The 60,834-nt window shown below is 36.2% G+C and overlaps 1 protein-coding gene across 1 annotated transcript; it reads right to left on the minus strand.

Moving 5' to 3' along the window:
- Positions 1–7,920: 7,920 nt before the first annotated feature.
- On the minus strand, positions 7,921–28,577 carry LOC135157944 (uncharacterized). The gene is made up of 7 exons (XM_064115151.1): positions 28,384–28,577; positions 27,258–27,268; positions 14,816–14,998; positions 13,057–13,251; positions 12,153–12,338; positions 11,612–11,762; positions 7,921–10,335 (listed from the first exon to the last, which is right to left on the minus strand). The coding sequence occupies exons 1-7, from the start codon at positions 28,575–28,577 to the stop codon at positions 10,146–10,148; spliced, it is 1,110 nt and encodes a 369-aa protein (XP_063971221.1). The 3' UTR covers positions 7,921–10,145.
- Between the last annotated feature and the right edge of the window lie 32,257 nt (positions 28,578–60,834).

Here is a 60,834-nt window from a genome sequence, read left to right on the forward strand (position 1 = left end):
TCAAAAGATGTCGATGAGCCTAATAGTTAATATGAGGGATGCATCCAGAATTTCATAAAAGAGCATAAAAATCTTTGATATTCTGTTTATTTTTTTCCACAAAGTTTGTCACTCAAAAATATTTGGTAAATTCCTTTCAAATTTGCTGACAAGAAGTAGTCTACTGATGTGAGAGCACGCATAAAAAGGGAGGGGGAGGGGGGCACAATGCCAGAATCTCCCTAAAGATTGCCTTTCCCAATCAATACATTAGTGATCGCATCATTAACAAAATTTGATGTTGTCTGCTGTCACTGTGGTTAGAATTCAATTTTTTTTCAAAACATAATCAATTTATTTATTTCTGCAGAGGTAACTCATTTCGTCATCAAGACATGTGAGCGTCTTTTTTCTCTTTCCAGCTGGCTAAGCAGTAAGAATTCCATCCTCCTCCTGTACCCCCTCCTCTTCCTCCTCTACCTCCTCCTCCTCTACCACCACCATAACCCCTTGATCTTCCTCTTCGACCGCCGGCCTAAGAGGGGTAGCTTGGGCAGCTTTCCCTTTTCTGGTCCTTTTTCTGGGAGGTATGTTTGAAAACGCCGTGGTATCGCCTCGTAATATGTTGCAAATATGATAATCCGCCACCATCGGCACGGCGTTTTATAGCAGCGCGGACGGTCGTTGCGCAATCGCTGCCCAGTCATCAGCGGCGCAGCAAAAGCGCAACGCGAACGCCTGTAGCGGGCTGAGAACGTGTGCCACATGCCACCCAAAGAAGGAAGCGTCGTGGTGGAAGCTGTGTGAAGCGTGTCGAGCGCAAGGCATTCGCCTTGTAAACGGAAGCAGCGTAGCAGAATTGTCTTGGGAACGGGCCTGAAAACCACGGGCGATCGGTGCCGCTTTTAATGCGCTTATACTACGCTTTATGCGTTGGGGCTCCGTTACAGCTACGAATATGTCGTTTGTAATACGCTCATGACTCGATTGTGATGCGCTTTAGCACCTCCGCGATCTCGCTACGTAAGTTTTGAACATGTTCAAAATTTTGTGGCGACCATAAAGATGGTGGCGATCCTTGCCGCTTCAGAAAAGATCAAGGTACGACGGAGAAGATTGAAAAGATCAAGGCACGATCAAGCCACGTTATACCACGCTTTGTCGATTTTTGACGATCGCAGTGGAATCGCCATCTAGTGAGATGGGGGTATAAGACTGTGACATATCTGAGTAGAGTAACCACAAAAATCTATCGCGCTACTGACCCAATATGCCCAGTAGACCTTCTGATATTCCGTACATCCACAGTTTCGGCTACTTTCTTGAATAGATGATGTAGCAAGGGTATTTTGCCTATTAAATAAGGGAATTTATAAGGTTTACCATCTTGATGTTTGGAGATATGTTAGGGGCAGTTTTTATGTTTCCTTTCTCGAAGATATATCCCAGGAAATTGGTTATGGGGCTTTAGTTGCAGGGCAACATTGCACAAGTTCTACCGTCACAAATTAAGCGCTTCTGATTTATTTGCCTTGTGTTTGGAACGACAAATTGACAAAAGTAAAATGCAAAACACTTCTCAGTCGTTTTATTAAAACTGTCTCACATCCCTCCACCTTTTCATCCGAACCCTCATATGCAAGTGTGTAATGACCTGCTAGTATACATCAACTAACTTAGGATGCATTTTTTTTTACATATCGAACAAGAAATTGATCCAGTGAGATAGGGGACAAACCCTTCCATTCCGTTGTTATCTCTCTAATGGCCCCCATCATTTTTTTATATAACCAGTTATCGCCATTGCTTTAATAACACAATCTATTCTTTGTCTCATCTGGTTTGTGGCATCCTACAAATGCTTGATATTTAAATATATGTACTGTCATAAGCGAATAGCTTTAAGGTTTTCAATCCCGTAAGCGCAACTTGTCACTTTGGTCATAGTGATTGCGGTGCTGAATTTGAGGACATCCCACCAAAGAATCTTCCCCGTTTCAAGCGATATTTTCCATGTACAGTTATATGAGAGCATGCTAGTTGTTTTATGTGACAAAAGGCGTCTCACCTGGTTTGTGGCATCTTAATAAATTTTTGGTATTTGAATATATGTACCGTCATAAGCGAGCAGCTTTAAGGTTTTCAATTCCGTAAGCGCATCTTGTCACTTTGGTCATAGTGATCGCGGTGCTGAATTTAAGGACAGCCCACCAAAGAATCTTACCCGTTTCAAGCGATATTGTCCATGTACAGTTATTGAAAGTGTTTCATATGAGAGCATGCTAGTTGTTTTATGTGATAAAAGACGTCTCACCTGATTTGTGGCATCTTATAGATGCTTGGTATTTAAATATATGTACCGTCATAAGCGAGCAGCTTTAAGGTTTTCAATTCCGTAAGCGCATCGTGTCACTTTGGTCATAGTGATCGCGGTGCTGAATTTAAGGACAGCCCACCAAAGAATCTTACCCGTTCCAAGCGATATTGTCCATGTACAGTTATTGAAAGTGTTTCATGTGAGAGCATGCTAGCTGTTTTATGTGATAACAGACCTCTCACCTGGTTTGTGGCATCTTATAGATGCTTGGTATTTGAATATATGTACCGTCATAAGCGAGCAGCTTTAAAGTTTTCAATCCCGTAAGCGCAACTTGTCACTTTGGTCATAGTGATCGCGGTGCTGAATTTAAGGATATCCCACCAAAGAATCTTGCCTGTTTCAAGAGGCACTGTCCGTGTAGAGTAGGTCCTACTGGCAAGTGTTTCATATAAGAGCATGGTAGTTCCCAAGTTCCCAACCATTTAAAATCAAGGAAAGATGTAAAATCTGACAACTTTTTGCCACCAAATTTCGATGACGTGTTTCCCTCCTCACACCATTATACCACACTTTTCATAACATTTCCCAACAAGAAGTTTGCCGATTGTTCATTTGACTACAAGGTGAAAGAAGAGTATTTTGTCAATCAAAGGCTCACGTAGTGTTTATTTGCTAGTTGATCCTGTCCATTTTACTTGATAAGTAGTAAGTAGGGGAATAACAGTTAACTTGTTTTCAATCTTGAAAGTGCACAGAAGCATCATTGCAAAGAACACTGAATTTAACCATGTTCCACAAGGTCTACGTGAAGTAGACATTGCACATACCTTATGTTCGATTGGAAAGTAAACGGATAAACTAGTGTCACCAGTCAAGAGACTCCCTCGCTCTGAAAGTTTGACTGCTAAGAATCGGTATTTCGTCAGGAAAGCACTTTAAACGGAATATTAGCCATGTTAAACCGAACGAGCTCTGTTAGCGCTCTTTAGTAACCCTTACAAAAGTCTCACCTGGTTTGTGGCATCCGATGATACATAGATGTAGAAACTAGCAGACCTGAAATAGCATTTTCTGGCACTGTAAGGATAAGCGCAACTCAATACTAATGTCATACTGTACGAGCGGCTATAATCAATATATTGCTACCACTTGAGCTCCCCGAAACCAAACGTCATGGACGTTATCATGGTTATTGCAGCAGTGGGAAGTGGGAAGACCAGAATGAGAATAGGAAAAGCAGCCAATGTCTACTTCCTAAGCGCATAATATTGAACATTTATTATGGAATGCATAATTTGATCAGGTCCTTCGACGAGCCGCAAACTAGCATCATATTAAAAGTAACCCAACCTTCAAGCATGAATGTCAAATTCAGTTTTTTTTTTCACCATATTCTTCCATCTAGAATATTTAATTGAAACATTTATGTTTAACAATTTAATTTGGGATATAAACTGCTCTACTTAACACGGAACTGGTCACAATAGATCAGGTTGGATACAGTTACAAAAAATATTAATCGAATGAATATCAAACAACTTACAATATATAGATATTATAATTTTGATTAACATGTATTCATGTATTCATTATCTTTAATCCATTTATTATACTTTTTATTAATTCTTTAATTATTATTATCATGGGGGTATCAATTCGCATGAGGAATTGCAAGACTAGCAAGACTTATACAAATGACGCAGAGAAAGAGTGGACAAATGTGTATTTTCTATCCCCATTGTTTAATTTTCGCATAAACGCCTCACCTGGTTTGTGGCATCTGACATAGAAATTTCGTTTGGCGCTAATGTAGGAGAGCCCATATTCGGTGGTCAATAATTCGTAAGCGCAACCATCCACTTTTGTCATACTGCGCGTGCTGTCAAATTTAAAGATATCCCATCATTTGTTTTTAGTTACCATCTTCTGTATACTGAGCAAACATCTAAAAAAATCCAAGTCAAAGTAATTTTGAGTGTTGGTTACAATGCATGTAAGTCACTATTTTATCAAAACATTAAAACTGATCAGAACGTAGATCGTGCAATATAAACGTAGAAATGCATTCATGGACTACGCCGGTGGAGAATCCGGGATTAAATACGAGTAAAGGTCGATAATAAGGTAGACCATTTCTTTATCCCATGTAAACGTCATAGCTCACATACATTTGTTATATCTTGATGTGATTTACCATCGCATATTTCAAAAATATAATAATTTGATACTAATTAGGTATTGGAGTAAAATGCCTAACACTGCAAACGCGAATGCGTACAAAGCAATGGCCCACAATGGCACAGGACGGCATAATGCTCGGATCTCAGAGGGTGCTACTTCAAAACGACGCAAGAATAAATGTGTATGCTTAACTTCCTTACACATTCTCATATTCAGAATCTAGGTGATCTTGCAACGTATTACATGAGGTAAATAATTGAGTTTAAGAACGGTGAAAAATATATATAACGTATTACGACCATCTATTATTTAGATGATAATATCAACAATATTTTAGTATTTATTATACAAGATGAAATGACTTCCTTTTAATGCATTTACCCTAAAACAACTCCCATACTTTATCTTTTTTTCCCGTTGGCTTTAATTTTGTTAGAACGAGGAGGATCGTATTCTTGTTGTTTAACGTTACCTGGTTTTGATGGTTGTGCAATAGACGAGTTCGTAGTTACCCCATGGACAAGTTTCTTAAAATGATATTTTTTCTAATTTCAAAGCAATATTTTTGTGTAAGCATGCCTGAAAAAATATAGCAGGGTGCAGAAAATGCAAAGACCATGTGATTGGAACAGCGCATCAATGTACACTTAATGAAGGTATTTCTACTCTGCATGAAGTGACATGTTAGTAGTATGTACTTGGCCATCTGACATGTCTGATAGGCCTAAATATCATTTACTAATGACGCATTATTTCTGTCCTGTGGATCTATGAAAAAGTGAGGAAAAAAACAATTGAAGAAATATATGATTAGTGATGTCATTAAAGTTAGAGTATATCTTATTGAATACTTAACAACAATGTCATTCATTTTGATACTACGCAGACTGGAATTACGAACTTGTCAATTTGCCATTTTGACCTCTACCCAGCCTGTGTACTGATCAGGTCCCCAGACGAGCCCAAAAACTGAATCACTTGAATAACTGTCACCATACTGAAGAGTCCCCTGCCCAATATATTTTTAAAACCCACTATTTAATTCAAATTTGCCCAAACCCCAAACAAATAAATAAATAAAACGCAGGTGTATAGTATTGCACAGACGGTAAATATTAAAACAGCATGCGCATAGATATACGGCCATGTTGGGATACTGGAAAAGAATCATGTCATTGAAACGACAACAAATTATGTTCATTCAATATATGATGTTTGTTGACTTAATAAATTCATCATTTCTTGATGAAGGCTTATAGACAAAATTTCAAAAAAAAAAATTGTATTGTCTCTCTACCGTTTTTTCATTTACCCTGTATTTTGTTTTGTCATGTTATAGCTTAACGTACATGTATCCTAAATACTTAACAGACCCGTTGACGAGTTTAACGCCCGCTTTACTTGGTTACTATATTATCATGATTATATTTGGATGACATCAGCTAACTTGACGAAATTCGACATAAAGAACCGTTATAATAATCGAAATATGCCAAAGCATAAATCTCCATGGTCAAAGCAACTTCTGCGGAAAATCTATGAAATATGGAAAGTGGTATTAAAAAGGAAAACACACAGAATCGCTCATCCCCCGAAAAAATAGAAAATTTAATTAAAGGATACACTGCAGCTTAAAAAATAAATCTTCTACATCAATGCACATATGGACAACTTTTAAAGTAACTTGAAGATATGTAATATCAATCTTTTTAATGGCATATTTTCCTTTACTTACAATCGGAAATATTTCAAGAAATCCAAAAGTCTGGTGAGAGATTTAAATTACAAGTTTTGAAGACGAGCAAAATTATATTCTACTTCCATTTGCTAGCTTGACCTGGACCAAGCCTGAATACTAATCAAGTCCGTAGGTGAGCCCAATTCCTGCCTCTCTTTTGGTTTGGTGTTAACTCAAATATGCCCGCATTGACTTGACATTGAAATAGCATGAATAGTGAAGTTTGATAGTAAACGATATATGTTGTGTTAGCACTACGGTTAGATGAATTAACAATATTAAGAAAAAGGATATCGTAATGGTGGAGAATTGATGCTGAACAATAACGGAAGTTAAATGATGCGTTTTAATGGAATTGAGGTTATTTTTGACTTGCAATTCCCAAATCCAAGTTTTGCCGGTTACAGGAACATCTCAAGAAAAAAAAACCTTTTCAAACAGTTGCAAGAAAACAATAGAGTTAAGTAAATGAGATTTAATACAAAAGGTACGTAGACCTCAATGCACCAATTAGCAAGGGTTGGTTAAATCCTTTGCATTTTCAAGGCTACTCCGATTTATACTACGATTTTTTTTTACCGATGGTTAATGGTTATGCCAGTGTCACTATAAGGACATCAGAAAGAATTGCATTTATGATTGACTAATGCAACTGAATGGTGAATTTGAATAAAATCTGATTTTTAGTTACGATAACTCCATTAGTGATGACTAGAACTAATTGAATTAGAACTAATTGAATTCATCCCACCCTCATGGAGTTTGGCAATGAGATACCTTAGTGAACATCAGTTGGATAAAATACAAACAAAAGCAGGATCGTTTTAATATGCATTCAATTAATTTATTGTAGATAACATGTCTGTAGCTTGAAAAAAAATACAATTACATAATAAGAAATACACATTTGTGTCAATATACCCTTATGTTCTATATTGATATATATTCTGAGTATACATACGTGTACAATGCACAATGGTTTGAAATGAATTAAATTTGAAAACATTTTACAATAAAATCATGACAAATTTATACGCGCCTACTTCAGTCATTTGATTTTACACCCATTATAATGGGAACAAGTAAGACAAATATGAAAACACGAGTGGGAGAGTGCTAATAACTTTCGTGAAAATCGATGATATTTTAATTTTTTTTTGTATAATCATTATGAACAATATTACGAATATAATTATACAAAAGACAGTTTTGCTGAAATTTCATGTATTCGTATCATTAATAACTATCATTGATTGTCTTATGATCTACCTCTACTAATACCACATTTATTATTATTATTATTAACATTATTAGTATTATCATTATCTTTATTTATCACTGTGTTATTATTATTATCATTATTATTATAAACGTTATTATTGTTGGTATAATAAAAATTATTTTAATTGCCATTATTTATCTTTAACCCCATTTAGGTAAATTGGGCTATCCATAAAAATCTCAAAACATCAATCTTTCAACGATTTTCTTTCCGAGACTAACCATCAGACTTCGGCAGAGCAAGTAGTGTCTATCTTGTTATGAATTAAAAGAGTTATAGATAATTAATCAACCAGCTCACCCTTTCTTTAAAATTACCAAAATACCATTTAACTTGAATAAACTGAGTAGAGAGAAGACAGAAACGTATCGGACACCGTGAATATGGTGAACAAAATGCACTATCAGACGTGTATTTGTTAATAGTACTCTCTTTTAATCAGTGTCTTAAACTTCGCTTATTTGTGGATACCATCATCACTAGTTTAAACATTTATTTCATTTGATGAGAAACACGGTTTGGAAAAACTGGGGGAATCACTCTTTTACTGTTTGTTCGAATGACAAGGTTAAACGGGGCATTACTCCCCATAATGTCCACCAACATTCATAATTATAAAGTACTTAATTGTAGGTTCAGTAAATACATTTTCTTCGCATTAGTATAACTATTAGTTGCATTTTAGTTCCGATTTCCGAAGCAATAATAAAACAAGAACATTAAGGAGAGTGAAAACAAAATAGTTACATAGTCCCAACCGAAAAAAAATGAAAATCCTTCATTGCATCTACTAGAGCGTGTTTTCCTAACAAAAGCATGCACCCCTCCTCTATCGCTATATATTGATTGAAATCATTCTGTTGCGTCAGGAATAGCGTTTGCAATTGGATGCGTAGACAGTGTGGATACACCTATAACTAAACCAAGCAATTTTCGCTTGAGGACGAAACGCGAATTTACCAAGTAGGGCGAATTCAGGAGTCCAAAAAAGAAGGCAGCAATTAACCTTATTTGTGTCATGTACAATTATTATTTCAAATCTAATGTAACCGCATACATCATAAATCACAACGGATGGAAAAAAAAGATTTGCTAATTGTAATTTTAAAGAAATTGATAAAGGTATCGGATTATTCGTACTTCTTCTCACATTAAACCCCCTCAAGCTGAACATTTAAGAAAAAGCTGAACGTTGGCCAAGGCTATACCGATTTTTTAAAATACATTATTCATTATTTTGTTTAATCTTCTCTCATTAATAAGACATAATTTTGCAGTATCCACACACACCCTTATTTGTGCCTGAATGTATTGTTTTATTGGATAAAAGCACAATACGCCATGATATTGTTGAATTTGCTTAAGCCTCTAAATCCTCGAAATGTAAACAAATTACGAATTGTCACAAACATAAAATCAACTAATGCCCACTCCAAAGTACCTATGAATCGGTCTTTTTCCTCTTTCGTCCCCATATTACTGTGGCCATTAACCAGGCGAATACGTGTTTATTTTATTCCAAAGGATGAATAGCTAGTGTGTGTTTTTTTTCTGTAGAGATTAACATTCATATTTACATTACAATCGGTTAAATTGATCACATATTTATAACATATGTTTTTGCGTTTATTCTTGAATATACACATAACTTGTTTGAATCTTATTTCATATACAATACAGAGACATACAGTTAAATACGAAAAGAACCCTTGGTGGTAATCGTACGGTGACATTGCCTTCTGCTAAATTATGTATATCAAAGCATAGAGGAGGTCTACAACTAGGCTAACCGTACACTGCAAAAACACCGGTGTTGATTTAACACCAGCCCGGAATCTATGTATGTCCACACCAGAGAAGTGTTAAACTACACCGGTTTGGTTTTGGTCTAACACCAGATAGGTGTTTATACAACACCGATTAGTATTAAAACAGCATGAGTTTGATTCCAAATTGGTGTTGTTTCAACACTTGTCTGGTGTGGACATACATAGAGTCCGGACTGGTGTTAAATCAACACCTGAGTTTTTGCAGTGTAATGTAAAAAAATCATTTGTGGCGTATCTTCCTACAACATGCACAATAGAGATTTATAACCGTGTTACAGATTAAATACATTGTAAGTTTTGTTTTGAATAATTAATTTGGGAAACTAAGTTTAAACGTTTGTCACTCTACAATCATAAAAGTTCCGTACATCCACACACACTTACTCATATACACTATGGTGCATCAACTTTATATGTTTTATGATATATATTAGTTATACATGTAGGAGAAATTTCCTGGACGTAATAATTAGGAAACGAACAATAAAGCAATTTATTAATGGGGGGATTATGGTTTAATAAATAACTTTCACTATGAAATTGCCATAAGTCTTACCTTTTCCACAAAGGAACGCATACTTCACTTTTCGGAAAAATATATAGACCTAGGTTGCACAATGACATGGATACACAAAAACATCCCTTCTAACAAATCCAAAGCTTCCGGATATTAAACAGTAATTAAAAGCTAAGCAAAATATAAATATTATCAACACAATGTAGTGAGAAGATCTGGAGATGCTTCAATTGTATACACAAATCGAAATCACTTCAGTTTCTCTCTACAAAGAGGTGGTTTCAGTTCACGCAATTAATTCAGACTGGTTTTTCGTAGACCTCGTAGCTGGGGCTTGGATCTCCGTTTTGCTTGAGGTAAGGTTCAACGTAGAGGGATTGTTCACCAGCAACATAGTTTGCATATCCTTCAGGAACTTCAGGTAGCGGTCCTCTTTCTCCTTTCCCATTGATCTCTTCTTTTGATGATGATACCAAGCCATAACCACGACTGAATAATACAAATGAAGAAACATGAAACGAGTAACAAAATGAAGAAAACAAATACAAAAAAAGGAAAAAAAATTATGTCCATCTGACGGTAAATTGCCATCTTGTCCAATTATCTTACGGTCGACCTTATACCATGTAGTATAATGCCATTCTGTCCATCAACATTTTTCTATCAACCTTTTGGTCCATGAACCATTTGGTCCAATAATCACTTTGTCTAATCACCAGTTTGTCTATTGCAATTTCACAATATTTTGCAATATTGCAGTTAGTCTAATATTCATTTTTCCCATTCATTTTGACTTAGTCAAATTAGACCTAATGGTACATGGACTAAATGGTCATTGGACCGAGTTGTTATTAGACGAAATGGTGAGTGGACGAAACGGCAGTTAGACCCTTTGGAGGGTGGACGAACTGATGGTAGACCAAATGATATTAGACGAGTTGGTTATTGTACGAATTGGCATTAGATCAATTAGAAATAAGCAAACCCATCTTACCTGTCCGTAACATAATTACTTAGACGGATGGTATATTAAAATCGAATATAATAATTTCGGTTTTACCAATGAAAGCCGATGCTATCTCTATAAAGGTAATCAAACATGGCAGTGTCAAAGAGGACATTTCTTAGTAGGTCCACGGTCTGTATAGTTTCATCTTCCACCCCCCGTTCCCTCCCTCTCTATGGCAATGTTTATCTATATTATGTTCTCGTTATTAGCGTTGCTCTATACAAAATGTTCCACGTATTGGCATGTGATGATGATAAACAAATACAAAAATTAATGAATTAATTAATCAATGAAAAATAAGGGATAACTTGAACGCATTGCATTCTTATATTTTTTAATTATTTGGAATTGTCGGTAAATGCAATTCAATTTAAAATTATTTATAATTGACATTCAATACATTCCAGTTTTCCTTTAGACGTCATCGTTATAATCAATGTATCTGCGATTATGGTAAGATTTCATAAAACCCTCCAAATATATTACTGAAGGTAGAATTTATTATCAAAATTTACAAGTCACAATATCAGTGCCCACCAAGCTGTATTTCGTGTCACTTTCATTGGGACAAATATTTGTATTGTCAATTCTAAATTGTCGCCAGGAGCATTGGGATGTGTTCTATATAATTTCTAAATAGCTAAACTGTACCTATAGGTGTGCTTTCAAATATAATTAACCAGACTAAATGTGCTTATACTGATGGGGGTAAAATGTTGGTGTCGACAACATACATGTAATTTTTGAAAGACTCACTTTCTCACAAAAATGAAGAACATCGCCAAGCTCATTAGAACAACGATAAACAAAATGACGGCTGTTACAAGGAGGCCAGTGATAAAGAATTCTCGTTTGCTAGTTCCGTTGACTTGGTTTATTATGGGTGCTGGAGCTCCAGGGTTTTCATCTGTATGATAATAATGGTCATATTGGTATCAGACAAAAAGAAAATAGATTCTGAATTGAAAAAATATGTAATAGTGACGATGGAAATTATTAATATTTTATACCGGATTACTTAATGTATAATATGTATGATATATATTTTATCCGTATTCACATTGGAAGTATATATGAAACTAATGATACGAACGTCGGCGAAAAATTATTATACATATTGTATACTCACACACTTGTCAAATCTTGGTTCCGAATAGTTACAGCACGGATTTGTAAAAATATATATATATTTTTAGAAATGCGTGTAGATCTATCATGTTATAAAGTATACAAATTGTTGAAAAAAATAATGCAAAATAAATAATGTGTATTATGGTCAAAAGAGAAATCATTTTACCATTAGGTGCTGGGCGGATTGGTGAGCACATTATGGGCTCCCCACGCCACATGCCATCATTACTGCATTCCCACACAAACCAATCAGGGTCATCGTTACATGTGATATTGACTTGATCGCCAACCTTGTACCGAGATTTGACAGCTCGAATGGATGAGGCACTCGGTAGTATAGGTGGATTGCATTCTGTAAATTAAGAAGTGGGAGATACAACTTATCAATGGTCATGGTTCCATTGGAGGAAAGTTTGACCGATGTGTTACTGAAAATTATTACCCCATAGTAAATTACGCAGACAACTTCAAACTGTTGAATGCGGGGACAGGCTATGGTGACATACAGCTAATGAAACCCTTCTGTTATGCAGTATAAGATCTCAATGAAAAACTATCAATTTACGATTTAAAACCTATATAAAGATTTGGCAGAGGTTCAATCATATCAAACTTACACAAGTGTACTGATCGATATATCACTTAATTCAGACCTACTCTTAACAAAATATTGTTAATTGGTTTTCCACGTTTGCATGTAAAGAACTTTGTGAAAATTTGTTGTCAAGCGATGCACCCCCCCCCCCCCTCACACACACCTCGCTAAAATGTCATATTTCAAGGTTCAAATCAGAGATTTGTTTTATACACTTATCTATGTCCAAGCTCGAAACTCTTGATTATTTTTGTGTTTGAACGGGTTATTGAGTGGGTGTCGATGTGGGTAGGCATATTATATATCTTTTTAGTCAAGACGTTATGCATTTACTTAATCGCGCCGCCGTCTTAGAGGCTGAAGCCATTGCTTTACAGGAGTTGGTGCAGCTGGCGTAACTCTAACAGCGGCTGTTTTCGCGTATTTCTATATCCTCTGAAGGAGGTCTTTTTAATATAAATTATATTTATCTTACCGACGACAGGGGCACTGCAAACAATGTTTTGCCCCATCCAGGTCCCATTCCTACATGTCAAATTGAACCAATCGGTATCCTCATTACACGTAACGTTGATGTTGTCACCATTTTTGTACGACAGAGCAAGGTTGTGGACAGATGAGAAAGGGGGCAGCGCCGGAGCATTGCAACCAGTAGGAGCGGACACAGGAGCTGCAGAGGAAAAGTTTGAGGATACAAATACCAGTGAGTAAAATATTCTTAAGCATTTTATCATACTTTTATTGGTTTTTTTAACGTTGCATACTAACAAATATGTCGGCAATAATTAAGAAAGAGACGAATCTGGTGTAATGTTAGAACAATCACATTAAGACACCGCGCAGACACATGAAACAAGGGTTAATTTATTTATTTTCTGATTGTGCCAATAGCTAGCAAAAGAAACAAATCAACTGTAATGGTAGAATAACATACTAACATAAATGAAAAAGAAAAGGAGAAAAAAAAAGATGATGAAGAGGGAGAAGAACAACAAAATAGGATCCACATATACATTTTTGCCATAGCGCACACTTACAAATCCCTAATAAAAATAAAAAGGAATAGTTTCAAATACTTTATATATTCTTTAAACTCAGTATAAAAATGCAATCTTCTTTGCACCCGTTAGCTAACTCTATTTTGACCCGTTGGCTACATATTTATCATAAAACACCACTGAAAATCGTAAAAATGCATTTATTTCAATAGAAAAAAATATTACTTAAATGATGATAATGATAAGAATGGTATTAATGGTACGAGCATTATTGACCATTATTGACAAAACAATTTGAAATGTTTGATAATAATAAAATAAAAACGATAATAATAATGATAATTATATAAATAATACTTATGATGATAGTGATGATGATGATTTAGATGATAATAAAAATAATGATGATGATTATAATAATAATGCAAATGATACTGGTAGTAGTGATCGTAAATCTGTTAACAATAATGATATCAATGATCACAAATAAGAGAATTGTCATTAATATCTGATAATCATAAATTGAACCAAACTCGGGTGGTCACGTGTATGACATTAAGTGCAATTTTAGAAATACAAAGATATGATTAAATTGAAGAAGTTGAACACAAAACATTATATAAACCGTCACACCTTCACTAGAGATATGGACATGATGGAGGTATGACGTGTAGGGGGCGGTTGTCATTAGTTGATGACAAAGAAAAAAAAAATGTTCAACATTGATCAATTATTCATTAAACCACATTACTTTGGAAATAATATCAACTCATTATCAAGCAATACCTTTTATCACGTCATGCTCATGTTCGAAACTTTATTTTTTTATTTGGCTAATAGTCATATAATGATTATCCCACGTTTTTTCAGTATATCTATGCAATGGTAGATCCATCGTCTATTTGGATATCAAGCTGGCCAAAACTACCCAGTATGAGAAGCATGAGGGACACTGTCCATTACTGATATGACAGGTTAAAGTTAATGTGGTTTTAAATGTGTTCATTGTACATGATATAGGCATATAGATATATAATATATATATATATATATATATATATATATATATATATATATATATATATATATATATAATTATGTATATATTTATAAGTATTTTTTTGCGACTGGTAACATTGGTTATTTTATGTATATGGTTCTCGTTCTTTTACATGAGGGATCACCGTATGAATAATGGAATTGGCATTCTAATTAAACATTATAAAGAACACTCACCGGCTGGTTCGGGACAAACCACGACAGGTCCGCTCCACAATCCCTTGTTGTGACATTGCAAATTGAATGCCTCATTAGTGGTATTGCATGTGACGGTCACTCTTGAGCCAAAATCATAATTACGTTCAGCAACGTTGACCCAGGAGTGGTGAGGCAAATAAGGGGCGCTACATTGTATGGATCCTGAAAGAACAATTTAAAGAAGCATTTAAATATTAACATGTTTTGGGAAATATGCCGTGTTTATAATCAACATGAATACATGCAAGATATTTGGTCAGAACTTGGCACATTCCACATCCTTCCTTTTTGCAGCCACCACGTATTTTCGACTGTTTTACCTATTAGGGCATTTGGAAATGTGACCCTTTTTTCTCAAATATCAAAACTACAATTTAGTCATTTTTAACGTATTCCCAGTCTTTAATTATTGCTTTTGGACATTGATAAGGTAAATATTGAATTTTTGTATGAATCAATTTATTGTAAGATATGTTCTCTATTACAGATCGTGAAACTATTAGCGTTTAACAGTTGATTAATATTTCAACTAAACATTATTAAACAAACTTTAAAAGGGACACTGATTATTGCATTGTCATTTCATTTAAACGAATGAAATAATTTTAGAAAAATAAAGGTGAAGAGCAAAGTCGTATTTATATACATACAAAAATATATATTGAACAAGTACATTGATTACCATAAACATATATCGACATTGCATTTACACAATCAATTGACCTGTTGCATGAAAGAAAAGCTCCGATTTGCTTTTTTCTTGTTTTATTAACATATTTTTTTTTTTCATGGGGGGAAAACCACAGGCAAAGTTTTACGCACAGGCGCCTTATTTGACAAAGTGACATCGACAAATGCATGCATTAAAAATATGCTAGGTAGTTGTTTTTGAATGTTTTTTTTCGCAGGCAAAATCATATTACTAAGAACCAATGACCAGCTGGAAACAAATATGGAAATGAGTTTCCTTTCCCGGACAATAAACGCCACATACATATACATATATATATATATTGGGGGGCTATTCGTTGCTCCTACTGAAAATGTCATTAAAGAGTGACACCAAATATACACGTTTTCAAAATACTGAGACTGATTTTATTAATCGAAATACCACAACAATATCCATAACAATGAGACAACATAGTAACGTAAATTTCGATGATAAAAACAATACTTGCAATGAGCAATGAATGTAAAACTCCATCATATTAATGATGAATGCATGGAGCTATTAATAGCTCTATGATGAATGTAAAACATAATTGTTTTTCATGTTATGTACAGTATTAAAGGAAAGCAGCAGTGGAGCGTTCTCTCTATGAGAGAACGTCTCAATGAGATTGGATTAATCTGATTAAGATTTATAAATGACTGTAAAGGAAGCGGACGTCGAAAGTATGAATTAATATTCTTGTACATTGAAAGTTGAATCACAGTAGGAATATTGAATTTCGTCAAACATATTGAATTGCTATCTAACATGTAACCTGTCTCGCGTTAATAATGCAGATGATTACAAGTGTACTCATACAATAATTCTAGAGCCATGTTTATGAGTTATCGTTGAAATTTATGACAATTAAAGATATACACAGTCCCTTCCATCTTCACCATTGACATGTCTGGTATTATTGCACTTTATGTTCTTTTCATTTCCCGCTCACCAAGTGCATCCCCGAAATCTGTAGTGAGAATATAGTCTGTCGTAATGGGCGATGTTTAACTAGATGGAACTAGCTTTCGTAAGCTATTTTTAACGAAATGTAATTTGCGGATTAAAGCACTGATACAGATGAAATCAATGGAAACTGAGAAAATTACTGAGTCTTCGTTGCTTCCTAAGCAGTAGCCACGTGAGTAGAGCCAAGTACTAATTGCAGTATCAAGGTACAGAAAAACACAGCAAAGAATACTTTTGCTGGCCTCTTCAAATGCATTATTTTCATAATATCATCGTAAAATCTCCCCCATCTTGGTAACAAATGGTTGGTGTTTTCTTCGAAGTCCAGTCACAACGAAGATGTTTAGATGGTGTTCAGTGCATGCCATGCTCTCTTACTTCTTGCAACTGTAGGCGTGGTGTAGGTGGAGTTGTGAGGGGAGTGTCTAATTTTCCAGGCTAAGAGTGCGAGGGAATTGTCTATGAAAAGAAGCGAAAAAAAAAGAAAACTAGTCTTGAGCAGTGATCTATGTTGAAAAGGAATATGAATTAGCTGTGGATATTAGAAGCAAAAAACTATTACACTTACCGTGACAACAAATGCCGACCTTTTGTCAAACTGGAGTTACATCCTAAATAAGCAATAGTAGATGTGCGTATATGATTCTATGATATCAAATGAATGACAAACAATACAGTGTTTCAATTTTATAGTATTTTAATTTATTTGTTGATATTTTTGCTTTGAGGCGTATTTAAGATTTGAAATTGTTCTTGCAATGCAATTACCTTGAAGTAATAAATACTAGAATAAACTGATAATTTAAATCCATCTCACTATCAAATTGCGTCATTACAGAGTAAGCAATATTTATTTTCGTCTCAGCAAAAGGCAGGTGGTAAGGCTTATCTATATTTCAATATTTATAAATACTGCTATAGGGATAAGCCAGGGTGAACTGTGTGTGGTCTCTCGTATACTGTGTGTTATAAATACATAGTCTTAAAATATACTTTTTATCAGATACCTACTAATACTACAGAGAATACATTGACCTATAATTGTATATGTATAGAGAAACTAAAATCTTTTGAGAGGAAAAGTAAATGTTTTACTACGTGTTAACATAATTATTGCGGTATAAATATATTGTGTAGTTAATTGAAATTGTTATCATTTAAGTGGGTCTATATTACCAGATTACACTGGCATTATGGGTCAGGAAACTGGCCAGGTATGAGTAGTTGAAGACCCTATATGGCGCTATTGGTTCGCTTCTGCATTAATATTTCAGTTGTCCAGTTAATATGTGCTGCTTAATTTGCCTCCTGAGTGTATATGACTCAATTCAGTTAATTCAAAACTAAAATACATCATCGCATTGTAAAATATATGATTTCTCTACATTCATAAATTGTTCCAAGGTACTATCCTTAAATTTCAATCAGACAGCCTTTCAGAAGAAACTTAAATTCAAATCAAACCGTCACTAAAATTTAATATCAAGTGCACATTTTCTACAGCATATCATATTTACAGATCTACGTCATATGGAATGCAACAAAGGAAACTCAAGTTATAATGCCACATAAACATTGAAAAAATAATCACCATCATCACCCAGTTCGAGATGTATATACATTGGATTGAAGAAGTAGAACATTAAAATATCATAAAAATGAAATCATTGGGTTCCTACCTTGGATGAACTTCCCATGTCTGTGTGTCACTTGACGTCTTTGAAGTTGCAAAGACAGTGACGAAGCTCGATCTGGGCAACAAGGTATAACGATGTTGTACTTTCGCAAGACGTGTTCAGCGACTTTTTCACGGTGAGTCGAATGTTCGACAAGCAGAGCTGAATATTCTTTCGAAACTATGTTCTCTTTTCCATGTTTACATGAATAGGTCGACCCCACCAAATCCGCCCCCTCTCTCTTTCCTTTTCATTATCACTCTTACGTGCATACTCACTCTTACATACTCACTCTTACGTACACACATTATTGAGGCTCCTGCCTTACAATATGGACCTCACCTGGTTTGTGGTATCCCACGATTGCTTGGTGTTTCAATGACACTGTATCGAACGTGCAGATTTGGTTAACTCGAAAATTATCAACGAACTTCGATCAGTATACGACAAGAAATTATTCAAATGTGTAGTACATACGATGGAAAGAACTTAGCTTTGAACATTCATAACTATTTCAGAATTTGTAAATGCGGCGGTATCAGTCAAATCCACATTTTACTCTACCTAAATTTGTCGGAATTTACATTTCTTGAAAAAAAAAACCATTATGTCATGTATGTTGCAACAGTATTCGCAGAGTAGAAAAAAGCTGAATGAGTGAGTTTAAAGACTTCGCAAACCGACGATCACGTCAATATGACAAAAAGGGAAAGGATTCAAAATTTAAAATGTTAAATACATTTCATGGCGTATTCACATCTCATTATTACGTCTTGCCCATAACGGCACTAGCTTCTGCCGAACCTCTTTATTTTTCATGATTAAACTGATATTTGGATGAAATAATTTCATCAGTATATACAACGTATGATAGGACTCCATGACTTTAAACTGGCTAAGAAATGGACTGAACGTAAAGTATATTTGTTAATGCTGGATTTTCATTCATGGTTGGCACGTTGTATATCATGTATATTGTTTAAACGTCCTCAAGATTGCCAGAATAAAGAGGGTGGGGGTTGGAATGCGTATGTTGCAAGTAGATGGATGATTAATTTAAGTGGGTCTGATTCATATCTTGACATACACGGTTTACTGTAACCTTGCGTTTTTAAATCAGAGCTTCTATCTACAAGTATTGTGGTGTTATTACTGACCTTAGTGCGATTAAATATCAACGGTTGATAAAATGAAATCGGTTACAAAAACACATATGCAAGCTATAACAGTATTGACATTGCATTTGAAATAAATCATAGAATATCAATATAATCTCTTCCGAACGCCTCACCTGGTTTGTGGCATCCGACAAATGCTTGGTATTTTTCTGACAATGTACGAAACGTGCAGCTTTGTGAAGTTTCTCCGTAAGCGCAGGAGTGCACATTGCCATTTTTTCTCAGAGTAATTGTCATTGAACTAATGATACATGCTATATTTCACTGTTCTTATAACAGGGCAAATGCTCATGAAAAAAAGAAAAAAAATGATATATACATTTATATAGAGTTTTATACTCCTTGTTTCTAGGCGCTTTGTATTGTACTTAGTATTACCCTGGCAATTCGATCTATCACTGTTCCACACTTAAAATGCATCATCTCCACTCCCTGGAGAGCATCCTGAACCTACATCGGTGCTAATATGCCAATCTAATCACATTGAATTTTCCATCACATCGAGTACACATTTAACATCTTGGTGGAGAGTGACAAACGTTGATATTTGACTTGATAAATGCCATTAGCGCCAGGTGAGATGCGAGCTCTCGACCTTTGGTTCAGAACCTCGGAGTCAAGTGATTCAACCACTAAACAATGACACCTCTACAAAATGGTTATGTCTCTGTGTGGACTTAGATCAGACATCCAAGAAACTAACGGTAGAGCCTCGTGAATAACCCTGAATTCCCTTTCAAAAGCCGAATACATGCATCTTGGTATCATGGATGTATCACGAGTGGACCAGAGTCACCACATGAGGGCGATTATTTTGTCCAACTTTTGAAAAAATATATAAATTAATTCCTTCGTGTGCGTCTCTTTTTCTTTCCATAACATAGACATTCTGTTTATACGTATTTGAATCAATCTGAAAAAAAAAAGAGTCTTAAGAAGGTTTTTGCCTAAAGTGCAAGTAGAAACCACTACCATTGCCATTGTAAATGCTTTAATTGTCCCATTGCGCCAATTAATTGCCGAGTTGCTCAATTTGCTGTAAAGTAATTTACAGCAAATTGAGCAACTCGGCAATTAATTGGCGCAATGGGACATTCTTTATTATTCGTGTTTATAAACATTAATGTAGAAGAGTCGTTGAAAAAAAACCCTATTTCGACGCAAGGAAGCAGATGCTTATACGTTCCAATTAATGCATGAAAATATTGCGTGTGCATACCCCATAGGCCGAGGAAGCGATTTTATTTCCCGCAATTTACACCCAACGAGGCTCTGTGTTTGAAAGCTAGTTCCCATTATTAATATTGCTAAATCTATGAATTTACAATTTTAGTAGAAAAGGGGCTTACTCTGCATTTGCTCATATCGTATGTACGAAAATGTCTATTCCATTTTTTTTTAATTTATCTTTTGATTAATTTTTTTTATGTAGGGAATGGGTAGGGTCTTGAATGCCCATGATCGTTGGACAGTTACCCAAACGCCTCACCTGGTTTGTGGCAGTCGATAAATGCTTGGTATTTGTATGAGGCTGTATGGAACGTACAGCTTTGGTTAGTACAAATTCGTTCAGATCACCAATTATGACATACTAGTCGTGCCGCCTAGTTTAACCCATGCTCCCAGTTAAATGATCCCAAGAAATTCGAAGCAATCTACATAATACAAAACCTATGGCGATCAGAACTTGAGTTACCTACAAAGTAGACCTCAACTGCCTCCCTGCCATGTGCCTTCATTTAAAGCTAGATATTCGAAAACAACGTTGACATTTTCAACATTTCTCCAGTGTATGTCTCTAAGAGAAATAGCCCATCAATGTGCTCCAATCAGATGGGGGCACACTGTAAAAAAATATAGGTAATAGAGAAAACATACTGTTTTGTTCATACACTGTTTGGTCGTCGTATGCACAGAGAAGAAAGAAATAAAAAAATAAGCCTACAGAAGTATAAAGTATAAGTTGCTATATAGGCCTAAAGCGTAGTTTATATTTGCGCAAATATCCACATTTCTAGGATTTCATTGCGCCTTTACACGACCCCGATGAAGCTAGGCTACACATCCGTGCCCATAGCTGTTTTTGTTAAAAAATGATCTCTTCCTCGAGGTAGCCATTTACCTGACCTGGCGTGAATGCAGCATGGATCGTATTCCGCAGTGACAGGGATTCGAACTCACGACCCCAGATTTCAAAGTCGAGAGTCAGTGTGATCAGACTACAATGCTAAAAATAGGTCATAAAAAGTCAAAGGTCACGCTGATCATGATACCATTCTCGATGCTCAAATTCACGCCTGCCGAGGTAATGAAAAGTACCAATCAATCGTATTCCCGAGCCCGATTTTCAGATCAGGCAAGAGTATAGTGCACATCATTTCAAAATCATAGGGTGGATAGAGATGCAACGAACTCTCGTGAGGCAAAAAAAAAAAAAAGTACTCAAAGGGTCAAGCGCGCACAAATTTTCATAATTGCGTGGATCACTTTACGAGTTGGTATGGTCCCATGTACTATAAACTGTGTACTTTTTGATTACCTTTCCATGTGCCCAAAGGTCGTGCGTGCGGCAGAGGACAACGAGTTCCATCCAGCTTGTGGATATCGATGGTAAGGAAATGTGTTTTACATCTCTTTCAACTGTTCCACCAATTTCACCACCAGTATAAGAGGGTTGATATATCAACTTGCAATGGGTATCAACAAATCGTTGACGATCTGTAGCATTCATGGAAAATTGAAAAAAAAAAAACATTTTCTCTAATATATTGTATGTCATAAATTATTATCAAATCTGCATTTTTGTTTACTTTCCAGCAGGTGGCATTTGTCCTACTAAGGAAATTGCAGTCAAACGCCTCACCTGGTTTATGGCATGCGACAAATGCTTGGTATTGCTTTGTCACTGAATAACACGAGCAGCTTTCTTGCTGAGGACATCGCTGTAGCCTAATTGCTCACTATTCATTATACGTATCGTACTGCCAAGGTCAAAGTAATCCCACTAATGCTTTGAAACAAAGTTGAAAACACCAATGCCCGAGTTGTATAGTACGTAAATAGGCGATCTATGAAAAAAGATACAGTGGACTCCAACTGCCACCATTAAGCTTGATCTCTACCTATTCTGTAATGAATCAGGTCCGCGAACGAGCCGAATTTTGCACACGTTCATCAGTTGTCAGGACACCGTTGTAAGTAGTTACCTTGGTCAGGATACTGTGCAAGCAGCAGGACTATAATGATCATAAGACCAACGATAACGTTCACATGGATTTTCGTTTGATGAACCCCGACCTATGGGCATGGGTGGGGGTAGGGGTTCAGACCCATCGAAAATACGGGGCTATCCTGGATACCCTTTATTGTCACATTGTCCTTTGCAAAAGCGTGTGACCAGTATGCGTAACCCCAGTTGACAGAAAAGAAAGAACTTGATGGCAAAACGGGAGAAAAAAAAACAATATCATTACAGTCCATCGATTCGGTATTGTATATAAACATAATTATCGAAGGCTCACTGGCAATCAAAGTCGTTGGTCATGAATAGTTGTTTGTACAGTGTGTGTGTTTCAGGTGTACACTATTTTAGTTTTTTTTAGCCATTTGATGATCAGTCTGAAATCCGTGTTGATTTTTTTGTTATTATTTGGTTTCTCCTACACAAGACGGTTAGGTATCTTTGGGGATCTATGTCCCATACGCCTAATCTATTATTCCACTAGAAATCGGGTTTAAGAGTTTAAAAGATTTTTATGTTGAAAAATTACACCGAGGTGCTTCTGAGTACTGGATTCTATTTAATTTCAAAACCTTAAGGTCATCATCAACTACTACATCAACTTTAGCCACAGGCCGGCTAAGTGAGTGCTCCTTCCACAGAAGCATTTCACTGCACATAACCATTGTATATAACGTACATCTGGCTTTGACAATTCAAAATTGAATGATCTTCCGGTATCGGCCACAGTGGTGTTAAAAAGTAGCACCTTAAATTTGGCATACGAACCGCATATTTAACGCCCCCGTTGAGGTCGCGAAAAGTTCCTATTGTAATATTCGTTCTTGTAGGAGAACAGGCCATTCTTAAAAAATTATCCAGGGTAAAAAAAAATGCAGGGGTAACCTGTTCCACCCTTGCCTTTTTTTCAGAGTGTGCTACCCCCCATCTCATAAAAACGTAATGAATTGCCATTTTCTAAGCCCAATTTAATTGCTGATTTAATACCAATAACATAAATATTTCCCAAGGAAAATCACATTTCATGGTAAAATTGCCTTTTCCATGATTGGTTCACGAATTCTGCTTGGACCACTTCACTTACTCGCATAAAATCAATAATGTGGCTTTGACCTCTCGACAAAATGTGGGTTAGTGACATTTGATAGCACCCCCTTCCACTTTCAAGTTCTTAAAACTACTGGTAGCAGAAACTCACCGTTGCTGCATATCAAAATAATGTTATTTTTATTGCCTTTTTTCAACGTGGCAATAGGCGCGAGTAGTATACAATTTGTGCCATTTTATAATTTTCGGGGTAAAGGCGTGAAACCTTTTGGATTAAAAAAATCCAAGTCCTATTAGAGAGGCAAACAATAATAAAACAACTTGAAGAAAAAAAAACCCGGGGAAAATACTTGTACTACGTCAACGTATCACGCAGTTAATCCGTGAAGTAAAAAGTTTCATGTTTTAATCGTTTAAATGTTTTATTTTTAATAGAAACTTTGCGACGCCCGCGTATGTAACAATTGTTTTGAGCGCAAGTAAGATAAAAGAAATGCTCCAAAACATGATTTCATGTACAAATCAAGGATAATTCAGATTCTAACCAAAATTCATATACTCAGCATTTCTATATCAGTCTGATTCAAATCAATTAAGTAAAAGTGATGAGTTAGTGGGGAAAAACATCACTGAGTCAATATTTAACAATAAAACAAACAAACGAACGAATGATTATAATAAATCAAATTTGGCTCTGACATAGAGTCCTTACATAATCAATTAGTACTTAAGAAACACCCTTTCCCAATGCATACATTGAGAAAAAGAAATATCAACGAATAATTTTAAATGCAAATGTTGATCGCAATCACACAATGCCGCACTGCCGAGAGCTTCCAGGAGAGAAATATCTCCCCCTCTCCGACTATCAAGAGTTATCATACCCTGACACTATTAGGGTTATAGGTTTATTCACCATTACTTTCTGTGTTAAAACCATTTAAGCCTATACTTGACTTTCTCGATATGCATGATATACACGGGTCGTTTTGACGTAACGTTGGATTCGAAAAAAAAAATAAGTCAAGATCTCACAAACCATTAAATATCAACCGCAGGGTAAAAAGTCCAGGTAAGTTGTACTATTTGGCCGCGTCCAGAAGATCTAATTGATAATTCCACTGGTTTAATATAAAATTTCCAGAGTGATTCAGGTAAGTGAAATTCAATTCAACGTGAGACGTATAGTCAAATCCGCTATGATGACATTTATTTTTTTTCTTCCTCTTAAAAGTTTACTGACATATCCATTAATTCTAAATCATATTCAAGATACGGATGAAAAATATATGTGTATGTTTTGGTTAATATGTCTAAATATTTTCTGAATATTTTCAAATAAGATACGGACAATTTTGAGGCGGGATAAAGACTTGAGAGGAACTTCATTCGCATCCGTCATAACAAGAACAAATCCGTTCGCCAGATTTAAATAAAGATGCGTTCTATCAGAGTACAAGCGGAAAATCATTGTTTCGTCTATTTGCCCCTTAGCCCCTCAATAAACTCACCTGGTTTGTGGCATTCGACGAAGAGTTGGTATATACTTGATTCTGCATAAATAGAGCAGATTCGCTGTGCTTAAATCTGAAGAGCACTACACTTTAGACATAATGATCGCGTTGCGATGTTCAAAATAGTCCCATCAATTACACTCGCTACCTGAAAACAAATGTGTTGTTGAATCATATTTCAGCCAGCTATAACCCTAAACTCGAAAAAAGGTATACTCCAACTGTCAATTGCCTTCTTGACCTGTACATTGCTTTCAAAATGATCAGGTCCCTGTGTAAGCCGGATACCTGCATACAGATGACCCAGAAACTAATAATGACCTTAAATGCCATAGTTAATCGTCACACACACGACTACTCAAATTAAATGCGACTTGATTGTTACACATCCTCTAATGACCTTATTAAATTGAGACCTACAGTATTACGATTCTGTCATTTCAAAGAAGATTGAGGATAGTACATTATCTTATCTTCCACACATTCCTGAGAATCTCCATACTTGCTCAAAAATCTCACCTGGTTTGTGGCATCCGACGAAGAGTTGGTATTATATTTGTTTGAATGTGTATTGAACGTGCATCTTTGTCGTGCAACAGAATAAAGAGCATCACAACTATGTCATAGTGGTCGCGTGCTGTCAAGTTCAAAGAAGTCTCACCAAAATACTAACAATGCGAAGACATCTGTGTCATTAAGTTATATCAAATGCTATCCATGAACTTGAAAGACTCTACTTCAACTGCCAATTGACCGCTTGACCTATACATTGATTTCAAAATGATTAGGTCTGAGTGTAAGCCGAATATCTGCACACAATATACTCTAAGATTAAATATAAATGTAGTTTAATAGCATCATTAATTGCCAACGAGGCGACCGCTGATATTCAATATGATTTGATGATGAAAAATATTCTAATTATCGTTAGTTGATTCCAATATAGACATATTACGAATGCGTTATTTCAAAGAGGAACGTACGTAGGCGGTATATTATTATACACCCAACTGCCCAAACATCCAGCAACAACTTCCTTTCACATATAACTATCTCACCTGGTTTGTGGCATTCGACGAAGAGTTGGTTTTTATTTGAATATGTATTAGACGAGCAGTCTCGTTGTTCAAAACACCGAAAAGCATCACATAATTAGTGATAATGGTAAATGCCCTGTCAAATTCAAAGTAATCCTACCAATCAATAGGCCTAGGATAAAATGAGTGTTTAATAATACCCAACCAATTTTGACCTTTAAGTACTTCAATGCAATTCAACTGCCAATTGCCAGCTTGACGAATACCTTGTTTTAGAAATATTGATAAGGTCCGTACATGAGCCTAATATCGTTATTATCGTATATCCATCCTAACAACGACTCCGAGGCAAAATATTTCAGGCTAGAAGGGGGGGGGGGGTTCGGTTGGTCATCGGGAGGACAAGGAAACGCCGCCCCTCCCATCCTGCCCTCCAAACATGCAAAATGCCCCCGACCCCCCGATTGCGTAAGATTGTGTGCAAAATTGTTCAGAAATCATATTCACACAACAATTTAATCTGCTTAAAAAAAGGTAATCATCGACTTTAAGACTCATTCGAAAAAATTATGTTTCTAAAAAAAAGGTCTACTTTAAAGAAACATCACGAACAACCCGAAGACATGCATCCTGGCAAATCAGTTTTGGATAACATTATTGAAATACCAGGAAGATCTGTATTAACGTTTACTTTAATATGAACAATAAAAATGAGAGGGTATACTCTTGAAAAAAAAATCAAAACGCTAAATTATATATATATAATTGTGAAGAACAGGGACCTGTTCATTGCAAGGTGCTTTCTAGTATATATTTGAGAGGATACTATAAATACAGCGAGAATAAGCTGTAATATATGTATATATATATGTATATATATATATATATATATATATATATATATATATATATATATATATATATATATATATATAATTAACATATTTCATGGAGACAGAAGTGAGGGATAGAAGGTATTCTGTCTTTTATTTCATCGATTTATTTTGTGAGGGGAGGATATTTATTTAAATGAAAGAGGTTTACCCAAGCATACACTGTAAAAAAAATATTGGGTAAAATTATAAACAAAACGAGGGCAGTATTTTACCCAATGTAGAATGCATATTGTTTAATAAGGTTTAAAAATAAGCAGCAATTACTTTATAGTGGGCATAATCTTCATCACACTGAATAAGTAACAATGCCCAAAATAAATGCCCAATGTTGGTTGGACACATAATTACCACCATAGAGCATTTTTACCCTATATTTTTAGAGTGTAGTTCGTTGCCAACAAATATCTGCAAAATACAGGTTAACATAACTTTATGGGAGTCATCTCCAACAGTCGTCGAGGTAGAATAAAATAAAACGATAGCAAGCGGGTCAACCTCAGAAAAAAGTGGATGGCTCTGATAGTAGTACGTTACATTTTATATTACTGTTTATGGTTCGAGCAATGAAGATGATATGAGAACAGTAGGAGAAGGAAAGATAGCACTGAGCGAACCGAATGCTAAGGGCCACATACCTGTGAAAAACCGCCTCCTTGTCTAAGTTCGTCAGTCTTTTTTCGCTGCCAACGAGAGCTGATGAGGGGTAAAAGACGCCTCGACCAACATCACAGACAACAGTAGGTTGAACAGTTTGACACGAAAAGTGGAATCATACGTCCAAACAATACGAAAATATCACTTGACGCCTTACGAAGTCTAACAATGGACATGATTCGTGGTTTCGGATTCGATCAAGAACACAGGAATTATTCCGACTATCGCACTGGGCTATTTTCCATAGAGCTTGTACGTCATCTCAAATTTGCTTTTTTCACCCCATTTTCTATGGGTCTTTGTGCATGTTCATTTAATTTTCATTCATAATATTAACACTTTTTGGGGTTTTGTATGTAATGTTAAAGTATCAATGTCGCCGTAGTCGGAGTCATCGAAACATGCGTTTGCTCTTATATGCCGAAAGGCAACAGTCAGTAGCAAGCCGCCATGTTGTTGAGGGGATTTTTTCTATTATCCTTTCAAACCCAGAGCCAAAACGGAAGAGTGGTCCAGAAGCTCCACATGCTAGACATCATCGAAAAGCTCACACCAGGTATAGTGGTACCACGAACATTCTTTTAAAACGACTTTTTTTTCCATGTCGCCTGTCGTCTTACCTGCGATTTGGCACCCTCTCGTTTGCTTCCGTCGCCTCATCATTTATCAACATCTCTATCATTGCATCGGTATTTACATGGAAGCACACGAATATCTGATCGTTTGGCTGGTTGGATTCTTCTTCATGCATGCTATGGATGACCTCAGTGATTTGCATGTCACCTATTCGAACTAAGACCACGGCTTTGTACATTATGATGTCATAGTTGTTGTTTGGCGTTCGTTCATATAGATAATATTTACGCCAAAACAATACTTTGTAAAAAAAATAATTATTTAGGGTATTATTATAAGTATTTTTATTTTTGGGGAGTGTAATCTCGAACCCACTGGACCAAGCAGTAGAACCGCACACACCTTATTGCCAAACAGGCGCTTAATGTTGCGCACTCTGTTCATATCGATGCGACTATGGTATATCAAATGAATGATGGTAAAAAACAACATTTATGGGAAAATTCTACCTTCTGGTGTACAGAGGGGAGGCTGAGGAAGAGAGAAAGGATAATTTGGCCATTCAAACAATGCATTAATAAAAAAATAAAAAATAAAAATAAAAAAAAGTCTGCATACACCTACAAGTGTAAAACATTCTTATGTAAAAATAAGGCTTGATTTGCAAATTTATACCCCACCTCTTCCTTGAAAATACAAAAAAGAAATGCATGAAACATACTTAACAAAATGCACATTTGTTAACTTTTTCCCTCCCTTAAAAATAAATCCATCTAAAACAACTACAGCGCAAAAGGAAGAGATATTTGGGCTTTATTTTCACTTAAATTATATATGTAGGTAATACATGAACAAAGTATAAACTTATTGTGTCATTCATTAGGGACTGATTTTGCATTCACATGTTCTTTGTATGAAAACTCGAACTTCCCCAAAAAATATTTATCGTCATTATTTGTTTTGTTTTATTATTTTATTTATTTTTTGTTACAATAGGTAGCAGGGTATTTTTATCATTACGCCCTCATATAAGTCGTATGCCGTTGCTCGCGAAATGTAATTTGAACAAGGAACTAGTAGGCATACTTGAGAATGTCATTGAAAATCAACAACAACGTATTTGAAAACAAGAGTCTTCCACTTCATGCACTTCTAAGAAAGAAAGTGATTATTTGACAGAATGTATACAAAAGTAATATGAATAAGGAAACACTTAGCTTCTCAAGGGAGGTGCACAAAAGTACACGAAATTCATAAACAATGAAAACGTTGTTTTAAAATTTATAAAACCCTGTTTACTACATCTTGTAGTTTTCATTTAAACAACCAGGCTTAATTAATTGAGAATGAAATGTAAAACAAAAAAAGACTTTGTTTTTTAACATTTTGAATAAATATTTTAACTCCTCAAACAACCATGGTAAACAGCTTGTACAAAATAAATAAATAAACAACGTTTTACAGTGTACAATGGTAATTACGTTCCATTCTTGCAATAATAAAAAAATGACAAATGCGTTCAATGTATGCATATGACGTATTGCTTTCCTTGTCGAAATACCCAATGCATTATACATGTGTCTGAACATTTTTGCTATTACTTCGTTTGCCAGAAGCAGTAATCTGACGACAATCGCCTAATTACCCAATTTTTTCATTCTAAATCGTAATCATTACTCGATTTTATCATGTATTCATGTATATCTTCAATGGTGTATGACATGGGATATTAAGTCAGATGAACCCCGTGTAACGAACGAGCAACTTTTGTGAATTGCAAGCGCATTAAACAAATCAACTTCTCAAATTTATAGGTTTCATGCAACAGTTACCCTGTAATTATTTATTTATCCAACCATAGATGCATCCCAAAGTAATTGTCTTGCATTATTGGATAATTGCAAAAGTATTAAGATATAAAAATATGACAAATCGTTAAACGTAACTGTATTGCATTCACCATTATTTTAGAGGACTCTGGTAATACTGTATTTGTCATGTATATAGCAAATGCTAGGGAAGTGTGCAAGAAATCCTACAGGTTTACTTGAGGAAAACAAGCATCCCTGTCAAAAGCCTGGTTGCTTTGCAATCTAGCTTTTGAGTTTATTAGATTTTTTTCACGCGTCTTGCGGCTACAATTTTTCTTGAGGAAAGAAAACCCACCCCTGTCAAAAGCCTGGTCGCTTTGCTATCTCGCTTTTGAGTTTATTAGATTTTTATCACGCATCTTGCGGCCATGCACACGCATAACGTAATCATGATTAAACGTAACTAACATCAATACGAGAGACCATGGTAAGGAAAATGTACCTACAATGTTTCCAGTAACAATGCAAAATAAATGTTACTTCATTCATACGAATCATACTGGCAAAATACAGAACACTTTCAAACTCCATGCCCCAAAATAGCTCGTACTAAATGTTCGGTTTATTGTGATTTATGGCGTTAATATAAAAGACGAAACATCATAAACAAAAGGACTAAAATTAGAGGGGGAAAATGGTACGGCAACAATGCGAAACAAGTATTTAATCGGCTTTGATAACCGGGATAGAATTTCAAATTAGAAGCAAGACTACGAAAACACTTTACTTTAAATTCCTGCCAACAATATAAGTACGTAAGACCTCGACGCCATACGTAATATGAGTACCCAGAAATTAGTTTATATGAGTTTGCTTTTCCCGCCTTACAATTTGTGGTCGTAGGGAATCATCAGTAGCATGCCAATGTCAAAAGAAAGCTAGTAACTCCTGGTGGTGGGTGGAGAAGCAACCATTCTTTATTCTTCTCCGTATTTTTTTTATGACACATACCTGGATGCGTCAAATGACCAGTACAGTGGGAAATAATACATTTTTTTTCTTTAATGGCAACAAGCATCCCCTAGTTTAATGCATGAAACATAATGCTTGGCGTGCACTTAACAGCTTAGAATGTGAGCAGTGTCGAGTCATGTCTGATACGATGATACGTCTCATGCGTAAATTATAACAATGCCACGTTTTGTACTGAGCAGATATATCTATTGTTCATTAATGTAACTAAGTATAATTAAGTCAAAAGATACTCCTCGTGCGCATGCAAGTACCATATTTTGGGAAAGGGTGGGGCTTCACTAAGGATGTTTGATACCATCTATTTCCTGTGATACCTAGCGATCATACAGAAAACATCAGTCTTTTGAAAAACACATAGCTTACAAGTTAGGGCAGTAAGGGAAGAAAAAGGCTTTTACTAACATCTCACATAAATTATATACGACCGACATGGTAACAAACCAAAACAAATATTGCGCCAATTATTTTGGAAAAAAATATCCATATTACCATGCAACTTCAGATTAACAATCCTTAAAAAGTAAAGTACTACCCATTCCTAGTTTGAGAAGACTAACATCGGACGCCTCACCTGGTTTGTGACATCTAATGAATGCTTGGTGTTTTGTTGAATATCCTGAATTGAACGTGTAACTTAGGTAATGCACAAACTATTAAAGCGCAGCTGCTCACCAAAGTCATAATGTCTGAGCTATTATGCAAACACACCACTTAAACTCCACAAGTCCAAGATGACGACAGAAGTTCGCGATATATTGAAAGTCATCATATAAGTTGCAACTTAAGCTGTTTGAAATAAACTGGGCTATTTCGTTAAATTCTAGTCCACTTTCCGCAACCATTCGAAAGAAACGAACTAAAGCTAGCGACATGGCATGTACAGTATGAATCTGGCTTTAAATCACTGCAAATAAAGGCGGCCATAACGGGGGGGGGGGGGGGGGGGTTCCAAAGAATAAAACCAATCCCAATGAGTTGCATACATTTTTTTTAGTTACGTATATTTAAGCCCCCCCCCCCCCCCGTTAGAAACTACCATAAACATAGCATCGAAATCAAATTGGTCTTAATGTAACTCGTTCATGTCGTTGCTTCATTTATATTTAAAGTAAAAACAATGAGAGAAAAGGAAGAGGAAAAGAGCAGGTAATACATATAGTAACCGACTTTGGTAAGTTTATATTATATTTTTTAGAATTTTATATTGTATTCATTAGGTATGATGGCAAGATTTGTTTGCCTATGTTCTCTACATCTAAGACCATATTGGTCAAATACGCAAACCAGTGACTGTATTAGAGTACATGTAGAAGAGGGGGCATTTGGTTTCAGTTAATTGTGTAGAAATGTTTACGGTAGGACTAATCATTGGTATTATACTTTTTTTAATCGAATGTATTAAAAGTTGCTTTCCTGTCATTAAAGGCCTAACGGTGTTGAACTATCTCTGTAAATATTTGGGACACGTCCCGTGCTTTGTTGAGCAATCACCTCACCTGGTTTGTGGCATCCGACGTATGCTTGGTAATTATATGACAATGTCTCAAACGTGCAGCTTTAGTGGTGCGCGATAGGGTAAGTGCAAATTTTAGCTCAAGGTTGTCATACTGATCAAGCCGCTATGGACAAATCTACCCACATTTATGTAAGTGTGCAGTCACCGGCCCCGATTGAAACGTTGGTCAAGAGATGGATCTTGACATAGAATTTGCACAAGTACATCTTGATGTCGGGCATTTATCTGCACAGTACAATGCCAGGGTATTTCAAGCACAGCGCAACACCCCAATTATGGGTCTTCAAATCGTTGCAAGCGCACATGTTTTGCATAAAATAAACATGTGTATATGAACGATATAAAATAAAGTTAACAAATCAGAAGCCAACATCCCAGTTATTACTATTATTGATGGTGTGAAATCGAACGAAATGAAAGAAGAAATACATTTATAAACCGTACATTAGTCCAATGCTATGAAAATAACGTTTAAAATGTCAATTTCTTTCAAAAAGACCAACCAAAGACTCGTTCAGGCAGTAGTCATGTCTCACATTGACTTTTGCAAGAATCTTTTATATGGTCTTCCTGATACACAAATTAACAAACTGCAGAGAGTATGAAATTTAACCGCTAGGCTAATTGCTAATCATCGTTCACATGAGTGTGTCACTCCACTGCTGAGGGAGCTTGACATGCTAGGGGTCCGGGAACGAATTGATTTTAAGATCTTCTTGCTGATATTCCAATGTTTGAAGAAATCAGCTCCAGTCTATCTTCAATAGTTGATATCAGAATATTCACCCTTCCGCAACTTGCGCTCAAGAAAAAAATCACTCTTAATAGTTCCTGCCACCAATACCCAGTCTTATGGTTCACCATCTTTTTATTTCGCATCCCCTCATCTCTGGAACAATCTACCACAAAGTATAAAACAAGCAGATTCAACATAGAAATTCAAATCCATGTTAAAAACCTACTTTTGTTATGTTAAATAGCCTTTCGCTTCGCATCTGAAGCCCCTCAACTGTCTACAGTCTACTGAGAACTACAGGTATACAATTACTTTAGTTTTTTGCTGAACTTCCTTCTCTCTTTTTATTTTTTCCTAAGTGTTTAGAGACATGTTATGTGATAAGCGCAATGCAAACAATGTTAATTATTGTTATTTTCATTATTATTGTTATGTGAGACTTTTCGGAGGATTTTTACGTCCGAAAAAAATCGAAGCAAACAAAATTCATCTAATTTTTTTTTCTTAACCGAAAAAAAAAATATGAGCGCGTTCAAGAAATATGAAGTGTATATCGCTGTAAGTATTGTGCAATATAATTGTGCGTAACGGTTATGCAAGAAAAAAAAATCCAATGTCAATGTAAAAAAAAAATCGTGACGCACTTTACATTATCAGAAGGGCTGTTCGCTAATCATTTTTTTTTCATCGCAACAACCTTGTATAACACGTGAACATCTGAGTGAGCGAAATAAGCTGCCGGCCTTCACGTCGTATGACGTCATTTCTCGAGGTTTCGACGCGTGAAATTATATTTTTTAAGGCCTTTTCGAGATCATAACTTTTCTCTCTTTATATGAGGCTGGCTCAGAGAAAAGTAAACCTTACAAGGTATGAATCCTCGTGAATATTCATATATACTTTGCGTAAGGTTTGGTCAACAAATAATAGCCGGTTTTCAACATGTCTCGTTTGAAAACACGATAAATTTCCAAGTTTTACCTCATGGAATTGAATATTTGTTTTACATACATCAAGTTCATGAAAATGTTATTTAGTGTAGGAAGCTTCAGCGCATGAAATGCCGGCAAAGTTACGCAAAAAGAAACACAGAATGTTGATTTTCATTGGCTACATTTTCGATCGCCCGTGAAAGTCCGTTACAAATAGATGGGTAGTTAATCAGATGCGAATTGAGGGTCTAGCGCTGCGCCTGCTTTGCGCTGCATAATTTTCCCAGAAAGAAGGGATTGCAATGCAAAACCTTAATACACTGAAAAAAAAATATTCATAGGTTGGAAAATAAGCCAGTTTCATACACTTTATTTCTTTACTCATACTTGAACCCCCACCCTTGAATAACCACCATAACAAATCGCATCGAAACCAAGTCGGTGTTAATGTAACTCGTTGCTTCAGTTAACTTTAACGTAAAATAAAAGAGGGAATAAGTATACTAACTTACTTGTGTAAGTTAATAATATATTTTGTTTGAAATAGAATGTAACATACATTGGGAATGCTGGGTTATAAATATATATGTATATATATATACATATATATATTTATTTACATTTTTCCCTTACGTTTGGGAAATGAAAATAACATATTGGTCGATAAGGGAAATGTGTGGCTAGATCACAAAATAAGATGGGACATTTGGTTTCAATGTGTGCTCAATATTTATAGGAAAGCTTACAGAAGTACTATTCATGGGTATTCCACGATTCTTCTCGAATGTGTCCTATGGAATAATCATAATATTAAAAACGCAGTTTTTGTATAGCACATATCACATTCACCGTGTTTACACTTAATCGGCTTTTGGTTCAGAACCAAAAGCCGATGCAGAATCGGCTTTTGGTTTATCGTTCAATAAGCAGAACGAAAAGTCTAGAGAGCATGCTAGATGGCTGTTGTGCGTTCCTCGTTTAATTTTTAGTTTGGACATCATACATGGACATGTGATTTTAACAGGCATTACCTTTGTACCTCTGGGATGATTTAGATCTGGATTAACTGATTACATCATGCACCTTTCATCCTATTTTTGAACAATATATTTAAGTCTCTCAGCCATCAATGTTGTGTGCTGCCCCATATATTTGACTACATGTAAGTACTTTCAATTTCAATTTCTCCCCTCCTGCAACTTGACCATTCTACATTCCTCTTTTCCCCAAACTTCCTAACATAACACATTCCTTTTGGTCATGGAAGGTCGTAAGAATAGAAAGGTGGTCAGTGCTACGAGTACTAACACCACTTCTAGTCTCAATTCAGACCTAGCTGTTTCACTGAAGGAGCTCTTAAATGAAGCTGAATTCGTCGAGGCTCTTGAGAAATGTGTTGCCAAAATCCTCAAAGCGAGGATTGAAAAGAATGAGGAAAGAATAGATAAGCAGGAGGGTGAGATCCATGACTTGAGGGTAGACCTAGCTATGAAGGAGAAGGAGATAAAGACCCTCAAGTCATCTGTGGAAAAAATGGAATCAAGGATGGCGGCTTGTCAGACTAGGGCAGACGATCTGGAACAATACAGCAGACGAAATAATGTGCGTGTTTTTGGAGTCCCAGAAGCACCAGATGAAGACACTGACGATCAGGTGATCAAGATCGTGTCAAACCACCTTGGCTACAACTTGACCAAGGCCGAGATTGATAGATCCCATCGTTCCGGAAAGCCCCGCTCTCCAAACAGCAAGCCCCGCCCGATATTAGTGAAATTATGTTCACACAGAAGTAAGTTTGCGCTGCTGAATAATCGACGAAAGATGAAAGACTCTGGCTTCTCCATCCAAGAGGATTTGACTAGGGCAAATCATGAGATTTTAATGAAACTGGTGAAACACCCCAAAGTGGCTGCTGCCTGGTCAGCTGATGGAAGAGTTATTGCTGCCCTAAAAACCTCCCAAGATGATGTCCAAGTTAAGAAGGTCTTTACATCTCTGCAACAAGTTACTGCCTTGTAAACTGTTTCTTCAGATCATATTTACTTCACTACATGTATGTAGCTATAAACTGCTAATAATCTTTCTCAAAGTCTCCCAGAGGGTAAACTCATTGTTTTCTCCTTGTATTACTTTTTTTTCTTTTACCTTGAATAATCATTCATCACTTTTCTTGGTGTTTTGTAAGACAAACTCAATGTTTGTTACTTTTGTGTGCTATATTTCCCTTTCATTGTATATATTTACTCATCTACATATTATGTTGGTGCTCCTGTATGTTTCTTTTTGTGTGTGTTTGTGTCAGGGTGCGTACGTGCGTGTCTCTTTGATTGGCTACCCCAAGCTGTACTTTAGCATGTTTAGGTATTTGATGTATATTTTTCAAATTGATATTCCAAGATGTTTAAGGCTATTGAAATTCTACTTAGTATTTACATCTCTTCATCATGGATGATGATATAGAGGACCAAGCTGTGATTGTAGAAAATGATTGTGATTATATTAATTGTAATGATTTTCTTTTTAAAGGTAATAGCAAACTTTCTCTCCTTCATGTAAATTCACGAAGTCTATTTAGAAACTTCGAAGATCTTGTCGTTTTCTTATCCAGTGTGAAACACAATTTTTCTATTATTGGGATTTCAGAGACCTGGTTCAAACCATCTACAGATGTGAATTTATTTCATATCCCTGAATATTCTCTTGTTCAAGTTTGTCGACAAAATAAAAGAGGGGGTGGTGTTGCTCTTTATATTAGAGAGGGTTTTGAATATACAATTCGCGATGATCTGTCAAAAGTAACTTTGGGCTACGAATGTATATACATAGAATTTGTTTTAAATAATGTTAAGACTGTTGTTGGATGTTTATATCGAGCACCTGACAATGATGTGAGGTCATTTGTTTTTTACTTTGAACATGACTTACAAGTTCTTAGTCACGAAAATAATAATACTTATATTATGGGCGATTTTAATACTAATTTGTTGCATTATGACTCTGATGATCGAGTAAAAGATTTTGTTGATCTCTTTACATCATTTGGCTTTTTTAGTCTTATTACAAAACCTACACGCATTACTTCTTCTTCTTCAACACTCATAGATAATATATTTACAAATTGTGTGCGAGATGCTTTTGAAAGTGGTATTTTCTGCTCAGACTTGTCTGATCATATGCCAATATTCAGCATCAATAAAGAGCCGGCTGTTATATCTGTCAAAACGAGTAATGAGGTCTACACGCGTTTGATTACAGATAAAAAGATATAAAGTTTTAGACAAGATCTCTTTATTTTTGATTGGTCATTTCTTTACACATTGACAAATGCAGATGAGTCTTATAATTATTTTTTGTCTATCTTTTCTCGGTTGTATGATATTCATCTCCCCATCGTTAAACTGAATAAGAAACGCAAATGTACATGTGGAAAACCATGGATTACTAAGAGTCTCTTAAAATCTATTAATCATAAATATAAATTATACTGTACGTACATTAAATGTAAAAATGAGAGAAATAAAAAGAAGTATCTTGCTTATAAGAATGCGTTGACAATTCTAGTTCGGAAAAGCAAAAAAGATTATTACGACAATGTTTTTAAAAATACACAGAAGGATATTAGGAAGACTTGGACTCACATAAATGAGCTGCTTGGAAGAGGGAAAAGGGATCTTATACCAGATGAAATGTATCATGGTGATAATTTACTCGCTACAGATCTGCAGAAAGTTGAGTATTTTAATAAATATTTTATTAATTTGCCTGAAAATATCAGTAAAGAAATTCCAGAAGCCAAAACATCTTTCAAAGATTACATGCCAAGGCAAAATTATGCATCATCTCTATTTCTGAGACCAACATCAGTTTATGAAATCACAAGGTTAGTGTCATCATTGAAGGCTTCTAAATCAAGTGGTTCAGATGACATTTCCCCTAAAGTTATCAAAGGTTGCATTCATGTCATTGCTGACCCACTGTGTCATGTTTTCAATAAGTCAATATCCCAAGGTATTGTTCCCATTAAGTTAAAAATCGCTAAAATTGTTCCTGTCTACAAAAAGAGTGATCGTAAATGCATTGAAAATTATAGACCAATTGCTTTGTTGCCTATCTTCTCAAAGATCTTAGAGAAAATAATGTACAAAAGATTAAATGATTATTTGCTGCATTATGATATCATGACACCACATCAATTTGGCTTCAGGAAAAATTGCTCTACTAGCATGGGTGTATTAAACTTGATTAACACGATTATCACTGCTATGAATGATGGAAAATTTTGCCTTGGTGCATTCCTTGATTTAAGTAAAGCCTTTGACACCATTGATCACAGTATACTCTTAATTAAACTTGAATATTATGGCATTCGTGGGATGGCTTTAAACTGGTTTAAAAGCTATCTAGAAAACCGGTCACAATTTGTAGTTATCAATGGTGTCAGCTCAGAATATAGAGATATTAAATTTGGAGTACCGCAATGATCGGTTCTTGGTCCGCTGCTTTTCCTAATTTATATTAATGATATTGTTAATTCTTCCAAATTGCTTACATATTCTTTATATGCTGATGACACCTGTTTATTACATTCTCATAAGAACTTGCAAAGTCTTATTCGGGAGGTAAATACTGAAATTTGTCATGTTTTTGCCTGGTTTTGTTGTAATAAGCTGTTACTGAATACAAGTAAAACAAAATGTGTTTTATTTAGAACAAAGGTAAAGAGGGTCTTTGATAATATAGATCCAATAATAGTTGGTGGTCGACAAATTGAATTCAGCTCAAGTGTGCAATTTCTTGGTGTCACAGTTGATGAATACTTGTCATGGAATTATCACCTTAATAATGTGTGTTCTAAAGTATCTCGTAATGTTGGTGTGATATCAAAAGTAAGATATTTCTTACCTCAACGAACATTGATTTCTTTATATAATGCTCTAATTGTGCCACATTTAATGTATTGCAATATTGCTTGGGGGAATACATATAGGACTCATGTACGTAAACTACAAGTTCTTCAAAAGAAAGCTATAAGATATGTAACAAATTCAAATTATCTGGCTCCAAGTTCCCCGCTCTTTTTGCAGTTGAATATGTTACCATTTAATGAAATGGTCTCGCTGAATTGTGTTATTTTCATGTATAAATACCAATCCCTGCATTGTTCTTTTTTACAAGAAACTTTTGTGGTTAATTCTAAGATTCATAATTATAACACACGTCAGAGACATCTTATTCACCAACCCTATGCTAGAATTAATGCTACATTGAAATCCTTCAGAACAATTTGCGTTAAAGAATGGAATATGTGTCCTGCTGATATAAGAAGTGGCAGTACCCTGTCTCGGTTTAAGAAATTATGTCATAAATACCTACTTGATAAATTTAAGACCAGTTGTTAGTTGCACCTGGGGGTGACATGTTTGGAGTGTGAATGTGTGTGTTTGTCTGTGTGAGTGTGTGTATGCTTGCGTGTGGGTAATGTTCCTGTTGTGATCTTTAAATACCTTGTATTTTTTTTTCCTTCTTATTCTCATAGTTATTCCATGTTTGAGTAAAATATCTTATGCAGGGGCCCCTGATTACAAGCTGTGCTTCTTTGGGGTCCCAAACCTGTCATTTGTTTTAGTTCTTTATAATGTAACCATTTATTCTGTTTGTATTTTGATCTCCTTTGACTGGTTTGAATAAATTCAATTCAATTCAATTCAATCTTGCACTGCGTTTACACGATGTTACAGCTCGCGGTTCAGAATCGGCTCGCGTGTCAAACACCTGAAATGATACGCCCACCAACAATATACGTCATAATAAAGACAACGCTGAATCCGTGCGCTTACAATATTACGTCACAATGGTAAAATAAATGAGATGCGCACCAATTGCCGATGCAGAATCGGCTTTCTGTTTACACGTAGTAAAAAAGCTGATTCTGCATCGGCTCGCGGTTCTGAACCTACTATTTTGGTGGTGCAAAATTGCCGGTTCTGAGCCGCGAGCCGACGCAGGTTAATCGCGTTTACACGCTATGAAAAAGCCGGTGCTGCAAAAGCCGATTAAGTGTAAACACGGTAATTATGTCATAACATCCCTTTACGTTTCCAAAGGACTTGGATATTATTACCCTGGCTTTAGCCCCGCAGCCATTAACAGCGCGATGGCATTTCAAGGAATAAATTTCTGCCAGGTACCACTTCATCTCACCTGGCTTGGATGAATTCCTTGCTGAAGGAAATTATGCCATGGCTAAGATTCGATCCCACGACCCTCTGTTTCAAAGTCAGAAGACTAATCCACTGCATGGGCCACAGCGCTCCATTTATAAAGAACCATTTCTGCAAAGAATGGGGAACAAGTCTTGGGCTATGTTGTAAAACAATCACCTCACCTGGTTTGTGGCATCCGACGTATGTTTGGTATTTATATGACAATGTAGCAAACGTGCAGCTTTAGTGGTGCGCGATATTGTAAGTGCATCATTTAGCTCACGGCTGTCATACCAATCGAGCTGCTATGGACAAAACTATCCTAGTGTACTGTCTTCAGTTCACACAGGCCTCAAACACCGCTACAGTCCCTGGACTCTCTCTAGACTGAATCGGTGTTGACTTCAGTGTGAATGCTCGGACCCGCCATAAACTATTCCCGGATTACATTGCCACACTATACAACCTCAACAAAGTTTTGCTCTCAAACCATACTAATAGCAACGGGCAGTCCTTGTGCTTTCGATGTGAAGGTAAATCGCTACAGCATGGGGATCAACCAATTTTGATTTCTTTACTTTCCAATTTTCTTCGCAAAAGAGTATATCAAGTGAAATAGAAAATAAAAATACCGATGAATTCAAATCAATTTAATTATTACGTAAATATTGGCCTAATTTTCCTGAAAATAACACATTTTTCACTTGAAATAATAATGTAATTCTGAATAAAAAATTAAAAAAAACAAAATAGCACTGATCAATCAATGGATTCTGGCAATATCGGGGTCACTGAATCTCACGGGGGCTGCGTCTGTTCTTCATGCGGAGGTTATACAAATCACCCGCTGCAATGTGAATGATACGTGGAATTTACCTCGAGACTGTGTCGGGACAAAGTCACTCTTCAGGCACCGGCCCTAATTAAAGCGTGGATCAGCAGGTAGATCTCGACAAAGGACTGGCACAAGTACAACTCAGTTTTTGTACGGCATTTCTGTACACACAATGACCGGGACTTTGGCGGGGGGGGGGGGGGAGGGTGCACTTCCATTGACGAGTGGATACCATGCGTGACCATGGGGTTACCCTTAACAAGTATTCGAAACAAAACGGTACCCTTGACAAGTATTCCCTGGATTTACACCCTAAGCAAGTACAACCATGTCACGGACAATCACAGACGTCGGCTTTACCTTCATTGGGTTTAGTACCACCCCGCAGACCTCACTCAAATTGAACATTAAACACGTAATGTTGGGGTGAAAAGTGCACCCTTTATAAAGTATTTTAGTCCTTTTAATTGTCATACCCTCGCAAATTAAACTGTAAACACGTAGTTTTTCTAGCGAAATATATACTCTTTTTTTTCCCCATTATTTTAGTGTTTTGACACCCTCTTTTGTTACTTACGTAACGTGCCCTATCTTGAAAAAGAGATCTCTTTTACGTGGTCTTGGGGGTCACGCATGCTATCCACTCGTCAATTGAAGTGCCCCCCGGACCTTAGGCTGCATATTCAGACCATTTGACCGAGATAAGGGTTTCCAGAGCAAATTTACTTTGGATTCTACTTTAAACAGACACGTTCCGAATCAACGTGTGGTTTCCCCAGAAGAAGGGGTGAGGGATCATGATTCACTATCACGATGGTATTAGATGATGATGATTGTGGGGAATGGCTCATATTCAAAACGAATGGAGGAATAAGAACATCATATTTAAAAAGAAAAAAAAATCGTCGCTAAAAAAATATTGAGCCATCACCAGGAATTGTAAAGCGAATTATGAATTTGTTTGACGTTGGAGTATTGCGGGTTGGTGATGGAAGCTAGTTTAGTCAGATATGAAATCGATTATACATTTTATCGTTAACCAATTAGTGATTGCATTTTCTTAGTTCATTCTCTAATCATACAAAACGTGATAATACTTTTTGCTTAGCTATGGTGTTCCTGAATATAAATGGTTAAGATCAATATATAAGTCGTAGCGTTGTATTCCTCCGATTATTCTGCAGTTGTACGCATGTTCATGAAATTGCGATAAAGAAAGTCCGAAAAAACAGATAGCGCAGTCGTATCGAGTCATGAAATAGTGAGACCTTAGCATGCTAAGTGAAACCAAGTATTACAAATGTCTTTCAAATAAGCTGAAAAAGGGCCAGACAGCATATGGACAGTGAAATAAAATAAGCATGGCACTGTAATGCTTTGATAAATGACATGGTCTTTTTTCTCTATAAAATACGATTTGAAGGCCTCACCTGGTTTATGGCATTCGACCTTTGCTTGGTATTGATACATGTATGTCACTGTATTAAACCCGCAGCTTTGGTGGTGCAAAACCCTGTAAGCGCATTGATTTACAACGCCATACTGAAAGAGCTGCTATATACATAGTCATCACATCAGTTATACTCCCCGAATACAAGCTGGCGACACACGTTAAGAATTGCAACTTCCCAATTGGAATAAGCGTACAGTTCATTCAACTCGATCAGGCTTTGGCGCCAAATGCCTGTAGCCAACATTTCTATATTTTGTATTATTTTGCAACACCAGCCCGTAGGATTGGTGGGGAGGGAGGGGGGGGGGGGGTGTTTGCCATATATACATAACCTAGCTTGACTCAATTCATTCCAAAATATGACTGCATAATTTGAATATGTGTAATATGATAATGTTAATGTATTGTACTATGTCTGTGATGGACCTGCCATGTGTTTAGAATAGAACCATGGACCTGGTATATATGTCAACACAAACTTTATCTTGACTTTAATAAAGTCATGCGTAGCAGCATACACACTAAGAAATTCGGGTTCAATCAGTCATGCAAATGTCTCGATAGATTGAGACCAATTACATGTACTGCTTTTATACTATATATGATGATTTGGACTGAGTATCTGACAAGACAGAATTAAATAAACATAGTGATGGTTATAAAGCATAAGATTCGTTTGACGCTCTCGATATACACTGGGGTTAACATATACATTGGTGGGGACTCTGTGAGCGGTATGGACTTTACCTTGATTTCTGCTCTTACGCCAGGGCACAGTTTTAGTTCATGGACGACAACACCATAAACCACCGGAGACAGTTAACCCGTTATTAAAAAAAAATACTTAACCGTAGTAAAACTATTTCACTGTCTTCATTGCTTATTCCGTGTTGGGGGCGAAGCACATGCTTCCTTTTCAGAAGCCCCGTATGAAATGTGATCCAATTTTGTTTATATTGTAAATAATAGTTACTTTTCCATTTTAAGATCTGTATACATGTACGGAACCCCGAGAGGAATGTTTTATTTGACCGGAAATGTATCGCACTATATTCAGCAAATTATCTTATTTTTTCTCTTCTCAGGAACACCAACTAAAAGCCTCACACGGTTGGCATTCAGCATTTGTTTGATATGTCTCTGGCACTATAATTTCAAGAAACCTGCAGCTTTGATGGTGCACAACGCCGTAAGCATAGTATGCGCAAAGAGTCACCCAAGTCATACTGCGATCGCTGCTGTACTCAAAGACATCCCATCAGTTCAGCTTTCCGAAGTCAAGCTGTCGACATACATTAATAGCAGTAACATCCCAATCAGAGCCGAAGTCCAGTTCATTAAACTGCACAAGGCTGTGACGGAATTGCCTTTCGCCCTCAATCGATTAATGTGTATTATGTATGAACTATATAGATAGCATATATATACAAGGGGTTCTTTCAGAATACAGGCATGTTTTCCTCATATTCAATCATTCGGGTACTCGAATTATTAAGTCACTACTTCTTGCTGGACAAAATTATTTTTTCTCTTGTCTCACACGCTGATAATACCGAGTAACAATCATTTAGCGAAATTCATTTTATGCCCTTGTCAAATGTCTTAACCCATATTCAAAACAAATGTATTTCCTGGTCTTATGAGTGGTAAATATAGCTTGTTGTACGACGTTGTCGTAGAAGTGGTGATAAATGCCTGGCAAGAGCTGATCTTGGGAGCCGAGGGAAGTTCTCAAGTGGCAAATCAAAATTTAATGAAGAATCCGTACCTATAAATGTGTCAGGAGTGGACTGAAATGACGATATGGAGACAGTACGAGTCATCAGAGAGAAGTGCAGGTATGCTTCATAGATATGCCCTAGCACCGGTGTACATGGTGTAGGGGAAGCGGAGTGTGCTGGCTTAGTCTGGTGTCATAGAATCAAATCATAATATATTAAAAACTGGACTTTACCGTCAATGTTGCTTGGATAATATCCCTGAAGGTCTACAAGACTGACCCCTACATTTATACTCATTTGTCCAGTCCTCCCAATTAACGCCGCTCTTGCGCTTGGGGAGAACATCATGCAACCGAAATACCAACAATTTCTGCACGCATAAACCATGGCCGATGTCTCTGCTCTCGTCGACCCTTCAGTCGCCATGCATAATTGTTAGTGGACTCCATCTTTAATGTGAAGGGAAAATAGAAAAATGACTGGCGATAGATGGCCAAACCGGTTTAATCAACTATCACGATTGGTACCCCTGATCTCGCTAGGTGCCTAAGTTGCTTAATATCCTCGTAAATAACCATTTCTTGCTGCGGAGTTAGAGGTTTCGATGACCACGCATCTAACCGCCTAATCGACAAGACAGTGGCTTATCAAAAGTCACTCTCTGACTGTGCTCCATGAAAGGTTAGGCAGAAAATCTAAACACTTAACCCAATAAATGTTGAGCTGGAAATCAAATTTGTTAGCAAAACTATTATCCCAACTATGCAGAAATCCATGGCTAACCAGTAGTGTTTTCATATTCGAAGCTCAATATTCTAAAAACCGCGTTGCAAAATGCAGATTCTTGAAGTAAGTAGTAGAAGTATTGATGAAAATGATAACAATTTTTTGGGGGCGCTGTTCAGCGGCGACCGGTTGGCTTTCTTGTTTAATTCCTGAAATTTTGGATTAAATTTCTGTTTCTGTACGTTTGTGTGTTGTTTTGTCCTTCGTCAATCTCGTCATTATGTCTGTGCACGTCAGCTCTATGTCTTGGATTATTGTTATTGTGATAACTTTGCTCATATTCTCCGAATGTGAATGTTATGGTCATGGAAACAGGATATCATATGAACCCTCGTTCATGTACGAACTTAACACAGCGGAATCTTCTGGGATCCAACCGCCAGTTCTCCCGGCCTGGGTACCTTTACGTGGAGACCGGGATGAAAACACCGGCTGTGTACCGAACCAGAAACGACGTAAACGCGGGAAGAAAGGCGGCATCAGACAACGCGTTCGTCGCCGTGGCAACAGGCCCCCGTTACCATTCATTACTATGGCGAATGTGAGATCAATTCCGAACAAAATCGACGAGATTAGCGAGGTATAATTTTGGATTCCGAGAGTCCAGTCTATTATGTTTTACTGAAACATGGCTTACATCATCTATCCCGAGCGACTCCATCGACATCGACGGTTTCCAGCTCATTCGACTGGACAGATCATTGACAACGACACGGAAGTCAAAGGGCGGCGGGGTATGCATCTACTTGAATGAAAACTGGTGTAGGAACTTCACCGTTAGATCACAGGTATGCGAGCCAAACATTGAATTGCTATGTACATCTTTCCGCCCATTCTATCTCCCAAGAGAGTTTGGCCAAGTTCACATCCTGCTCGTATATGTGCCCCCCGACGGAGATGCAGACAGCGCATCTGCAACCATCTCGGACACTGTCAACTCATTAGCCATGGCATCCCCTGATGCGCCAATTATCGTGATAGGGGACTTCAACCATTGTCGTCTGGAAAACATCCTACCGAACTATCATCAGGTCGTCGATTGTGCAACACGAGGAAATAATGTACTTGACCGATGTTACAGCTCCGTGCGCAATGCTTACAAGGCGACTGCCCGACACGGCATCGGCAAATCAGACCACTTAACTGTACACCTACTTCCTAAATACAGACAACTGATCAAAAGAGAAAAGGTTCAGATAAAGAAAATCAAAGTATGGAACAAGGAAGCGTCTGAAAATCTCCAGACCTGTTTTGATATCACTGATTGGGACTTACTCATCTCTAGCGCTTCAAATTTAGATGAAGCAGTAGAAATTATCAATGGTTATATTTTGTTCTGTCAAGATCTACACATTAAGGACAGAGAAATTACGATTTTTCCGAACCAAAAACCCTGGGTCAGGAAAAGTTTGAGGGATATGTTTGTGCAAAGAAACAGTGCTTTTGCAAGCAGGGACGATAATGCCCTGCGTGAGATTAATCATAACATTCAAAAATAAATTGTTAAGGCAAAGAAAAAGTATAAAGAAAAAATGGAAAGTAATTTTAGATCTAATAACACACGTGATGCCTGGAAGTGTATGCAAACGATGACAGGTTACAAACCGAAACAGAAATCTCCCCCAATGTTAGATTCATGTTCTGTTTACGATATGTCTAATAGATTTAATAAGTTTTATGCAAGATTCGATGACAAGTGCTTTGACGCGGAGAGGGAAAGAATTGTAACCTCTCTTAAAGATCTCAATGATACACCCATAATATGTCAATACAATGATGTTGTTATGTACTTCAAACGCACCAACCCAAGGAAATCAATGGGACCGGACGGTATTTGTGGGAGAGTGCTTAAAACGTGTGCCCAGCAATTAGCAACCCCATTTGTCACACTTTTTCAAGCATCGTTGGACCAAAACTTTGTTCCACTATGCTGGAAGACATCGACTATAATCCCAGCAGCTAAATCACCTCAAGCATCTGAACTCAATGATTACCGACCAATTTCTCTCACCTCATTGGTGGTAAAATGTTTTGAACGGCTAATACTTCAGAAACACATTCTCCCACAGATACTGCCTGACATTGATCCTTTACAATTTGCTTACCAACCACGCAAATCCGTAAATGATGCTGTGTTATTGTTAACACACTTGATTGCCCAGCACGTTGATAAACTTGGTTGTTATGTTCGTACCGCCTTTGTCGACTTTTCGTCGGCTTTTAACACAATTCAGCCTCACCTACTGATGAATAAGCTAGCTGACACTAATCTAAAACCCTCTCTCATATTATGGCTCCACAACTTTCTGACAGAGAGAATTCAAAGTGTAAAACTAAAAGGTGTTTCGTCGAACCCCCTCATTACAAACACAGGTTCCCCCCAGGGTAGCGTGTTGTCTGCACCATTATTTATTATTTATACCAATGATTGCATCTCATCAAGCGATGACGTAACAATAATCAAATATGCTGACGACACTGCCATCATCGGCATGATTCGTAACAATAACGAAAGTAAATATCGTGAAGAGTTGTTAATGTTTGAGAATTGGTGTGATAATAATTTCTTGGAACTAAACACGGCTAAAACAAAGGAGATGATAACAGATTTTCGTACAAACCGAGGTCAGACAAACCCAATTATGTTCAAAGGAGAGGTTATAGAAAATGTTAACAACTTTAAGTATTTGGGTACTATAGTTGATAGTAAAATTTCATGGAAGGATCAGTGTCAGTCTCTATATACAAAGGCCCAACAACGATTATACTTTCTTCGGAAAATGAATTCTTTCAATGTTGATAGAATTTTGTTAAAGCTTTTCTACAAATCAGTGATAGAAAGTGTTATGCTTTTCAGTTGTGTTGTCTGGTTCGGAGGGTGCAGACAAGAAGACATGAAGAAATTGCAGAAAATAGCCAATTGTGCTGGGAAGATTACTGGAGAAGTGGCAAATGTGACCAATGAATGCGTTCAAGCAATCTTGAAACAGGCCTCACAGATCATACAAAATAAGGACCACCCCCTCCACTCATGTTATATTCAAATGCGATCTGGAAGGCGGTATAGATCAATGAGGGCTCGAACATCGCGTTTCCTTCATTCTTTTGTGCCGCTCTCCATTCGAAAATACAACGAACAACTTCAATCAAGCCTGTAATCTTGCCACTTCGTCAGTCACCTACTATATTCTCACACATGTATACAATTTACTAATATTACCCTGATACTATCGACTGAAATGAAAGCATTGAATGAGCAATTGTCTATTTATAATGATGATTATGATAATAATGATGAATGATAATGATGATAATGATAATTAATAATAATAATAATAATAATAATTAATAATGATAGGAAAATTATATTAATGATAATAGTAATAATAATATTAATAATAATGATAATGACAATGATAATAATGATATTGAAAATAAATAACAATAACAATAATTAAGAGCAAAGTTGTACCGATTTTGAGTGAAATTATTTTATATTATGTATTTTCCCCTTATTTGTATGACTGTATGTAGTTTGTTGTATTTCTTTGTATGTTTTTTTTTTCTGTATATCCTGTAATAATGATAATGATAATAGTAATGATTGATTATTGATAATTGTAATAATAGAAACAATATTAATAATAATAATAATAGTAATAATAATAATAATAATAATAATAATAATAATAATGATAATAACAATGACAATAACAATAATAATAATAATAATAATACAATTAATAATAATAATCATAATGATAATAATAAGATTGATAATAATAATAATGATAATTATATTAATAATAACGATGATTAAGAGTAAAATGTTACCGATTTGATTGAAATTATTTTGTATTATGTATTTTTCTTCAAATATGTGTGATGTATATATATTCTGTAGAATTCATCTTTACGCTTTGATTTTGTATATTTCTGTGTATATGTAAATGCCAACAAGAATATTTTCCTAAATGGACAGAATAAAATCAATTCTCAATTCTCAATTCTCAATACTAATTACGGCGCCTAAATTGTTTAAGAAATACGGGTAAAAAACTTTCCTTAACTTATTGACAAGTTCTTCCGTTTTTTATTTCGTCATAAAACGAGTTAATGGGGATTAATTGCCCATTCACGAGCCTGGGCGGCAATTCTGCTGCTCAATCATGTGTAGGCTTTAATTTACTTTGACAAGTGGACGTTACAGTCAATGTTGCTCTGAGAATAATCACTGGATGTTCATAAGGCCAACACTTACAGTCCTCTCTGGAAATGCTTCTCTTGCCCTAGCAGAAAACATCATACATCTCAGCTAATAATGACGTCTAAATCGAATGGCCAACACCTTGTGACACCACCACCAATCCCCGACAGCCGTCTCTGCTTTCGTCGACCCTTCAGTCACCATGCAGCATAGTTAATGGACTCCAATAAAATGTGAAGGTGAAATATAAACATTATTGGCAAGAGACGGCAAAACCAGTTCCAACATGGAGCTAGCACAGTGTTAGCAGCTCCGTGGTTCCACTAACCACCATTCTTGGTACCTGCATAACACGCTCGTGAAGAACCATTTCATGCTTCGGTGCTGGCTGTTTCGATGGCCATGCTCACCTAGGCGACTAGAGGGTAGATTATTTAAGCCATTCTGCGACTAAGCTCAACGAAAACAAAATCAATATACTGAGCATACGAAATAACATGAAAAACTTCATTTGGCAGAACAGGAGAACAGACAAGTCAAGTAGTGTTGCGCTTGAAATCTATTCTGCTAGCAAAAGTAGATTCTAATACCATACATAATTTCATAGCAAATAAATCGAATAATTATTGCATATACTTCAATTCCACTTCCTGCATGGTACATGTTGCATGGCATCACGTAACTTTAACTTCTCTATTATGATAATAAATATCTGTGTGTTAGTCGTTTGTTAATTAATATCGTCCTTCAGGCTTTTAACATTTTTTCATGTAATATAAAGAGTTCTGCCAACACAACCCAAAATACAATAGTGAATGCATGCCAACGAGCATTGTCGATCTACATTCTTGCTCACGGGCATAGGTGCCTTAGCCGGGGATCGAATACCGAACTTACAAATATTTACTCATGTGCTTTAAGCCTTTAAACCACTTGGCCGCAGCACCTCCATTGCTCCTAAAAAAAAAAAAAAAAAACTACAAATCTTTTCAATTTGATCAATGCATTTCTTAATCTTATTGTGTGTTACCGTCATTCAGAAAAGTCCAAAATGAAAACTGGTAGTAATCACCTGGTTTGTGACAACTGACGAATGCTTGGTAATTGTATGACACTGTTTGGAACGTGAAGTGTCACGTGATACTAAACACAAATGTACATCAACTTCATACTGTACGAGCTGCCCCAGTCAAATACATTCCATAACATTTAGCTGTCCAGAATCAACCTAGCGACACATTATGGAATATACCGATACTAGAAATAATGATTCCCCCAAACATGCAGTTTATTTCATTTGTCACTCAAATGTTATCTTTTATATATACTTCCCCTGCTTTCACATCAATATATCTTCTATAATTTGATAATTGAATTTGTAAATGGATAGGTGAAATAAATTATTCAACATGGCTCGTATATATGAAATTTATTATTCAATAATTAAATCCGGTGGTAGAATTTCGTGTGAAAAACATTCGCTATGCCAAGAATTCTTAAAAGTCTAGTTTTTTACATTATTGTCTTCTTCTCAGATGTCAGATTATTCAATGTAAGTATAGAGCTCAGTTGAATACGTGTAATATGAAATCTTGAACCGTTATGCCCTGCTCATATCTCTCATTTACTGAAGGACAACAAAATATGTAGACATGTATATCATATCATGTTAAAAGAAAATGATGATAAGTTGATTAAATTATGTAATAGATGGCTTGTCAATGGCATTTCGATGGACACCAGAGATATGAACAGTTATTTCAAAATGATGTTTCGATGTACAACTTATACTACAATGAGGTACTTTCAGTACCGACTACTAAATAAGATATTATATTTGAATAAGGATCTTGTAAAGATGAAAATAACTGTAGATGCAAAATGCTCTTTTTGTGGAAGGGAAGAAGAAAACGCTGTACATTTTTTTTATCATTGCCATGTGGTAAATCTTATCTGGGAACGATTTACAGACTGGCTATACAATTCAACAAGGTTTAGAATAAATCTTTCTGCTGTACATGTTTTGTCTGGTTCCATGGAAAAAAAACAATGCTTTAAATTGTTTAATAAATTTGGACGAAACAACAAGTATACTCTGCTCGTGTGGAAAAGACCATACCTACTTTTGAGAAAATTAAACAATATATAAGAAAATGTTACAAAAATGAGAGGAAAATTAGTATTATGGAAAACAAAAGACATAAATTTGATAAAAAATTGTAAATTTCGAAAGAATACTTGTCACTTTGTAATAAGATTTCCGGACCTTGATATGTATTTCTGTGTAATGTAAAAATGTTTTCATGATGAATATGCAGTGTGTTTTTGGTGAGAGGTGATCAATTATTGTTGGAGGGGCCTTGTTCGGTGCTCATTTGTTTTTGCTGCTGCATGTGTCGGCGCTGGAACGGATGGGCGTAGGGCATGGCCACTCTAGGGATCGGTTGACTTTTGTTTGAAACGCCCTGTAGGCCTATACTTTGTTCAAAATGATACTATGTGTGTATGATATGCTTTGTATTATGTCAATTATATAATTGTTAAAATGTTCATGCAAATATAATGCCCTGTCGGGGAAAAAAAATGAAAAAAAAATTATTCTCCTTTTAAAATCGCGAAAAAAGTTGGATCTGACAATCTTAAAACGGGAAAATATTCATACCCCAGCCCCCCGGATTTGATACTATTCTACATATACCGGTGACATATTGCCTATATAATTGAGAAATAACGTCCGTGAATGGTTTCATTTGATCGGGCATTCGATGGCGTGCACTTGCTAACGTATGAATTAAAAATATCCACAACTTCTCTCCATCAGTTTTGAATTTGTTTCGTTCTTTCATTTCGACTTACTAAAATACACGACCGTCCCGTACACCATTTACACTCTACCATGTCTTTATAATATCATATGAAGGAACTAAATAGAAATTGTATTTCAGAAGATTCAAAATTGGTAACGAAAGTTTTAACATTAAAGAACCATCATCCAGCAAAATATCCCGAGCATAAACCGTCGTCAAACAATAATTGTTTGCTACTTGTATCTTTAGAATTGGAGTCCGGTGAAACACATTCCGAGTAAAAAAAAATACAAATGTCACCAACGTCTACACAATGATCAAGAAGATAACTTGAAAAAAAAAACTAGATGAAAATACAACAATGTATATTTAAGAGAAAGACAGTCTCGTCAGTAATTGCCAGCCTGTTTTAATAATTTTATTCACGTGTAACGGATATCACTCAGCATCAACGAAAGCCCTTGAAGCTTGAGTGCCAACTAAGCATTGACAAGTAAAGGATATCTGGAATATCTGCAATAGTCAGGATCTTATAACTGTTTACTACTTGTATTGGTATCATTATTAATAACCGTAGTAGTGGTAGCAGTAGCTGGGACTGATAACAATTAGTAGAGACGGTATGATTAGTAGTATTAATGGTGGCGAATGAAGTATAAGTTGTTGCATTAGTGATAGGTTGAAGATACAGGTCAAGCTAATACAATAAAAAGACAACTATAGATAAAATAAATACGGCATCTGAATCGATCTAACGATACACATGGTACCTTCTACCATCCTAATTCGTGTAATTGCAATGGAAATTCGGCCACTGCCCAAACTTCTTTAGACAGTTAGGAGTACTCATTTATCCATTTCCCCCTTAGATTAAAATATGTAATTAATTATGTTTACGTTTGGTATTCATAATATCACCGGTACTACGTGTACTGGGTAATCTAAATATGAGTATCCCAAATTGCACAGTCCCGTTGAATGCGCCTATGTGCAGCTTGTCGTACCTCAGTCTATAAAAACAAATAGACGAAATATAAATATTCTTAAAAAACACACCTGGTTTGAGGCATCCTATCATTATTGGTAGGTTGCTGTCTCTGATTCAAATATGTAGTTTCTTTAAAACCAGCTACTTTAAGCGCAACCATACAACCATGTCATACTGTACGACGTGCTAAGTTCAATGGCATCCCAACACATTTAGCTCCCCGAAATCAATCTGACAACAGAAGTTCAGAATATAGTCGTACCCATGATAATGATGGTAGTACAGCTCATTCCATATGCAAGAAAAATAGTGTGAATAGTGCTCGTAATGATATTTAAGTTTCAAGTTCATGTTACCATAATTTTGATTGTAATTTGGCTATTTTCTCGACAATTTCGAATTCGTTTTGGATCTTATAGCGTGATGTCATAGGAAATGTAATCGCCTTCCCACCTCTCTTCATGCTCTTATCCTTCTCGCATACTCTCGTCGTGGCATTTTTATTAAGGCAAAGTGTAATATTTATCATTACTATGATATATTATCTTCCTTCCGTACTAAGATGAGGTGCGATGGAGACTTACTGAAATAGATATATATATATATAATACGTTTGTGTTTCCGAACACATTATATATCAAAACCTGCATATCCAAAAACAAAAACATCAACATGATTTTATTCCAAGATGTCATAAGCATGTGTATACATTGATGTTAATCATTCCAAACCATGTTGCCTCTATCTAGAAATAAATTTCACATGAAAACCACGTATTATTAATCAATGTGTAAACAAAACATATATAATTGCTCGAAAATATCTGTATAATTTCATCATAATTATTATGCGCATACGTTTGAAATTAAGGGAAAAAAACGAAGGATAGAGGCTTTGGGGACATTTCACTTTTTAAAACATAAACTTTGAACTGAAATTGCCGTGACATCACTTGCCTGTGAAATTCCCACGAAATATTTTTATTACAATGCACTCAGTAAATTGACGACCTGCAAAATACATTTATCACTGGAACACTTGCTTGGCATACCAACCAGTCCTTTCCTAATTTATCAGAAAAAAATGAATTGTAGAGATCAATGATATGCAATTGTCTGTAGCTGTTGGTCAAAATATGTGTTGTTTGTAAATCTCTTTAAGAAAAAACAAATATGGAGAATTAAACACGCAGCACCCCTTGATAATATCTTGGAGGTGCTCCAATACCCTCGCTTCCCAATGCCATAATTGACATAGCGCTCGAAATATTGGTTAATCCAGCGAAAACTTACTTTGTATCTAACAATTATTAATATTATTTACTAGTTAGATAATTTGTCACTAAACCATAATATTACTGTGGTTGGGGTTTAATGCCCGCAATGGGTATCAATAAAATGCTCACTTGGTTTGTGACATCCGATGTATGTTTAGTAAATGGTTGATACTGATTCAAACATGCAGTTTCAATTGTGTTGATCATGACTATGAAAGCGAAATTATAAATCCATGTTATACTGTATGTGCTGCCCCAGTCAATGACATCCCATCAAATCTTGCTCCCTGAACTCAACCTGAAGACACATGTTCGCAATATACGTGTATGCATCTCCGCCAAAGTAATAGTAGTACAGTTCAACTAAATTGCCACACCTGGTATAATTACTTCATTTATCCTTGAAATTTAATATAAGTCTTCGCCATTCATAGATTATGTAGATGTATGAGTTTGCTGCTTGACTTGAATAGTAAGGCACGGCTTACTTAAAACAATTTAACATCATTCACAGCCGATTTGGCATGAGATTGTATGTTAAAACAATCTGATTGAAAGACTGCAATGAATGGAATACACTTAGATCCATTAAATACCAACAAACCCATTGGGATAATTGAAATATATCCAAAAGCCCAGTAATTAGTCTGCTTTTTCAGTGACTTCTCAGTATAACATAGATATAATAGTAAGCGGAACACAGTCAAGCAAACTAAACCGACTAAGGTAAGGTTAGGGAAAGAGGCCCGACAATAATAATGCGACTAGTCATCCCAAAGCAAAAATAAGTCTCCTGAAGGGTTTTTTATCTTGAAGATATCTAAAACAGTAATATGGGCTTTGAAAACTAAATAATAATAAGTAAAAAATACTAAAATAGTATTTAAAAACAAAATTACTGCTTATAAGATGACTGGTTACAAATTAAATAGGATCGTACGCCATTTCTATTTTTGGATTCTTAAAATTGCAAAGTCATTCGAACCACATTTTGAATCGTCAACAGTTTGTTTTCTTTCTTTCTGTTTTACTTTTCGCATTTTAATCTTAATTAAAATAATCCAGTTGACAATATGTTCCAAGTTGTTGTCATCTCAAGTTATTAGCTACTGATACAAAGACCCCCCCCCCCCAAAAAAAAAAAAAAAAAAAAAAAAAAAAAATGAGGCCAAATAAAGAATCCATCACTGAGTCATGATTTTATTTTCTTGATTTGAAATGCAGGCGATCTGTATCACTAGATGTTCATCCTGTTTATGACATCCAATTAATGTATGTTAAGCCTCTGGCATTGTTTCAATCCTGCAATTTTAACTGTGCTCTATGAAAACGAAATCGTACACCCGCGTCATTCTGTACAAGCTGCCCCAGTCATCCAGAGCCAATCATCCATATTTACCTGAAATCAGTCTGACGATAGTTAAAGTTCGCAACTTACAAGTACGTAAGTAACCTTTTGGCAGATATCGTTATAGTATTTGTCAATCAGACACAAGCCTAGCAGTCAAAGAAGAGAGTTGGCGAGATCCAGTTAAACGCGCGATGGAGGGAATTCAATCGCTGGCTCGTTTTTAATACCCAGGTTTCAGCAATTAGTCTTCTGTAATACGTACTGGTCGTTCGGCTTCTGTCACATTCGCCATGCCAGACACATGAACGTGTCCGAATGTTATCATGGTAATGAGAAGGAATGTCTACTGTTTAATGCCTTGGCCCAGGTAAACTATTTTCATATATCATTGGCACCAATTGTATGTATTCATATCTTAGTATGCAGCGCTTAGAAACATTTGTATTAAGCGCTTTATAAATGTTGCATGTTAAAATTTTTATTATAATATATTTGTATACGCTATATGCCTCGATTTCTTTCATGAAGGAAAAGTTTGAAATTTGATTTGAAAAGTATGACACGGTGACAATTGGCGCAGAATTCTCTGATATAAGTAACCTCTTGGATTGTAGTTCCACAGTATTCCTTTCCTACATTAGGCATTCAAAATGAAATTTCCACCATATTTTCTGCCTTCTGGGAATGACAGAAATAGATGGAGCTTTCGTTACGAGTACATAATTGTCACCCATGCAGCACGCGAAACCTACGACTGCAAGAAAAGAAGGGACATCACAATATGAATATGATCTATCTGATACCAGCTCTACTCAGATCAACTCTTCCTCAACCGAATCAGTCCATAACACATTATTGGGACGTACATTCATGATTCCCAGATGGTTTGGAAAACTACGTTTCCCCACCTTTCAAGATCAGCTCGTGGATCTAGCCGTTGACATTGGACCATCTACCTGCTTACCGAATCTATGTGGAGACCAATACCATTAGGTGTAGTTTCCTCTAAACTGCGAGATGTCACCCTCTTCTAAGCTGGCTATCAAGCAGCTTTCAGGAATTGCTCATGCAGCAAGGCTGACACTCACTGGCAAGGACTGACGTCACAATCTTGAAATAAGCCGGAATGTTCGTGCACCCTTCAAGCGCTTCATATGTCACTTGGTTCGGATAGAAGGCATTAAAGGAGTATTGTAACGTTCAGTGATAAGGAAGTGGAATCGTAAATAAAAATACTTTTGCCATTCAACAAACCACATCGGATTAATCAGTGGGTTACAGTCTCCGGGCAGAAGCTCCTCGCCCTCTCGAATCTTCCGCATTGCATGATGTGCTGTTGTGTGACCGAAGCTTTCGGCCACCTATTAATGAAGGACAACCCCATGCCAAAACAGCCTCTATGGTTCTGCAAACCATTCTCCTATTTCCTTGTGTACTGTCCGCCTCCTGTACTGTCTAACGAGCTCGTAAATTGCTAGCCGACTTCTAATCCTTACATATATAATAACTAACTTTTGCTCTATTGGAGAAATGCCAGAAACAAAATATGAAATCATAGTCATGCAGTGATCCCCCACCCCCCCCCCCCTCACGTCGTAGTCTCACCTGGTTTGTGACATCCGACAAATGATTGATATTTATCTGACCATGAACTGAACGAGCAGTTTCGATGATTCCATTGTACAGTAAGCGCAAGAGTACACCAACGTCATACTTTCCGAGCTGGCCCATTCAATGACATCCCATAAGCCTAAGCTCCCCGAAATCAATCTGACGACATATGTTTAGAATTATAGTCATACTCATGAATATAATGAGAATCATGATAGATTAGATTTTTTTTGATGGAAGCAGGAATTTTAGCACCGCCATTGCTGTGTGAAATACAAGTGCTTTGCGCAGGTTTAAAAGCGACTAATTTTCCCCGGAGGTGATACCCGAATTATAAAATGACACCTACATGAATATAATGAGAATCATGATAGATTAGATTCTTTTTGATGGAAGCAGGAATATTAGCACCGCCATTGCTGTGTGAAATTCAAGTGCTTTGCGCAGGTTCAAAAGCGACTAATTTTCCCCGGAGGTGATACCCGAATTATAAAATGACACCTACATGTGTATGTGTCGCACAAAAAGCAAAAATATGGGGCTCTGGAACTTTACTTTGGTCTTAAATGGTCTTCGGAAATTATCTAGGATCAACGATTGAAAAAAATTCAATACTCTGGAATGGCACAGATCAAAGGTGTTTCGGAGCGTCACTTGAATATGCATTTAAATTGTCATGACGTTTCTGCGCCCATGGACCAATCAGCGGTCTCCAAATCGCTGAGCAGAGCGGACCGTTAAATTCACGCAGTCAATGATGCAATTTGCTATCAGGTCTATGTTATTATCATCATTAATAAGAATGTAAATAAAAACATTTATAATTGTGCTTCCGACAAAACTAAAATAGACAGATATGCATACAAGAAAATCGTTTTGGTTGTCACAGAAGCAAAAGTAAATACAAATCCATCGATTCAGGACATACTAGAATGATAATAAATACTTTGATAACAACAGACTACTGCATATTTTTTGCAACATTTTCCTCCTACGAAGGGAAAAGCGACACCTCACAAACGTGAAACGCTAATGAAACGAGCGGCGACGCAATGCTGGGACCGATAATTGATATATAAAGACACATGTATATCAGAATCTCATCCAGTCAGTCTGCAAGCCCCTGTGTTAATGAGCAAATGAGCAAGATTTATCAAAGTCCTCTCGTGGCTGAATTCATGTCCCTGTAAAATCTCGTGAATTGTGAGACTTTCTTTCTCAAAGAATTTAACCACTTTCTCCTTGGGTAATATTGATTATTTTTGTACCATAGGAAAAAAGTAAATGTTACTCTTTTATATTGGTTATTTCTTTTGATTAAAATATTTTGATAAATAAGTGAATTTTTAACCTGAAAAGATGCCTCGAACAGAATTTTCTTCCTCTGTTTTCACTTGCAAATTGTGCAAAATTTTGTGTTTTATGCACAAACGTTATTTATATCATCAGAAAGCTCAAACTCTATACTTTCTTACAATGTCACTCTTGATATGTGGCATCTTTTAGATGGGTCAGCAGCCAGCTCTTTCCATCAAGATGCAAGATGAGATTTCTGAAATTTCTGAGTAACATAAAATCCAGAGTTCTGATTGGCTGAATAATGTTTTCAAAACAACAGGCGCGGGTAATTTGAAGAGATTACCACATGATGAGTGTGGCCTTGCAGAGGCTTAGTGTGGGGAACATTGAAATGTGCGTGGGTGTGTGGTCTCTATGACCAATCAGAGCGCAGTATTCTTGTTTTTGAGCTGCTAAATGTACTTGGCCTATGAAAAGCTGGCTGCTGATCCATCTAAAATACCTCTTCTAATACAAATTATATCATATCAAAGCTTTAATAGATCTTCAGCTTTATCATGATCTAAAAATCATTTGTGCTCAAACAGAAATTAAGTTGAAAAATAACATCTTTTGTTGCATAGAAATAATTATTATCTTTCATGTTTTAGACCAAAAGTTTCACTTATAACAAACAATTTTTTTTAGAAAATCTAAAAACATGACATGACAGAATGACTTTTCTTCTTTACAAAGATACCAAAAACATTAAATTTGGTCAATATTTAAAGCAGCAATGGCCGAATAAAAATGGGTGTTTTCGTATGCACCAAACTCATTAACAATGCAAAAACCCTCCATTCATGAACATCACTTAGATAAAAGAAGCTACTTTTTCAGGGCTTGCCGACTGACTGCAGCCGGTGCTTGTAAATCCGGATACGGCGAGCCATCGCCGCATTTACAAGTACCGCCGCGGCACCCGAACTCCAAAAAGGCAAGGATGGATTAATGTATTCTACAGCACATTTATCATACACTCCGGCATACATAATTGTTCGTTTTTGTTACCAATCTCGACACAAGCATCATTTGTACCAATGAATAGATCGACAAGCACAGACTCCGCAGAGCACTCGACTTGGGCATATAGTCTTCATCTGTATGATGAACGACTGGGTCAAGGATAGCAAACATCAATGTTAGAAATACGTCAATGGCCTCTCCCTGCTTGAATGTAGGAAATCAACCATCAACCAAAAAATCCAAGGAGAAGTAAACGAACTTGAACATGTAACAAAGGCAATAGCGTGATACTTAACCCAAAGAAATGTGTTTTAATTAACGTTCAGCATATGAGAAACCAAACTTAACTCGCCAAAGTAAGACATTGACGATCATGAATATTGTAAAGCCCATCTTGCTCTTATACTGTTAAACTGTTAGGTGTGTTCGTACAAAATGGTCAAGGCATCAAGAATAAGGCTAAATATGATACTCGAATACTGCGCACGGGTTTGACATTCTGGCCCAACGCGGTAAGAAAATAAATTGATAGATGGAGTTCAGAAATGTATGTGTCGCCCCACACTTGACCAAAAGCATACACATTATGGAAACCCCTCACTGTTCTCGACCTTCCATCATTAGCTCCACGATCTTATTCTTACGACATAATTATGTTCAGAATAATACTAATATCACTAACTATACATGGAGTAAATGGGTACAAAAGTTTGATTAATCAATTTTTTCACTTTACTACCTTATCAATGGGGCCTGCATAAACCTACAATTAGATGAACATCCATCGGTTACTTAATTAATTTACCTAGAATTTGACTGTTTGAATCTGGATATCATCTTCTCATCATTAGCCTACTTTAATTATACAACGGTCGTCGGGAAAAAGGACGTTGGTAGAAATTGGCAGTCTGTGATTCGAAATT

Source organism: Lytechinus pictus, unplaced genomic scaffold, assembly GCF_037042905.1.
Source record: "Lytechinus pictus isolate F3 Inbred unplaced genomic scaffold, Lp3.0 scaffold_20, whole genome shotgun sequence".
Taxonomy (NCBI): Eukaryota; Metazoa; Echinodermata; class Echinoidea; order Temnopleuroida; family Toxopneustidae; genus Lytechinus; species Lytechinus pictus.

Excerpts from the sequence above, each read along its gene's own strand:
- LOC135157944 (XM_064115151.1), bottom strand. The coding sequence starts at position 28,577 with ATGTACAAAGCCGTGGTCTTAGTTCGAATAGGTGACATGCAAATCACT. Across the intron at positions 12,339-13,056 it reads TTGCAGTGCCCCTGTCGTCG|AATGCAATCCACCTATACTA; the intron begins GTAAGATAAATA and ends CTTAATTTACAG. Across the intron at positions 10,336-11,611 it reads TTCTTCATTTTTGTGAGAAA|TCGTGGTTATGGCTTGGTAT; the intron begins GTGAGTCTTTCA and ends TGTATTATTCAG.